This window comes from Engraulis encrasicolus, chromosome 8 (genome assembly GCF_034702125.1).
Source record: "Engraulis encrasicolus isolate BLACKSEA-1 chromosome 8, IST_EnEncr_1.0, whole genome shotgun sequence".
NCBI classification, from domain to species: Eukaryota; Metazoa; Chordata; class Actinopteri; order Clupeiformes; family Engraulidae; genus Engraulis; species Engraulis encrasicolus.
Window position 1 is genome coordinate 53,417,411 of NC_085864.1, and position 70,740 is coordinate 53,488,150.

Here is a 70,740-nt window from a genome sequence, read left to right on the forward strand (position 1 = left end):
TAAGTTTCTAAGTTTATTATGTGGGCCTCTTACCTGTACTCATCACCTCACTCCGGTAAGTTTCTAAGTTTATTATGTGGGCCTCTTACCTGTACTCATCACCTCACTCTGGTAAGTTTCTAAGTTTATTATGTGGGCCTCTTACCTGCACTCATCACCTCACACCGGTGAAGAACTCTCCATAGCCACAATGCAGAAGTGTATGAACTAGAATCAATCAATCAATCAATCAATCAATCAATCAATCAATCAATCAATCAATCAATCAATCAATCAATCAATCAATCAATCAATCAATCAATCAAAATGACTTATATAGCACACATAACTGTCATTCCATGTGCTAAAGATTAGAGAAAGAGACTATTGTGTTATAGACAGTAGATAATTAAGTAAATATCACCGAAGGCAGATGAAAATAAAGCTGATTTTAATTTCTTTCTAAAAACAACATACTGCTTCTAATTTGGACAGTAGAAGTAGAAGCACTCGTACTGATGTAATGATGTAGTTACCTGCAACACTAGCAAATGGTCTTTATCAGGGGTGTAGGCAGAATAATAAAACAGGTGGGCCCAGAAAAAATTGGACGGGCCCAATCCGAAAGCGTGTAGGTAGATATTATAATACCGCGCTCAAAAATGATATTTTGACGTTGAAATCATAGAAATCACAGAAGATGAACCAGACTTAATGATTAATTATCGCTCAGTGCTATGCCATTAGTTATAGTTAAATGAAGCAACAATTGACTGTCAAGTGCGAATGGGGAGGGCCTGGATGTCAAGGCCCACCCAGGCCCACCCTTAGCGACGCCTATGGTCTTCATACACCAGTTATTCCACTCTACCAAATTCACTAGTTTCTTCGCCTTGGCCTGTCTCTTATACCTGCTCTCGGCTAAAAAAACAGCCATCACCGGTGAGGAACTCCCCATATCCACAATGCAGAAGTGTATGAGATAGAAGTAGATGCGTTCTTACTGATGTGATTACCTACAACACTAGTGAATGGTCTTACATGGTTTATACACCAGTTATGTACAATATGTGAACACTAATTATTCAATAAACACAGAGAAATAGCTGTAAGTATATAACACACATAACTTAGTCACTATTCACTGTAAGCCTATAACACATACCCGATGCCTTTTACGCGAAGGCACTACCCGGTCTCGGGAATTCGGACCACAATATGATTAAATTAAGCCCTGCCTATGTGCCTAGGCTCAGGCGCGAGAAAGTGAGGAAAATGAACGTGAAATGCTGGACTGTTGCTGCGACTGGCGCACTCCAGGAATGCCTTGCAACCACGGACTGGGACGTTATAACGGATGGGACAGATAATATCAATGACGCGGCGTTTGCCATCGCCGGATATATCAAATTCTGCGAGGACACAATAATTCCCCAAAAGACAATTAAAATGTTTCCAAACAACAAACCTTGGGTGACGCCGGAACTAAAGCAACTTCTCAACCAGAAGAAGAATCTTTTTAAATCAGGGGGTTCTACAGAGGACAAAAAGACTGTACAAAGAAAGATTAAACATATGATCAAAGACTGTAAAGCTGCATACAAACGTAAACTCGAGGGTTTCTTTAACAGTGACCCAAGACGAGCATGGCAAGGGGTACAAACCATAACAGGGTACAAGCCCAAGAACCATCTAATGGCAGTAGACAATGAGCTTGATATGGCTAATAATTTAAATGATTTTTATTGTAGGTTTGATGCACATGATTTTAAATTAGAGCAGCACTTGATTACCTCAGAGGTTAAAGGTATGGACTGTGCAAGTATGGACATCTCTGTTGAAGATGTCAAACTGTCTTTCAGACGATCAAACCCACGCAAAGCTACTGGGCCGGATGGTGGTGTCAGTAACAGGACTTTGAAAATGTGTGCAGAGGATCTGGCGCAGCCCTTTCAAAGACTTTTCCAGTGGTCCATAGACACTGGTGTGGTCTCCAGTCTGTGGAAACAATCACTGATAGTCCCAGTGCCTAAAAACAACAGATCTAGAGAACTCAATGACCTGCGCCCTGTCGCACTCACATCCACTGTTATGAAATGCTTTGAAAAAATCTTGCTAAACCAACTTCTCTCTGAAGTGTCACACTTACTAGACCCCTACCAGTTTGCTTACCGGGCCAAGAGGGGGGTGGAAGATGCTCTTCTTACCCTGACGAACAATGTGCTCGAGCATCTTGAACAGCCAAAGTGTCTTGTCAAAATTGTATATACATTGATTTTAGCACTGCTTTAAACACAATTCAACCTCATTTGATGGTGAGAAAGTTATTGGACTTAGGTGTCAACCCCAGACTGATATTGTGGATTAATGATTTTTTTAACTGAACGTAGCCAACAAGTAAGATTTAACTCCCACATCTCCTCACTGAAAACTATTAACACTGGAGCACCACAAGGTTGCGTTATTTCACCAATTTTATATACACTGCACACTAATGACTGCCAGGCATCCTCCTCAGGATCACACCTTTTTTAAATATGCGGACGACACAGCACTGGTGGGCTTTTTACACCCAAACACTTTTTTTCTGTTGAATGTTTTGAAAGGGAGGTTGAAGGTTTTATCAGGTGGTGCACGGACAATTTTTTACAAGTGAATGTTAAAAAGACAAAAGAAATGGTGATAGATATTTTAGCAAAAAGCCAATGTCCATCTCCCCATCTAAGATCAATGGCGAACAGATAGAGAGGGTCGCATCATATAAGTACCTAGGGATTGAGATGGACGACAGAATGTCTTTTAATCAATGTGCACAAAACAAATGTAAGAAGTTGCAACAGAGAAATGTTCTTTTTAAGGAAGCTCAAAGATTTTTAAACTAGAGTGGCAGTATTCTTCAATTATTTTACCAATCACTTTTACAAAGTATTTTATCATTTGGACTTATTTGTGTCTATGGCAATATGCATGTGCAGGACCACAAAAAATTGCAGCGCATCATCAAATCGGCCACAGAGTGATTGGTGTTGACCAGACATCTGCAGTTGAGTTGTACAACGAGCTTATTTTAAGAAAGATGGACCAAATTTTAACTGACCCTACACATCCCCTTTACCCAAAGTTTGTAAAGAGTACTAGGTTAAATGACAGACTCCTGCAAAGAACAATCAGGACAGTAAGATACCAAAAGTCATTTGTACCCACAGCGATCAGGCTATGTAACAGCAAGCCCCAAAGCAACTTCAGCACTTTAGTTCTCTCACTTGCCCCTATTTATTTATTTAATGCATTTTTACACAGCACTGTTTTTACTTCTATTGTTTTTACCTATTGTTATTGTTATTTCATTTTACATCAAATGTTCTTATCCCTTATTTATTTTAATGTGGTATGTCCAGCGTCCACTGTCTATGTGTTGTAGTATGTCCTGAGGAGATGTGAAATGTTGACCACTTGAGTTTCCCCCTGAGGGATAATAAAGTTTACCTTGACCTTGACCTTGACATAACTGCATAATGTATTCACTAGTCTCGGTAAGCATAACATATAACTCATAGCATTTTCACTACACTGTAAAACTTAACATCCAGTTAAATGTAAAAAAAAAGTAAGTTGCCGTGCTGCCCTATGTATGTAAGTTAAAGGACCAGTTCAGTCAATTTCAATATGCTGTTGTATTGCTCACGCTACCCTTGACTTGTCAGTACCCGGTGATGCCACATTTTTCGGCTCAGCCCTTTCCGAGATATGAGTTATTCTAATGGGGGCAGCGTTTGTTTACATTTTTTTTTTCAATTAACATAGGCCTACTCCAATTTTTTTCTCATAAGGTACTGCTGTTTGCTAGTTGTCTGCTGATGTTGTATAACCTTTCGGATGTTTTTGGGAATAAATAAAAATGTTTTTATGAAATGTAAACAAAGAGCTGCCCCCATTACAATGACCAAGATCTCGGAAAAGCCTGAAGAAGAAGAAAAAAAACCCTCCGGTATTGACAAGTCCGGGGTAGTGTGAGCATTACAACTGCATTTTGAAATTGACTGAACTGGTCCTTTAACTCAACTTGAGGAAGCCTGGAATTGAGTTAAGTCTTGAGTTGAGTTAACTTACAAATTTAAAGCAGCAGGGCAACTTAATGTTTTATGTTTAACTGGCTGCAATGTTTTACAGTGTATTCACATTTCATGTTGTTGTATCTCAGGCTCCTCGATCCGAGCGTTTGCTCTTGGCCAGGACATTAACCACCGAGTATTTGGCATCAACATGAAACACTTCTTCATGGTCAGGATCGGATTCATGGGATGGGTAAGTTACATTACATTACATTACATTTGTATTCATGGGATGGGTTACATTACATTACATTGCATTACATTGCATTGCATTTGGATTCATGGAATTGGTAAGTTACATTACAATACATTACATTACATTGCATTGCATTACATTACATTACAATACAATACATTGCATTGCATTTGGATTCATGGAATTGGTAAGTTACATTACAATACATTTCATTACTTTGCATTACGTTACAGTACATTGCATTACATTGCATTACGTTACATTGCATTACATTACATTACATTACATTGCATTATGTTACATTGCATTGCATTACGTTACGTTACATTACATTACATTGCATTACATTACATTACATTACATTACATTACATTGCATTTGGATTGATGGGATGGGTAAGTTCACGTCTTCTGACGAGCTGTACATATCCTGTAGTCCAGGTATTCTCAAACTGTGGGCCAGTCGCCTAGCGAGCCAAACCCCTACAGCAAAACGGGAGCCAATTCAATTTGCGGCCGCTAGGGGCGTATAGAGTTCTGGGCTAGTGGCCCAGGGCCCTGAAGGTATTCCTAGGCAGGGCCATATTAGGCTAATACACCTCATAGGTGCCCAATTTATGAAAAATATTTGTAAAGCTTGTGTCATGTCATGCCCCTTCACTTGTCAACACTCACGGTTTAGAAATTCCTGTCATCCGTAATCATGTGCTGAATAATGGAATGCTGTCTCGTGTGAAGGGTATGGTCGTAATATGTTACCTGTTGGCGGAGCTGGAGAAAGATGGCGTCGTTTCTCTTCCAATGCTCCTGGTGGTGACCTTTCAACTCCTATACATCCTGGATTTCCTTGTAGATGAGGTAAGTGCAAATTATGTTTACCCATAATACTAAAATAAGTCATAAGTCATACGTCTTCAAACTTGAGAAACGTGATTGTTGGAAGCTGCTGTCACTCACGTGATTGGCTGTTTAGCTTCTTGCCCCTGTTCACATCGCAAAATGTTTGTAAACGGGAAACCTATCTATTAATAAAGAAATTGTATTTTCTGTTATTATTTGATAGTGAAAAAGTGGATCGCACTCAGGTTCTTCTTTTCTTCTTTTTTATTTTTTTATTTTTTTATTTACATGGCAGCAGAAGTTTAGACAAACGTTTCGGCTGTTGCCTTCGTCAGTGTCTCATCTTACTAAGCTACTTCCTGAGTTTTATCTAGGCGTCTCCTTAGCTCACCTGTTGCTGATTGGGGATGACGCAGTGCGCGCTCCCTCCCTGTTATTATTTGATATCAAATCACGTACTGTGTATTGTTGATGTATTGTTTTGTGGTCGCTAGGCGTCAGTGTTGCCTACCAAGGAGTTTACGCAGGACGGGATTGGCTTCCTGATGATCCAGGGGGAGTACATCTACATTCCATTCTACTCTAGCTCCGCCCCTTACTTCCTGCTCCAGAGGCCCGGGGCCATCAGCCTGCCCGCTGCTCTCCTCATCTGTCTCCTCTATGGTACGATCCGGATTAACATTGATGATTTTCAGAATAATAATAATGTTACTAATAATATAAATAATAATAATTGTAATAATACTACCACTACTAATAGTAATAATAATAATAGTACTCTGTCTCCTATTTAGTAGACACTGGATTAACATTGATAATAATGATGATGATGATAAATAGTATGTATGTAAATAGAAATGCACTAGTGCAGACCTCCGCTAAGGAAGGTGTTTGATAGAGCATTTGACTATGCTACACCCTATTTTTATTTTCAAGTCTTTCCGCCTTGTTTTTGGGGTGTTAGAAACTGGAATGTCAAAATTCGGCCTATCCAGCAATGGCGAAGAGTCTTTTAAAAAAAATCCTGGATCCACATCGTGATCCGGATCACCACCAAAATTTAATCACTTGTTCCTTTAGTCATTTTCAACAACTACACAAAATTTCATCAAAATCCGTAGGCCTACATAGCTTATTGGTAATCTGTCTATTCTATGGTATACAGCGGATTGTATTGTGTTCTGTCTCTCCATAGGTCTTGGTTTCATCATGTATTATATTTCCAATGACCAAAAGGACCGTTTTCGCAAAGACCCGAGTGACCCAACTATTGCAGGTAATGAACGTACTACAGATGTACCTGCTTTGCCTCTGTGACTCCTTCTTGTAAACTGTCATTTAATGTAGTTTAAAGTTTTAACAACATTGGTGTGTGTAACCCACCCACAGTGTTTTAAACAGTGTTCCAAAAATAAAAAATCACAGACAGTCCCCATTGACTCTCTGAAAAGTCACAAGAACGTGCCATGACATTATGTCTGATGTCAAAGCGACACACACGACTCTCTCTCTCTCTCTCTCTCTCTCTCTCTCTCTCTCTCTCTCTCTCTCTATATATATATATATATATATATATATTTATAATGCAAAAGGGCAGTGTGAGCTACTTTATAGAGATCAGAGCTACTCTGCAGCGCTGGTTAACTTTGAGAAACACTTCTGACGGCGGGGCAGAGCTACAGTTATGTAGGAAATCAGCCGTTAGATGAGGTTTTTAGTTGCCAGAGATAAGTCACTACCACAGATGCAAATTAGCTTTGTAGCTAACTCTGGTACTGGAGTTGTCCTGTAGGCTACATGGCCCCTGTCAAATAAACCAATAAACTAAACTAAATCTAGTCTAAGTCCCTCAATTTTATATAAATCTACTCTGAAATATTGAGACCCCATTTTCCCTGTGTACTGGTTGTTCTGCTGTAGGTCTGAAGACCATTGCCAGTCCCAGTGGGCAGGACCTGCTGGTGTCAAGCTGGTTTGGATGGGTGCGGCACCCGAACTACTTAGGGGACATCATGATGACCTGGGCTTGGACACTCCCCTGTGGTAAGGTTGACCTAATTTTTTTCTTTAGTTTTAGTAAAGGTGCAACGTGTTAGGAAAATAGTTATTAACGTTATGAAAAAAAACAATTGTCGTCGCACACTCAGAACTTCATGCAGTACTTTTAAAGGAACAGACCACCCTTTTTTGATTTTCACATAATTGCAGTATCTCCAAGCATTATTCATGAACGTGCATATAATTTTCGTCTATGTGTTTGCATTGCCGCGTTTGACAGTATACCCAAATTAGGCATAGTAATGCAAGTCTATGGTACAAAATAAAACACCATCAAATGTACTTCTAAACCACTTTAAAATGAATGTAACATTCACCAGAGTGTAAAACAGCAATTTAATTCGGTCCAGTGATCACTTGTGGCTTGATGCTAAAGATACCAGTTACTTTCAGTGATTATGCTAAGCTATGCTAATCATTCTGATCCAATAAATCTAAGTACTGAAAACACAGAGAAGAAAATGTTATGCACATTCATGAACAATGCTGGGAAATACTGCAAATATGTGAAAATCAAAAAAGGGTGGTCTGTTCCTTTAATAAGACCAACTGTTTTTAATAAGGTTGCCATAATTGACATACACGTACATTTCCGTTCTTAATGTTCTTATTGAAAGTTCTTCTTGCCCACTGTAAACAACAACAAAATGCCGAAGTATTGAGTAGCTTCTTCAAGAGCTCAACGTGCAGACTCTGAAAAAAACCCTTCATTTGCTAATTTTCTCAGAACAAGCAAGTACAGTCATTGATTAAGACATGCTTCTTCTCTTCCTGTTGTGATTGGCCGGGTTCCGATGGGTTCCGCAGGGTTCTCCAGCGTTCTGCCGTACGTTCCGGCTCTGCTGTGCACCAACCTGCTGCGGGAGAGGGCCCTGGAGATGGAGGAGGGCTGCGAGGAGAAGCACGGGGAGGCCTGGAGGGAGTACTGCCGCAAGGTGCCCTACCAGCTGATACCCCATGTCTACTGAGGGGGCCTAACCTGTATTAGTGTTACTATTATTATTATTATTAAAATTATTATTGTATTATTGCCCTATCAGCTGATACCTCATGTGTACTGTGGGCCTAATGTAAGGCTGATACCTCATGTCTACTGAGGGGGCCTAACCTGTATTAGTGTTATTATTATTATTATTATTATTATTATTATTATTATTATTATTATTATTATTATTATTATATTGCCTTCTCATCTGATATCTCATGTGTACTGAGGGGGCCTAATCTACTGAAGAGGCCTAATGCACGGCTTACACCTCATGTCTACTGAGGGGCACTAACCTGTATTAGTGTTATTATTATTATTATTATTATTATTATTATTATTATTATTATTATTATTATATTGCCCTATCAGCTGATACCTCATGTGTACTGAAGACTAGTGAAGGGAGTACTCCCGCACGGTGCCCTACCAGCTGATCAACTGATGCCTCATGTGTACTGAGGGGCACTAACCTGGCCATCAATCTGCTACCTGTAATGTGACTTTCAGTGTCTTGAAAAGCTCTGAATAAAACCTTTGTATTGTTATTATTGTTATTATTATTATTATCAATAGTGCATACTGAAGATGGAGCTGCAACTGCCCAAGTTGCTCCCTAATATGTATGGACGGAGCACTGCCACATTCGTCGTTCCAGATGCCAAAGGTCAAGCAGCATATACACAGCATCAGGCTAAAATAGGTTAATGATGTCTTGTATGAATGCGTTTATGTTTGGTGACCTTAGGTTGTTTTGGGTATGCCTTGAGAACAGCTGCTTTGAGGATCGCTCTGCGCATCTTTTGGTAGCCGCAAGCAGTGTTGCCAGGTTTTCTAGACAAATAAGCGACTGACGTCCTAAAAACAAGCCCAAAAGAAGCGACTGAGGGGCGTCGTGAAAACAAGCCCAAAAGAAGCGACAGAAAGGGTGGGTTGTCAGTCGCGTGCCTGGTCAGGGAAGACCTTGCTCTTTGTGGGGATCTGCGTGGCAGCTAAAATCCCCACAAGTGACCACAGAAAGTGGGAGTTAACAATATTGTAGTAGGGTCACGTGTAAGGATGAGTGAGAAAAAACAAGTTGCCATTGAGAAACACATTCAAATCACCACCAGAGCAGGAGAAAACTGCAAGCCCAACTCTGAAAAGAACAAGCCCAAAAAAACCGCAACCCGCGACTTTACAAAATTAAAAGCGACTGCTCAAAAAAAGAAGCCCAAAGTCGCGTATAATAAGCGGACTTGGCAACACTGGCCGCAAGCTGTATACGAGGGGGATGAAGGATGAGGAACTGTATGCTCAGAAAAAAGTGGTGACGGTAACACTTTAGAATAATGGATGCAAAAAAGCATTATAAAGACTTAATAAATAATTAACTATTGATGAACAAAACATTAACAAACGTTTGTAAATGATTAGGAAATGTAAACAAATGCTTGTAAATGACTAGGAAATGTTATGTTAATATTTCATATTTATCAAACATTTACAAGTTGCTTGTAAATGAATAAAATAGTCTGTTATAAGGTGTGTAAAATCTTGAATATATCATTTGTAGATATTTTATAAAGCATTAATAAAGCTTAGTTAATAATAAAAACATTTGTTAATGTTTTATTCATCATTAGTTAATTATTTACTGAGTCTTTACTAAGGAACATTATTATAAAGTGTTACCGTGGTGACTTGACTTTGTAAAGCAACAGTGTTGCACTTTTCCTCTACAGGTTTGAAGCAGAAAAAAAAGAAATAAATATTCCACCAAACACATTGGTGACTAATGCCAAATCAGCATCAGTTGTTTCAGATTGAAAAATAAAATTGTTTGCACACACTGGATAAAATCACTACAAAAAAGATGTAAAGCTGCACACGAATCATGAAATGTATGGAGAAAAATTATTAATGAACCGTGAACATGGCATTTTAGTATTATCTTTTTCATTGAATATTAAGATTTTCACTTTCTCCACATTTTCACAGAAGTGATGAGATCTGCCAGAGATATTCTACATTTATTGAATTACTTATATCACTATGTACATTGTGTATCTACATTACATTACATTGCATTACATTGCATTTGGCGGACGCATTTTAACCAAAGTGACTTACAATCGAGGACATAATCATAGCCAACATCACTAACAGATACGAAGTGCTCAGGAAATATACAGAACAGCTTGTGCAGATGCAAAATAGGGTTAGGTTTTTTTTTTTTAAAGTGAAGTTGAGTACACACACATACACATCATGTCAAAGAGTCTAGCCTGGGACTAGGCCATCTCAAGCATTAGTAGAGCAGTACATAGTCATGAAAGAAATTTGTCTGTAGGTATTTAACTGGTCTGTTTAATGATGTCTTCTATGAATGCATTTATTTTTGGTGACCTTAGGTTGTTTTAAGTATGCCTTGAGAACAGCTGCTTTGAGGATCGCTCTGCGCATCTTTGGCAGCTGTAGGCCGTAGACCAGGGGATTGCATATCGGGGGCAGGATGAGAAACTGCATGCCCAGGGCGTTCCTGAGGGCCAGGGGAAGCCTAGTGGTAGCAGCCCAGCTGTAGGACAGGTCAAACAGCAGGGACAATATGCACACCAAGATGGCAGTGATGTGGGGCAGACAGGTCTGGGTAAAGCGTCTCCGGCCCTCCCGGGTCTGGAAGCAGACATCCACAATTATGGCATACGACACGCAGATTAACAGCACCTGAACCACTTGAGCTGTCAGTAAAATTATACCCAAGATGCGGTTTGCTGTGGTTGGGTAACAGGCTTGCTTTAGCATTGAAGGGATGTCACAAAACAGTTTACTGGCAATAAAAGACCCACAAATAGGAACTCTGACAGCGAGAATGATGACCATGATCGACACTGACAGGGGATACAGCCAGGCGAGTGACAGTAGCTTGAAGACCGTGCGAGATGTCAGGATGCTGTGATACTGTAGTGGTTTACAGATCGCCACATACCTGTCAAAAGCCATCGCTGTCAAAGTCGTCATATCACAAATGGACGACGAGTAAATAATAATTGTCTGCGTGAGACACTGTGAGTAGGAGACCTTTGCTACATCAGAAAGCAAATCTATTAGAAATTTCGGGTAGAAACCAACCGTGCCGTACAGTGCATTAATGGACAGGTTTGCCAGAAATATGTACATCGGTTCATGCAGGGCTTTGTCCACCCTGACTGTGAAGATAATTGTAGCGTTTATGAAAATAATCACGATGTACAATATACATGTCATGTAAAAATACAGAAATGTGTGTTTCCCCAGTTGCTGGAATCCAGTTAGAATGAAGAACTTGTGAAATGTTGAGTTTTCCATATTCTTCAATATTGAAACCTTCATATAACATTCACGCCTTTAAAAAAAAACCCTTCTCATTAATATTCAGACAGTCCATGAATTCAGCAGTATATAATCCAAAAGATGAAACACTGCTTGAATGCCAGAGTGAACCTGATAACACACAGAGGCGAAAGTTGTTGTTCGCTCTGAATAAACGAGCAAAAAGTCAAATAAGTGTGGTTAACTTTTTTCTTTTGAAGTATTGGACACTCCTGCGTTTACCAGCACCTAAAGCTGTACATGGATATTTGAACTGTTGCATGATACATTGCTTCTTCTGTCATTCAAGTAGAGGAGAAGCTATCCTGATGGTCTTTCTCTCCCGATTGACCAGGATGCTGCAAGACCACACGTTTTATACTGTGTATCCCTGTCCTTTGGGTTTCCCAGTGTTTTTCACCTTCTTCTTCCTGTACTGTCAAGGCCTACAGAGTTTAGATCAGATTCAAGGCACACTTGTCGTAATGAAATACGTTTTGTGGGACAGAAGTTGCATTTATTTATGTTTTTCCTGAATAGAGGTGGTTTAATGACTAGGCACTATATCTACAGTAGGCCTATAGACGGTTTCATGGAACGTTTGCTTGTTGCTTGGTGACATGATCTGGCCCGAAGTAAATTTCCGGTCTGCTAATGTTTTGGTAGGCTGTAATCTGTTCGCACTGCCAATATAATTACAAACGGTTTTAATATTGGTTAAAAAAAATAAAAATACAAATAAAAAAACTTAAAAAATAAATTGTTCTGCAGTAGGGTGCAACTTCACTTCTGGTACCAGGCCTACATGATGCCCAGTCTGCGCCAAAGCAGACCTAGGGTTGCCACATTTCGTGGTTAAAAAAAAAAAGACGTCCCATGCGAGCGTGAACCATTTATGACATGTGTTTATTTCAATGGGCTAATATAAATTTGTGCATTATTTTAAAAAACGGGGACCGTTATTTCACTTACCTGGACAGACCATAACAAACCTAACCTACAGTAGAAACCGTGGGGTGTGGCGACACTACGAGACTGTGTTTCCATTTTTTTTTTAGTTTTTGTGAAAATAGCCAACTTTGTAAGCGCTTGAAGATAGCATTCATACTTTCGAGTATTTTCTCTTTCGAACGTGCACCAGGATGTTACTGTCGTGTATTTGTGGCTGCCTTTTGATTCAATCTGCAAGGACCAACTGTGTATCAGTGGCAGCGACCGATAAACAGACAGACAGACGAAACCTCTTTTCCACCAAATACCAGAGTAGGCTATTTTACCTAAAATCAGACAGGTAACTATGTGATTACGGACATTCAATATTTGCTTAAAACACCCTGTACACGAGTGACGAGTTACAACTAGCTAATGACAACATGTGAGCTCAAGCCAGCAACTTGACTCAACAAAACCCTGTTCAACCATGCAGACGTCCCTGACTACTGTATTAAACCTGCCTTACCTTAAAACTTTTCTTGACCCCGGCACATCTCGTAATTTTGTCGATATAATCCAGACTTTGATGTAGCAGCCAAGTCAGTGCTAATCAGTCAGTCATATCATGTGTTAGCAGTGGTTAGCATTGCTATTAACCTCGACATCAAAGACGTCTGCTGAATTGTGCAAAATAAATACAATCCGCTCCGTTTATCCTTTTCTTCAGCAGATGACAGTTTGGGTATTTCGTCGTCCTTGTCCCAAGAAGTTTAGTAGTAACAGCTGCTTTTCAGAACATGAAGGAATTGTTTGTCGCGACTATATTTAAACTAAATTAACCTTTAAGCTTAACAGTGTAGGCAGTGTAGGCTGCATAATTAGGCTACATAATTATGTGCTGCTGTGTTTTTTAGGCACACCATCACTCGACCCATGTTGCCAAAGTACATCACTGTTTTCCTTTACATTGAGGCTATGTTAGGCTAAAGTAATATGATTAATACGATCGTGAAGTTTTTACATCTACCCCAAAAATGGACGCGTAGTGCCCCCTATGGGTGATTGCTGTCATAAAAATGGAAAACAACATTTATTTTTCATTTTCTGTGACCCTCAAATGAAATACCGCGCTTGTGTAGCTGTGTTGATCCGATGCAGTGTATTACTTGCGGAAGTGTACCGGAAATTAAGTTAGGGCCATAGAATGTTCATGTCTTGTTTTTGTTTTGACTGTAAACGTTCCATGAAACCGTCTATATATGTTGTATGGTTGCACTGTTACGTAATATGCGTGCCGATATTTTTAAACACAGATTTGTTATCCATTTACATCTAAACAAGGTGTGTTGGCTACTCAAGCAAAGGACCATTTGTATCCTGTTAGGCACATAGTTCTGGCCAAAGGGTACAAACTGAAGGGGTACTTATTTGTAACCATCCATACGGTGCAATGACCAATAGTGAACCAGAAAGTAATATGTGAAAGTGCAGTGAGGAATCATCTTCCATTTTGTCCCTCCTTAAGGTTTACATGCGTTTGTGCTGAGCTCAGCTGTGGTGGTGGGCATGTGGGAATGTGTGTGTGTGTGTGTGTGTGTGTGTGTGTGTGTGTGTGTGTGTGTGTGTGTGTGTGTGTGTGTGTGTGTTTTGAAAGTGGCTTGAGTCAACTTCATAGTTGTGAATAGGAGACCTTTGCCACATCAGAAAGCAAATCTATCAGAAATTTCGGGTAGAAACCAACCGTGCCGTACAGTGCATTAATGGACAGGTTTGCCAGAAATATGTACATCGGTTCATGCAGGGCTTTGTCTACCCTGACTGTGAAGATAATTGTAGCATTTATGAAAATAACCACGATGTTCAATATACATGTCATGTAAAAATACAGAAATTTGTGTTCCAGTTAGAATGAAGAACTTTTGAAAAGTTGAGTTTTCCATATTCTTTAAAGGGGTATGCCACTATTTTGGGGCTCAGTACTGTTAAAATCCCTGCCCTAGGTTTAGTAAGGAGGAAATTGGTCCTATTTTTCACGTCAGTGGCTGTCTTGTTTTAGACTCCCTCTGAGAGGCGAAATGTAGCTAAGCTAGCGAGAGTCAGGGTGCATCCCAATATGTGATCTTGCCTCCTCCACTTGCGCTTGTCTCCTCGCCCCGCCTCCTGGCCCCTCCTCTGTGGAGAAAACGATAAAGTTTCCCAGCTGTCAGCCTAGCCACAACAACTTTTGAGGGACTGTTTTTCATTCACCATCCCAATTGCAAACGAGAAAAAGACTCTACAATTGAGCTTTTGCAAGATATTGAAATATAATGCTGTTGTCAGTGATGTCATCATGACGAGAAGCGAGTGGAGGAGGCAAGTGGAGGAGGCAAGGTCATATATTGAGATGCACTCTCAATCTAAACTTGTAGCACCCTTGGGGTCGCAATGGTCCCCTGCTGTGCATAGCACGTCATCTCTGACTCAGCAGAAGCAGAACAGAGTATGACAAGTGTTCTAGAATGTTCCTTTGGAAGCGGAAGATTCCACATATAAGAGCAAAACTTCACAGACTGAAGCTCCCAGTGCTTGAACCCCTCATCTATCACAGAAACACACACACTTACACCCACACCCACACACCTGCTGTATGTTGCACTTAAAATACATTGTATTGTCACACGGCTTATAACTTTAAATGCTGATGTTATAATGTAAATGTTGGGAGTATGTACGGTTAACCCCTTTGCCATATTACTGTTACCCTTACCCTTTACTGTTTCTGTTTATTATGTCTCTCCTCTTTCTGCATCTTCCTTCCTGAGCAGGCAAACACAGTGGTGTAGTCTACGTAGAACGCGGGTATACAGAGTATACCCACTTCTAAATTTCAGGGATTTCAGTATACCCACTTAAAATTGATTGATCCATTGTTTTGAATAGCACAAATATATACAGTATACCCACTTCAAAAAAATCTCAAATATACAGTATACCCATCATAAAAAAGTAGACTATACCACTGGGCAAACATGTCGAATTTCTCCATAATCCTGATTGCTTACCAAGGAATACACGACACTCGATTCGTATTCGTTTACCTGCTCACGTTACTGTACCCTGTTATGCTCATATCTAACTGTGTCTTGATATTCATCGTATGCACTGAGCGCAGCCTGCATAAGCCCTTGTACATACTCATATGTAACCTGGCCTGCATTAACCTGTACGGGGGCTCGGGCCTGACGCCGTTCGTGGTGTTCAAGATCCTCTCGGGCGACTTCCGGATATCCAAGAGCGCGTGCCTCGTCCAGCTGTTCACCGTCATGACGTTTGGAGGCTGCGAGATCATGAACCTGATGGTGATGGCCTACGACAGGTACAGTATGTCTCCATGTCATGCAACTAGATATCCCTGCTGCCCTACAAAGCAAAAAGGCAGTAACTGCATTGCTGTTTAAAATGAGCCACTATGACTTAAATGCCATATATATCAAAGTCTAAAGTTAAATAAAATGATTCATCTGCAAAATAGGTGGTAATATAAAGTAACAAAACTGTCACATGACAATAATCTCCCAAAAAACACTTATACTGGATTGCAGTATCATTTTAAAGTCAACTGACTCAGTTTTGAGCTCGGCGCAGTTACTGCCTTTTTGCTTTGTAGGGCAGCCTGGATTCCCAGGTACTACTCTACATCCATGCCTGAAGTGCACCTAACACCACACTGCTCCACGGACTGTAACCAATACCCTGTCTGTCGCTATATGTAGTAAAGTCGCTTTGGATAAAAGTGTGAGTTAAGTGTGATGGTGATGGCGTACGACAGGTACAGTATGTCTCCATGTCATGAATGAAGGAAGCGAAGGACAGCACTTTTCCACTGCCGGTTTTCTGGTAGGCCTACAGCTTGACACAGCGTCACTCGGTCGCCACTTTTTGCTTCACGGTTGAGCTGTGTCGTGCCTATTTGAAAAGCAAAAAGTGGCGGCCGAGTTGTGCTGTGTCGAGCTATAGGCCTATCAGAAAAACGGCAGTGCAAAAAAGAGGCATACGTCTCCATATCATGCAACGGGATTCCCTGGATTCATAGGTACTACTGTACGGTACATCCTTGCCTGAAGTGCACCTACCTGTAGCCTCACACTGCTCCACGGACTGTAACTAATACCCTGTATATAACTGTAAGTCGTTTTGGACTTGTGAGCTAAGTGTGAGCTAAGTGTGGTGTGATGGCGTACGACAGGTACTGTATGTCTCGGTATCATGAATGAAGGAAGCGAAGGACAGCACTTTTCAGATTTTTCTGTTTATTCGCCTACAAACGTTTCAGGCAAAGCCCTTCTTCAGAGAAAAATCTGAAGAGTGCTGTCCTTAGCTTCCTTCATTCATCCATGTTTACGCAGGATTCCATATCAGCTGGGCAGCTGTGGCCTAATGGTTAGGAAGCTGGTCTTAAAACATCAGAGGGTTGCAGGATCAAATCCCACGCTTATTGCACCTCTCCTCTACACCTCCTTGCATGGCTGAAGTGCCCTTGAGCAAGGCAACTAACCCCACACTACTTCAGGGACTGTAAAATAACCTAATAACTGTTAAAAGCATCAGCTAATGTGTAATGTAATATAATGCAACTAGAACTGCTGCTGAGTTTGTGTCTCACATATCTATCATTTTCATGCTGGCATGCAGGGCTGATAGTATTCTATACTTTAGTCATACCAGTAAATATTGGCTTATTATTTAGTTAATAAATATTAATGAAAAGATCAAATTTGCCAATAGGCAGCACATTTTCAATAAGCAGCATCGTTAAAATACCTACTCAGCCCACCATCTACACACAGTGCACCTTGAACTCAATAAAAAAAACAACAGCTGAAATGTTGCACATTGTTATCTAACTCAGGTGCCGTTTCCACGTAGCTGGATATTTTTATATGTGGATATTTTTTTCTCCTGCTTGTATTGGTTTTGCATTGGTTTTGGCCTTCCGTTTCCACGTAGCAGATATTTAAAAATCCAGGTGCAGAAGAAAAAAATATCCTGTTTAGGGGTCTGAAACGCATTTGTTACAATGGAGGATTTTTTTTATCCACATGTTGCGTTTACACCTAGCAGGAGAAAAAAATACCCTGCTAAAAAAATATCCTGCTACGTGGAAACAGCACCTCAGTCAGCTGAAATGATCAGGGCTGATAGTATTCAGGCTCCATGCCTGATTTCAGGCTTGACAGAGTTTGCAAAAATAAAAAACATTGATAATAATTAGCCATTAGGTTATTCTTATCTCAGAAAGTGTTACAGGTTCAGGGTTTTCTTCTACTATCAGGCTTGAATAATGGTCATACACAGGCTATTAAATGTTTGAATAATGTGTCAAAATAGTCCTACGTTACGTCACTTTATTATATGGTTGTGACGTCATCTGTCGAATGCTCCATTCATTTCAACGGGGCTCCCCAACGTTCGGACGTCTGTTATTTTTCGATAACGGACGGGTTGGTCTATAACAGACCGCTGTCAATGGCAACAAGACTTTTCACTGCTAAAGCGACTTTTCAACAAGACTCTAATCAGCTGCTGTGATAGACAGCACGTTGTCCTGGCTACCGCTGTCAATGGCAACAAGACGTTCACTGCTAAAGCCACTGGCTTGTATACAAGTCAGTGGCTAAAGCGAATGTTTCATATCACTCCGCAGGGGGTTTTGTCACTCTAATCAGCTGCTGTGATAGACAACACCTGTCCTGGCTAGCCTACCTAGCTGTTGCCTAGCGGTGTTCCACAACGGCTCTGTTTTGTTTTGCGCAGCAACAATCTTAACATTAAATAGGTCTAAAGAAATGTCCCCGCATGTGTGAATCATTTAAGTATATCCATATAATAAGCGGGTTAACTTTCGGCGAGTCGGTCGCTTTGTGGAATAGCAGCACTTCAGAGAGAACAAGACCCCTCCGCTCCGCGTCGGGGTCTAAAGATTCTCTCTGTCGTGCTGCTATTCCACCGTAGCGACCTTCTCGCCGAACGTTAACCCTTACGTAGTACTGCAGTATCTTGTGGTCGTCGTTAGAGCAGGGGAAAAAGTTCAGGCTCAGGATTTTTTTTCACTATCACCCCTGGGCATGACAATAAAGTACATTCTACAGTATTCTATTCTATTCTGTTCTATTCTATTCTATTCTACTCTACTCTACTCTACTCTACTCTATTCTACTCTACTCTACTCTACCCTACTCTACTCTACTCTACTCTACTCTACTCTACTCTACTCTACTCTACTCTATTCTACTCTACTCTACTCTACTCTACTCTACACTACTCTACTCTACTCTATGACAGGTACGTCTCCATCTGCCTCCCGCTTCACTACGAGGAGATCATGTCCCCCTCTAAGCTGACCAAGCTCATCGCCCTGGTCTGGCTGCTGCCGTTCGTCCGCACCGGCGTGGCCGTGCTGATCAACGCCAACCTGGACATGTGCGGCCGGGTCATCGAGAAGGTCTACTGCGACACGTACTCTGTGGTCAAGCTGGCCTGCAACGGCATCCGAGAGGTCAACATATACGGCTCCACAATCACCTTCTTTTCTCTGATACCGCCGTTGATGATCATTGTTTACTCTTACGTAAAAATCCTGATGATTTGTTCGAAACTGAAGCAGAGCGGCCAAACAAAGGCGCTGAGCACTTGTATTCCCCATCTTGTGGCGATTTTTAACTTTTTCACCGGCTGTTTGTTCGAAGTTTATCAGAGTAGGTTTGATATGAACCATGTTCCTTATCCTATCCGTGTCATGCTCTCGTTATATTTTTTCATCCTCTCGCCTGTGTGCAACCCGATCATCTACGGAGTGAGAACGCAGAAGATAAAAGACACCCTGACTCAAAAGCTGATGTGTGTGTGGGCAAAGCTGCAGTACAGAAATAAAACATTTGCATCATTTATGTGAACTGCTCAATGTGACATGTCCATTTATTTTGTGAGGTTCTTCTTTTTAGTATCTGTAAATGAAGAGTTCAGATGCAAAAAACCCTTAACTCCATTTCTGAAGACCTGCACTTCTATATTTTTAGAGAATCCTGTTGTTGGTTTGGTTTACATTCATGTACTTGATAATACATATAAATAGTTATATTACATAAATAAAATTAAAAAAATGCAATTTTGATAGCTTTGTATTAAATAAAAATGAATTAAGATTATTTTCCGAAAAGGCACTTGCATCTGAACTCCTTAAATGTGAAGGACATACTGTAGGTCACAGACTATCAAAACAAAGCAAAACAAAGAACACAAAACTTAAGTTAAATACGGCGCCCAAGCCCACATTGACCCAGAGTCTGTAGTCCTGTACCCTTATCCTTACAGTAGCCTGCAAGTAATGTAAGTGGCTTTGAATAAAAGTCGCAGCTAAGTGAAATGTAATGCAATGCAGTCCATTCATTTATTAATCAAATAACCAAGGGAGACTGTGTATTACAGATTCAAAATAGTGTGAATAAATTGCACAAAAGGCCACAAGGAAAAGCAATGACAAACCCCCCACATATGGCCTGCAAAGGTCATAATAGAGCTCCTACAGTACCCACATGGAAGGGCGCTGGGCCCTGTGGCAAATGCTATTAGGTATCGTGCTCAGCCTTTTGGCATGGCCCAACCCTGGCCACCTCCGCTGTCTCAGGTCAGCATACTGATATTTCTCATAGATGTTACTGCCACCTACAGGGTAATGTGCGTATTGCCTTGTCACCGAAGGATGGCAGCAGAGAAAGTGGTACATACAAGAAGGCTCTCTCCCATTGGCTCCTTTAATATAAGAAGGCTGTCTCCCAGTGGCTCCTTTAATATAAGAAGGCTGTCTCCCAGTGGCTCCTTTAATATAAAAAGGCTGTCTCCCATTGGCTCCTTTAATATAAGAAGGCTGTCTCCCATTGGCTCCTATTGTTCCCTCAGAAACGTGCAGTTCCACCAGCTGGCCACTGCAGGCAAGTGATGACTATGGGCAGAGCCATACAGAGGGGAGAGTCGGGCAATCTCCACTGTGTCCTAGGGCCGACTTCCGCAGTAGCAAAATTAGCTGTTTAGCGTCTCAGAACTGCTTAAGCGCTGCGAGTGTTAGTGCCTAGAAGTGGGCGTAGCACACAGCAAATGCGATGCGATGCAATGCAGGGAATATGACAAGACCATAGAGGTAGAAAATAACACTAGAGAGGACACAGCAATTTGCGACAGCACTGAGAAATGGCAGCTGGAGCTTCCCAACTTCCGTAGGTAGTGTAGGTACTTTCAGGCAATGCAAGTCAATGGAGAACACGCCCACCCCTGTCAAGAAATTAACTAAAACTGTGTAAGTTAAATATAAAGTAACACTTTAATCAAAGACCAGATTTGAAATGTCAGGCTACATATCTACTGAAATCATATGAGTCGATAAAATACATTAAGAAATCAAATAATATATTTTATGAACATAGTTAGCAACACACTTCAACTATTGTCCTTGTATAGTGTGTTGATGGACATTTTCACATGATTAAGCCATTTTTGACAGAGGTGAGCCTCGTTCTCCGTTAATTTCCATTTCTCTGATCTACCTACAGATAATGGCCGCTACAGATTGCCGTAAAAGGGGGGCGGGGTCCTCTCTAGTGTTATTTTCTACCTCTATGGACAAGACTTGCTGTTAGTAGTAATAACTTCAGATAAACATCACAGATGGTAAAACTGTTGTGATTACCATTACCGAGACAGTTGATAGTTTACATATTTGTGGTGATTACCCCGCAGTATAGTTCGTTAGTCCTTATTTTTGGCTTTTAATGTGGTGGTTTTATGTTGAGTCTATGGAAAGAGCCGCTTTAGACACGACCTCAATCCCGTTGAAAGGCGGGGCTGCAATTTAATTCCTGGTCCCCCAATCGCGCAACTCTCCCCTCTGTATGGCTCTGACTATGGGCTCTTTTCCTCTACCATTTTCTGGTAGGCCTAAAGTTGAAGATAGCACGACTTGGCCATCACTTTTTGCTCTTCGATTGGGCACGACACAGCTCAATAGAAAAGCAAAAAATGGTGGCCGAGTCGCGCTGTGTGAAGTTAGCTTTAGGCCTACCAGAAAACCGGCAGTGGAAAAGAGCCTTAGGAAACCTGAATGGAGTCAATTGGGCTAAATGCTAAAATATAATCTACTCAGATTTCTAGTCATCAACCTCATGAATACACATTTACTCTTAATAACTGGTTGGTATTGTCAACTTCTTTGGGTGTTGAGAGTTTCTACCAAGGCAGAAGATTCCGACCTGTACTGGCTATCATTCTAGTTGTAGTGAGCTGAATCCTGGATGATTCACGGCCATATTGTACCATACTGTTCCATTACCATATTGTTCCACCCAATAAAGTGTATACATGTGTGCATGCGTGTGTGCATGCATGCAGAAGCGGCAGAGGGCGTGCTTTGGTTTTGAGGTTTTGGTTGTATTCATGTACACTACAGTATGCACATAATTTTATTTTATTTTTTAAATTAAGTCCTGCCAGCCAACTGCAGATAGATATTAGCCAATAACATTGTGTGATACATCAAATGGCGTCAATTTTGGAATTGTACATAGTGCCTAGTTCAATGTTTTGAGCATGCTGTAGGCCTCTAAGAAGTCTCAGGGGGCTCGGTGGTGCAAATGAAAGGCCTACAACAACCTATACTGACAGGCCTGTTCTCACTCTTGCTGAAAATTCTCAACTTTGTGCAAGGAAGTTTAACACATGATGTGTTAGTGATAAATACACTATTGGAAAGAGTTTATCATCATGCGATTTTAGACTGCATCAATACATCACTCACACTGAAAATACTCAACTACTGGACATCACAACATCATTTATACAACGTAAACAAGAGTCATACGGTAGGTAATAGTTTAAGACTTGCTTATTACAATTTTGGTGAGAATAAGCTTATAAGAGAGACTTTGTGCAAGGAAGTTTAACACATGATGTGTTAGTGATAAATACACTATTGGAAAGAGTTTATCATCATGTGATTATCATCACTGCATCAATACCAATGATCTTTTTAATCTGAAATTACTGGTGAAACATTTTACCTCTTTGACTGCATCTCTACATGTACGGAAGGATATCTGGTCTTTAAACACAATAAACCTTATATTTTCTTTCTCTCCAAACCTTATATTTTCTTTTACTTTTAACTGGTGCTTACAAATGCCATAATACACACAATTTATATTATTATTAATATTTTTATTTGTCAATGTGCAGTACCGTATCTGCCAGCCTAGTTGTTGACAACAAGACACTTTGTCCCTAAATTAGGCCCCTGGTGTGATTCCCCATCGAGTATCGTTAGCCCCAGCTGTCCAAGGGCCAAAGCACAGTCTCTGTGGGTACATGTAGCCGGTAATGGCTGTTGTGTTTTTGCGTACTCAACCCCCTGGCACTGACGTTACTGTATCTCCTGTACTCTCCCGGTAGCACATCTTGAGAGGCCGTGACTGTGTGGCTTGAACCCTGCTGTGTGGCACATCCCATATGGGGGTGACGTGACCACAGCAGGCATCTCCGGGGACAGGTGGGGTGGGGCAGGTTGGAAGGGGCAATGGCTTTGTGGCTACAGCAGGGTCGGATTATCGCTTAGGCTAGATATGGCTGCAGCCTAGGGCCCCCACCACAGGCTAGATATGGCTGCAGCCTAGGGCCCCACCGCAGGATAGATATGGCTGCAGCCTAGGGCCCCATCACAGGCTAGATATGGCTGCAGCCTAGGGGCCCCACAGGCTAGATATGGCTGCAGCCTAGGGGCCCCACAGGCTAGATATGGCTGCAGCCTAACCCCCCCCCACAGGCTAGATATGGCTGCAGTCTAGGGGCCCCCACCACAGGCTAGATATGGCTGCAGCCTAGGGGCCCCACAGGCTAGATATGGCTGCAGCCTAGGGGCCCCACCGCAGGCTAGATATGGCTGCAGCCTAGGGCCCCCCAGATTAGATATGACTGCAGCCTAAGGCCCCCCAATTCGCCAAAAAAGAGGGGGGGGGCAGAAGGTTGGAAGGAGAAGCAAAACAAAATACAGTAAAAACCAAATATACTACATACGTAACATGAGAACAGCAGCATAATAATCTTTTGCATCCCTGAACATTACTTCTATTATTGTTATAAATGAGTCCTTACCTCACAGACCTAGGCTATAGTTGTAAAAGGGGGCTCACAAACATAATGGTGTGACACGACCCATGTAAGGGGGGCCTTGGCTAGAAACAACTGGTATACGGGGGGCCTTGCCATGGTAAAGTTTGGGAACCCCTGCTCTGGCATATCTCATGTGGCCACGGCATGACCAAAGCAGGCATCTCCAGGTACAACTACATTGAGGGGAGGACAAGGCCAAAATCCTCATCATCAGTCCACCAGGCAAATAATAATAATAATAATAATAATTGTATTTGTATAGCACTGTGTCATACAAGGCATGTAACTCAAAGTGCTTAACAAATGGGAAAAAAAAACATTGTTAGAGATAGATTTAAAAGGAGAGGTATAGAGGAGAGGCAGAAAAAGCAGGAAGGCAGAGGAAGAAGAGATAGACAGAGAATGTAGAGTCATAAGGTCAACGTAGGTTAGGACCAGGATTCTTAAATAAATGCCCTATATGCCTTATGGCCAATCCAGCCCTGTATGCCTTATGGCCAATCCAACCCTGTGTGCAGTGCAGAGGGGACAGGGGACAGGTGGCCAATGACGAGATCAAATGTATGTCATTAGCAAAAAATGCCACTAGGGGATTAGCAGCCATTTTGGACACCTGTTGTTGTGGTTGTTGTAGTAAAAATATTATTAAGACAAAGAAAAAAACAGATTAACTTTTAAGCTGGGCATGATATTGAGATGAGCTGTGAAAGATAATGTATTGTATTTATGGACGATGTCTTCTGTACCATTAACAACCTTCCTCTGCGTAGGTACAGGTTCGTAGTAAATAGATGGCTGTTGCCCCAGGGACATGCAGTCAGGGACACTGCTAAACCGCTTTGCCCCCAAAATTGGGGCATCTTAAATTGAGATTGACTAAAAAAAAACGTCATGAAACAAATATTGAATTACATTACAAAACATATACATATTAGTTAGGGGCTCCTGACCGTTTTGCTTAGGGCCTAAAAAAACCCTTAGAAGCGGCCCTGCATGCATTTGTCTCAGTGGGGTATGGCCTGAGGTGTGCAAAATAAAAGATAATGACCACCACAGCCATTAGGGGACTAATTACCACCATTATAACGAGACTAATTGCCATCATTATGGCCATGTGTCATAAGGTGCGTAGCTGGAACTGCATGGTCAGATTAACCCTTAAGGTACCAAATCCAGTGGGGGATGTTGAACACACTAACAAAACAAGACAACATAACTGTCCAACATTTAGATGTGCAAAACATGTTTTGTTGGTTGTCACTGATGTCCTCAGGAAAGCACTTGGGAAACGGTGACCGCGGTTCAAGTTCAAGACCCTTCTGTTTCTTAATTACCCTCCAGGGACTGTTTGGCAGTCAACAAACAAGTTCACCAGCAACGCATGCTAATCTAACAAACGAACAAACAATTTCTAAGAAATATCTATAATATATCAACTATAATCTAAAATGTAATTCTTGTAATTATGCCCAAAAAAGATGGTAAAAAAGATGGGATCTGACAGCGTCTGATGGTAATGTGTCTGATGATAAGCTTATTAAAATTGATGTTTCTGACCAAAGTGCATTTTAACAGTTCATACAGTGATGAGAGACTGGAGGAGAGGTAGCCTCTTACTGCAGATGGGGTCGCCGGTGGGCCTATTCACTATTACTGTAGCCTCTTACTGCAGATGGGGTCGCCGGCGGGCCTATTCACTATTACTGTAGCCTCTTACTGCAGATGGGGTCGCCGGCGGGCCTATTCACCATTACTGTAGCCTCTTACTGCAGATGGGGTCGCCGGCGGACCTATTCACCATTACTGTAGCCTCTTACTGCAGATGGGGTCGCCGGTGGGCCTATTCAATATTACTGTAGCCTGTTACTGCAGATGGGGTCGCCGGCGGGCCTATTCATGGGGTCGCCGGTGGGCCTATTCAATATTACTGTAGCCTGTTACTGCAGATGGGGTCGCCGGCGGGCCTATTCACTATTACTGTAGCCTGTTATTGCAGATGGGGGCCACAAACTAACTGCAGTGGTGGCCCACAACACTTCATACAACCACTGCAGGACCATGGCAGAAGTGAAACCACACTACTGGCGCAGCTAAAGTGCAAAGAGCATTTTTACAAATATGCTTATAATATACAGTAGGTGCTGCGCTAAGAGGTTAAGATTTCAAATCTGTTACAGTAGGTGGTTAGAGATTTTTGCATTTGACACCCAAATACAGCCTTGCCATACATGATACTGACATCTGGAAAACAATTTATCCTGTTTCACCCATGAGAATTGTGCTGTTCACAGGCCCTCAAACCAGATGGTGACTGGGGTCAGTCTCCACCATCACCCTCCTTACAGGCCTTGGCCAAGGGCTTAAAACTCTTTATTATATGGTTGTGACGTGATGTGGCTCCCCAACGTTCGCACGTCTGATATTTGAGATAACGGACGGGTTGGTCTATATCAGACCGCTGTCAATGGCAACAAGACTTTTCACTGCTAAAGCGAATGTTTCATATCACTCCGCAGGGGGTCCGGTCTTTTGTCACTCTAATCAGCTGCTGTGATAGACAACACCTGTTGTCTAGGCTACCTGTTGCCTCCGCTCCGCGTCGGGGTCTAAAGATTCTCTCTGTCGTGCTGCTATTCCACGGTAGCGACCTTCTCGCCGAACGTTAACCCTTACATAACACATTGCACTCTGCCTCTGAATAACTGCACTTTAGCATTGTATTGTATTCAAGTTGTTGTTTTGCCATATTGTCAACCTGTCTTTTTGTCCTAGAAGAGGGTGGGTGCTGTATCTGTCAATTGTGTTTTGTGCTCAGGACCAATACCTTTGGGTAGTCATGGGTAAGCGGTTAGGGCGTCAGACTTGTAGCCCAAAAGTTGCCAGTTCGACTCCTGTCCTGACCCGTCAGGTTGGTGGGGAGAGTAATAATACAAGTAACCAGTGCTGTCCCACGTCCTCTTCCATGATTGAGGTGCCCTGAGCATGGTGTCATCCTGCCGCACTTCTCCCTTTTGGGCGCCATTGGCATGACGTTTTAGCAAAAGTTTTGAAATGCACATTCTAAAACTGTTGACGTGTAATCAGGAGGCCAAAATAAAAAATATCCACATACATGTAAACAGCTTCTCAAGGACACTTGAATCAATGCTTATCAAAAGTGGTAGAATGTTGATTGCATGTATTACGTTGCATTTAGTTGACACTTCCATTCCCTTTTTTTTTTACACTTTTCTTAGAAGGAACTTGAGAATTACAAAGTATTAGGTAGATGTAATTATTTGCAGTCCCTGGAGCAATGTAACATGAGTCTCGCCAGCTGGTATGTTTCGCCTTCGTCTCCACAATACCATCTGGTTAGCCCCCACGAATGAGGCTCTTTGTCAAAGAATACGCCCTCGTGTGGAGTTTGGTGAAATGCAGCCAGATGGCGTAAGTGAAGTTACAGTAGGAGAAATGTGGGGTTAGGGGCCTTTCTCTGGCTGCCAGAATAGAACATATAATAAAGAAATTAATTGCTAATGTAATTAAAGTGATATTGTCCCATTTTTGGAAATAATATTATTTTACACCTCTCCTTGACTTAAATGATTAGACTTTACCTTTTTCCTGTACTTTCAACCGTTCTCGGAGTATGGCAGGGCAAGATTTTACCTTCATGCTACCAGTTAACATCGAGTTCTATGAGACCGGCTGGCGGCTAGCTGGTCTCATAGGACTCGATGTTAACTGATAGCTTGGAGGTGAAATTTGCACTGCCATACTCAGAGAACGGCAGGAAGTACAGGAGAAAGGTAAAATTCACTAATTTAACTCAAGGGAAGGTGTAATATGTGAGTGATTCTACGATTTGAATGCGCTTTTGGCAAAAGCAAAATGTCAATTATCAGTATTTCTTTCAACTAAATGACCTAGATGTTTGCATAGTGTATATATTTAAGTTTCCAAACAAACAAATTGCCAAGCTTAATCTTAAATCATTTAAGACTCAAATACTCTAATGAAAGTGAACATTTGCTTGATTATTTTGTCAACAGTGTTATGGACAAATACTATCATTTCAAACATTTAAAAAAAACTACAGAGTTGAAACAACATACGTTTAAAAGTGCTTATGTCCCATAACAATAATGTTGTCATTAATCTGTGCAACTGATATAGAAAATGTGATTGTTGAGCTTCATAAGTAGGATTTTATGATTCACTGTGATACAGACTGACACATTTTTCATTATAAATCCCTGTAACGTCTGATTTGAATTTAGTCACCCTCCTTACACAAGACTTCCTTCTCCAGAGATAATCCCTAGTGTCTGTTCATAGAATTTTTCCAACACATAAGGGATCAATAGCACAAAAACACTTTCAAAACAGTCAACCGTGTTACTCAACTGTGTTACGGTCAACAGTGCAGGGGAACAAGTCTGCACTTTTTTAGGAGAAAAAACAGAGCAGACAAACCCATCTCCCTAGAACACAAATTATTAAGCGGGCTTGCAGAGCAAGTCCCGCTTATAGTAATCCCTAAGTACAGTTTATTATTATGCTTGCTTGATTCTCTTGTGCAGGGCAGTAAAAATAGAAAATGGATCTCCTCCTAGGCCTTTCGAGATAGAGACACCGTTCAAACACTAAAACGACCGGCTCGGCTTGGAAATCATTTCTTCTGATATAGCCTGTCCGTGTCTCTTGTCGTTTTTTCTGTTTTCAGCGATTTTGTGCAAATTTGGGTCCCCATAGAAAACAATGGTAGAACCTTCAGGAGAGAGTGATCCGCCACTCTAGGGATCAGAGTGTAGGAAGCTTTTTCTTTCATAAAACATCAACACTTTCACCTAGAAGTTTAGTTGACGCGTTGTTAGCGAACTCTAGAAGATGACTCCACATGGTGAAAATATCATGTCCCAACTCCCATTACTTTTTAAATGGCAGGTGTGTAAAAAAAAACAATGGCTGGCCCTATTAATTTTTGAAATGTCTCTCTGAAGAGGTCAGGTCATCTGCAACAAGAGGTCCATTTGTGACTGAACCATTTAACCTATAAACTTCATTCAAGGACTGTTAGAAAGACCACGTGTATGACTCCAATGTGTGAGCCGGACATGTGCCAATTCTTTTTAGTTTTTTAACAACAGCGATCTAAAAACTACAAACTGTTTTCATTCTGCCCTTTGCCTTAGAGCACAATACTAACTGCCATACAGACAATCAGAACAGGTGCTGCCAATAAAAGGTTCCATCTCAACTGTCACTTTCTCTCAACATTCTATTCTTAACGAGCACCTGCAACTACCATTCTAGAAGTCTATTGTTCAGCTCTTCAATGCAATGTGATATTGTCTTGCTGGAATGTCAGTGACGTGCAGTGAGGGGTATGGTAGGGTAGGCAGTAAATATAGAAAATACATATTTTTTGTGTATTTTTTAGCGCGGGGTCTGGGGGTCCTCCACCAGAAAAAAATGTATATCTTAGATGCAATTTTCTGTATTTTAACCAAATCTGGAGAGTCACTATCAGCTAGAAACTTTTATAAAAGACTAAAAACTTTGAACAAATAGTCCCCTTTCATGCCTTATGCCACAACCTTGGATCGGCAACTAGGCCTATTCACCTAGTATGCTGATAAGGTCTTTAATGTGCAACAAATTAGTAGGCCTATGTTTCTCTAAATACTGTAAATATAAAGTAGGCTATAAGATAAAATGCCATCAGTGCTTAGCCACCACAGCTCTAATAACTAAATAAGTAAATAGGCTAAACTATTAGACATATGGACATTGTCAGTAGACCTTACATCTGAAACAATAAGTGAAAATGCATAATTTCAATTTGTTGAAAAGGCCAGCTAGACTTTTTTTTTGTCAAATTGCCAAATTGGTAGCTCAAGGACCCATAGCCTACTCTGTACACTCTGCCTACATTTTACAATAATTTAGAAAGCTACAACATCACAGCATTTTGGGGGGAAAGCTTTAACTTTTGGCTTTAGCAGTTGACTTTGCTCCTCTTCTGTTTATTCTGTTGCAAATGCCAGGGTGTTTCACATGGAGGATGCAGGGTGGCAGTGTAGCCTACTTTGTTTAGAAGATAAAATGTCTAGTTCACCAAAGTGAATCACACCATAGCATGTGAGGGGAAACGATTTACATTTAGCAATAAACCAACCTAGGTAACAGCTCCGGCTTCATTGACGCATTTTGTGCTGCTAATCAAACACTCAGACAAGAAGGAAAGTTGGCAAGGGGGCGGGTTGCTTGCGAACTCAACAAACATGAGCGGTGCATTCAGACAGTAAATACTGGTAGGCCTCCATCGAGTAAACCAACGAAAACACTTCTGAGACTCATTCTTGTGCGTGATTGTATTCTCAAACACTTCAGCAACGGTTGTGCACGGTGTTTCAAATCAAGTCAATTTCTGAGTGAGGTGAGCACCCATCCCAGTCACTCGAGCGAGCCCAACGTTGATCTCGTACTCCGCGCACTTCAAAAGAACACAGCTGCACGTCAACTTGCTAACAGGCTCCACACACCTCACGCATCGCGTATTAAGTCATCATCATAATAAATTAGGAAAATGAAGTCATGTCGTACGCTCAAAAAACAATCTCGCGTCCATAATAACACACACACACAGTCTATTCGTGTCCACAGCACAACCAATCTTCAATGTCAACCACAGACCTGTATAGGTCTGTGATGTCAACACCTCCCTGGCCCATCAACAAAAGGCACCACGACAAACTTGAGCATGTTCATGTTAAAATTTGGCTACCCACAGCTTAATAATTAGATGAATCTTACCTTAAAGCAGAATCACGACTATGTTTTCCATGCAAGTTAGTTCCATTAAAAGCCCGGGGTGGTTGACATGATGAAGATATTTTGTCCCAGTGTGTTCAAACTACTTGAAGCTGCTACCCATCTGATGTTGAATATTTCCACAATGCAGCGATTGCAAACGGCTCAGCTATTGCCTGTCATCTGAACCATCTTTCTTGCTCCTTCTCTGATTTTTTTTTTTTGTAATAAAGGCAAAACGCCAAAGACTGCCATGTTTTCTGTACGGCTAGAGTTTGAACAAGCCGTACCTTGCTAGCTGTTGTTGCTATCATACTTATAGCAGGAAGGCTTCCTGAATTGTAACAATTTTTCATGTTGGCAGCTGTGATTGGCTCACATACTCCCGCCACAGTCTAAAGGCTCTGCTTTTAGTCCCATTGACAAGCTATGTGACAACTTAATACGCATGCGCAAACTTATACATTGACAGCACTGAAGGCAGGGTAGGCAGAGGAAAAGCGAGCCTTACCGGGCTGCCTGGCTGGCATTCGAAAGCTCTGCTTTGACAGGCTACCAGCAGCCTGTCTCTGCTACCAGCCGGGACTGCGCGTTGCCACGGCAACCTGCCCAAGCCTGAGCGCTTTGCTTCGTGCGATTACTTAGGTTTTTGATCGTTCCTGCGTATACTGTACTTTAAACAGCTCATAATTTATGCTGAATCAATGTTATTGTTGTGTATGTGAACTCTGAAGAATATCTTTTTAAACACGTGTTAGTTTTTATTTTTAAGACATTTATCCCAGGGTAGGCACTGCCTACCCTGCCTACCCTGACCGCACGTCTCTGTGGAATGTTTATGACAGCCAGCTGCTTGGCTCAATGATAAAGATGCTGGATTAGAGATATGGAGGTTGTGAGTATGAATCCCACTCGGACCCATGTTGATATTCAAAATTATATCATAAACAGTGTTCCTTAGCCAACTTAAAATACCATGTTGTGGAAGTTGCCTTAAGGCGGAGAAACGAGCCGTACAACTTCTCACATTAAGACTCTGTGAGTCGCGTTTATTAAGTTATTATAACTGACTAAAAACATGGCGCCGCGCATGACAGAAAAGCCGGCAACATTAAACGTCATCGGAACTCTTAAAGGGACCGCGACTATAAAGTGAACAGAACAGTGGAGATGACGAACAGCATAACATATAACCAAATACACAAATGATTAAGTGAATTATGTCAGTTGAGAAAGCACTACACATGCCCCCCCAGAATTCACATTAAGAGAGAACCTGAAAAAATTAAAATAAATTAGTTCATCAACGGCGTGGGGGGCGAATCAAACGCCCAGTGCGGCTCCGCTGAATGAGAGAAGGCGGAACTGCCCCCTCTGTGTCTGTCAGTAGGCCACCCCTGCGGCATGGCCGAGGGGCAGGAGGGATGGGAAGAGGGGGCCTAGTCGGAGGCCGTCCCCGTCTCGGGGGTTGCGCCAACTCGACAGGCCTGGCCAGATCTAGGTGAGCTGGTTTAAGGCGGTCTACAGAAATACACTCCGGCTTGCCCCCAATGTCTACCACAAAGTGCTTGTCCCCCGCCTCCAAGACGCGGAAAGGGCCGTCATAAGGCGGACGGAGAGGTCCGCGGTGGCAGTCGACTCGAATGAAAACATAGCCGGCGGACTGAAGACCACTGGGGACGTGAGAGGTCGGTAAACCATGGCAGGAGGTAGGAAGCGGAGCAAACAGTCTGGCATTGTCCAACAGGCTGGAGCGCTGGAGTGTGGCGGACCACGGGGTCGTTGTGCTGGGGACGAACTCCCCGGGGACCCGTAATGGCTGACCATAGACAAGCTCCGCGGAGGAGGCCTGGAGGTCCTCCTTTGGTGCAGTCCTGATGCCCAGCATGACCCATGGGAGTTTGTCAGCCCAGGCACTGTCCTTCAGGCTGGAACGTAGGGAGGCTTTCATTGACCTGTGAAAACGTTCACAGAGGCCATTGCTCTGGGGGTGGTAGGCCGTGGTGCGGTGGAGTTTAACTCCCAGGCTCCCTGCGACAGCGTTCCAAAGTTCAGAAGTGAACTGAGCACCACGGTCTGAGGAAATGTCCGATGGGGTGCCAAAACGGGACACCCAGTTGCCAATAAATGCCCTAGCCACATCAGCTGATGTTATGGACGACAGAGGAACAGCCTCAGCCCACCGTGTGGTCCTGTCGACCATAGTGAGAACGTGAGTGTACCCCTGCGAGGGTGGAAGTGGGCCAACTAGGTCGATGTTGACATGGTCGAAACGTCGCTCAGGCACTTGAAACTGTTCCAGTGGCGCTTTGGTGTGGCGGTGTACCTTGCCACGTTGGCATCCCATACAAGCTTTCGCCCATTCCCTCACATTCTTTTTAAGTCCGTGCCACACAAACTTTGTTGACACCAGCCGTCGTGAGGCCTTGGTGCCGGGGTGTGAGAGGCCATGGATGGCGTCAAAAACAGGCCGCCTCCACTTCAGAGGCACAACAGGTCTAGGATAGCCCATCGAGATGTCGCAAAGCAGAGTGGTGCCAGCGTCGTCGAATGCCACCTCCCGCAACTGCAGTCCAGTAGTGGATGAACGGCAAGCCTGCACGTCCGGGTCAGTGGCTTGATCTGCTGCTATGCTGCCGTAGTCCAAGCCAAGGTGGACCGCCCCCACAAGAGCACGGGAGAGGCAGTCTGAAACCTGGTTGTGTTTTCCAGAAAGGTGTGCAATGTCCGTCGTGAACTCTGAGATGTAAGTCAGCTGCCGCTGTTGCCTGCCAGACCATGGTTGAGCGACTTTGGACATTGCGAAGGTCAGAGGCTTGTGGTCCACAAAAACAGTGAACTGGCGTCCTTCCAGCAGTGAACGAAAGTGACGGATGGCGAGGTACACCCCGAGTAGCTCTCGGTCGAAGGTGCTATACTTCCGTTCACTGGGACGTAACTGCCTGCTGAAAAAGGCGAGAGGCTGCCAAGCATTGCTCACCCACTGCTCGTAAACCGCACCAACCGCGTAGTCTGAGGCGTCTGTGGTCAGTGCGATAGGGGCAGAGGAGACGGGGTGGGCCAACATGGCGGCCTTAGCCAGGGCTGCTTTAGCGTCCACAAAAGCCTTTTCCCTGTCCGGGCTCCAGTTCACTGTGTGTTTAGGCTTGCCGCCTTTCAGAGCCTCGTACAGGGGTTGCATGGTTTGGGCGGCCTTGGGTAGAAAACGGTGGTAGAAATTCACCATGCCAAGAAACTCCTGTAAGGCTTTGACGGTGACAGGGCGTGGAAAAGTGGTGATGGCCTCCACTTTCGACGGAAGAGGAACGACCCCGTCCTTCGTGACTCTGTGCCCCAGAAAGTCTATGGTGGACAGGCCGAACTCGCACTTGGCTGGATTGATGATGAGCCCGTGTTCGGTGAGGCGCTCGAACAGAGTGCGAAGGTGCGAAAGGTGCTCCGCAGGCGATGAACTGGCCACCAGGATGTCGTCCAGGTACACAAACAGGAAAGGCAGATCCCGTAACACTGAGTCCATGAGCCGCTGGAACGTTTGAGCAGCGTTCTTGAGCCCAAATGGTGTGCGCAGGAACTCAAACAAACCAAATGGCGTGATCACAGCTGTTTTTGGGACATCGAGAGGGTGTACGGGCACTTGATGGTATCCTCTGATGAGGTCCACCTTCGAAAAAATGACCTTACCCGCCAGGTGCGCTGAAAAATCCTGGATGTGTGGCACTGGGTAGCGGTCGGGCGTTGTTGCATCGTTGAGCCGTCTGTAGTCACCGCAGGGACGCCAGCCCCCCCCCGGTTTGGGGACAAGGTGGAGAGGTGAGGCCCAAGGACTGTTGGAGCGTCTAACAATCCCCAGGCGCTCCATGGCCTCGAACTCCGTCTTGGCCACGGCCAGCTTGTTCGGCTCGAGGCGTCGAGCACGGGCGTAAACCGGCGGGCCAGTGGTGTCAATGTGGTGCTCGACACCGTGCTTGGCTGTGGACGAGGAGAAAGTGGGCTGGGTGAGTGTGGGGAACTCGGTGAGCAGACGCTGGAAACCGTCTGTGACAGAGAGCAGGCTGGAGAGGTGTACTGTATCAGAGTCACTGAGCATGCATGCGTAAGAACAGAAAGTGACGGCGTCGATCAAGCGCTGATTTTTAACGTCGACCAAAAGTCCATATGCACACAAAAAATCTGACCCCAAGAGGGGAACAGCAACTTTGGCAGTCACAAAGTCCCAGCTAAAGCGTTGCCCTCCAAAACACAGTTCAACATGCCTTGTGCCATAAGTACGGATGGGGCTGCCATTGGCGGCCTCCATGGGGGGGCCGTGGGTGTCCGCTACCACGTCCACCTGTGAAGCAGGCAGTAGACTCCGCTGTGCCCCTGTGTCGCAGAGGAATCGCCGGCCGGAGACGGAGTCGTGGATGAAGAGCAGCCTGCCGGCATGGCCGACGCTCACGGCCACTAGTGAGCGCCGGCCTTGGCGTTTCCCGTTCCACTGAAGCTGCATGGAGAACGGCATTGCTTGGCCTTGGAGCCAAACCTGGCATGGTAGTAGCACAAACCTGAAGACTGCTGCCAACGCGGGGCCGCTGCTGCGATGAGATTGTGATCATCCTCCAGAACCTCAGATGCAGCACCAACAGGGAGGAGAGCGGCTGCGCAGGATTGTTGTTGACTAGCCAGGACACACTTGTCAGCCTCAGCAGCCAGTTCTCTGCAATCCGTGCTGGCAGTGTTGGCCAAAGCAGCTCTCACATGAGCAGGCAGCTGGCGCAGGAAAAGGTGGAGAAAAAGGAAATCTGGCTTGTTGTCGCCAAGCAGATCGAGCATTCGGTCCATTAGCTCCGATGGCTTGCTATCGCCGAGCCCTTGAAGAGAGAAAAGCCTACTTGCCCTCTCAGTGTCAGACAGTTCGAAAGTTTTCAGCAATTTTTCCTTCAGCGTTTGATATTTCCTTGTCAGAGGAGGACGTTTAAGAAGGCTCACCACTCTCGACGCCGTAGAACTTCCGAGGGCAGACACCACGTAGTAGTATTGCGTTTCGTCGGCGGTTATCTGACGCAAGGCAAACTGTGCCTCAGTTTGAGCGAACCAGGCTGAAGGAGATGATTCCCAGAACTCGGGGAGCTTGAGAGACACAGCGTTGGCGGTCATGTCGATCTGGATACGTCCAGTAAGCAAACGTCGGGGGTCACCAGTGTGGAAGTTGCCTTAAGGCGAAGAAACGAGCCGTACAACTTCTCACATTAAGACTCTGTGAGTCGCGTTTATTAAGTTATTGTAACGGACTAAAAACATGGCGCCGCGCATGACAGAAAAGCCGGCAACATTAAACGTCATCGGAACTCTTAAAGGGACCGCGACTATAAAGTGAACAGAACAGTGGAGATGACGAACAGCATAACATATAACCAAATACACAAATGATTAAGTGAATTATGTCAGTTGAGAAAGTACTACAATGTATGTAGTTTAGTATCAATGGCAAAGGTGCTGGATTAGAGATATGGAGGTTGTGAGTTCGAATCCCACTCGGACCCATGTTGATTTTCAAAATTATATCATATGCAGTGTTCCTTAGCCAACTTAAAATACCATGTAGGCTATGTGTTTTAGTATATCCCCAAAACACGGAGCTACAACACTTTCAAGATGGCTGAATCCAAGATGGCTGAATTGTTTAGCCCATAACTTCTGACTGGGTGGATGGATTTTTCCAACGTTTCTCTTAGCTTTGTTTTCTCAATAGTAGTTTGTTTTTAATTTAGGGATAGAGATATCAAAAATAAAACTGCTCATCTCTGCCCCAAAAGGCAAGCCCGCTTCCAGCATTTTCTGTGAGAATGCAATCTAGTTTAGTCTGTTTGTCTGTCAATATGGAGATAAATTGGCAAAAACATACTCCTCCTCAACTGTCATAGCTGATGCGTAACACCATTGACGGTAAAAAGACTTGCCATTTCAGCCATTTTTATGGTGTTGTGCTAACTGAGGACCTCAGAAGTTCCACCACAACACCTTAATCAATTCATATATTTGTATGCTTTTTCTGTGTTTTTCTACATGTGATTTCTAATTCAGATTCTTATGAATATGTTGATAACACAGTTGACAGGCAATTAATGTCCAAAACATCATTGGATGCAGTTAATAGTTAGTGGAATTGGCAAATAAAATCCATGGACTTAAAAGCGCAGTCGAATCGTAGAATCACTCATGTGCTTATATATGCTTTTTATTAAAATGGTACAGTATCACTTCAGGTTTTTTGACGCCATTCTGACGCATCTTTATTTATCGCAAATTCACCATTTAGCGTGCATGGGCTCTACTGTACAGCCATATATTTTATTCCACACATGACCATCATCAAGGCTCAAGCCAAATTCATTACACAAAGTAACGTCCCTGTGCACAATCACTTGTCCAGGTGCTGGTGATGTGCAGTAAGAGTAATCCAAGTAAATGAAGGATGAATCACCGCACACTGGTATCTTTGCTGGTAGTTTATTTGGTGAACAACGCGTTTCGCTACTGCTTCATCAGGTTCATTACATTTCGTATTCACATATACACTAACAAAGAAAAACATAAATGGCTTGAATGATGATTAAATCATGAACATTGAATGTCAATTTCGAATATCGAATTTAATTTCTCTAGCATGCAGTTCTAAGAAATAAAGGAACCTATTAAAGAAATCATTACAGACAGCATTCTCCTTCGGATATCTGGCAGGTTTAGACCGTACAACAGTGGATTTAGTAAAGGCGGAATCACAAGATATTCAAGAGAAAGTATCAAAACGACTACTGTTGAAATTTGGCCAGGTTCATACCGACTGATAGCAACATCAGAAAATAGAGCTATAGAATACGTAGCAAAACCGACAATGTGCGGTAGACATGTTTGCAGGGCTTTGCCTCTATGCTCTGCTGTGCTTTTTCTACAGACAATAAGAATCCTGATGTATGTGAACAATATGAAGCCTGTAGGCAGAAAGACTGAAGTCACCGTAAGAAGAAAACCAAAAATATTGTTAATTACGGTCGAAACACAGGAAAGTCTTACCATTGACCAGTTTGAGCAGTACAACCCTGGTATCTCATTGTCACACAGAGGTAGAGTGCCAGACAAATACACCCCAATAACAATAAAAAATACTGCATAGGAATAAGCACACAAAATAAGCAAAAGTGTCTTTCTCTGTGTCATGATGTCATGATATCGCAAAGGGTCACATATAGCAACATATCTGTCATATGCCATAACAGTTAAAATATTGTATTCACATATTGCATAGGTGTAAATAACAAATATTTGTGTGGAACAGGCAGTGCGTGATATAGCATGAGTATTTGACAAAAGATCAGCAGAAAGTCTCGGTAGCAGTGCTGAGCTGCCGTACAGAGAGTTGAACAACAGGCAACACATCAACAGATACATGGGCTGCTCGTGAAGAGATCTGTCCATCAATACAGCCATCAGGATACTTACATTAAGAAGTATGATCAGAACGTATGCTAATATTGTTATTAGGAAATACAATGCTTTTACATTTTCATTGCCCTTACCAAATATTGTGAAATAAAGGTATTGGGGAAATGTTACATTGTCCATTTAACTGTCCATTTGTCAAAGAATCCTAATGGAAAAACACAACCAAAGTGTTGGATATATATGGCTGTGGATACATCTACACCCGCCCATCAATGTGTACAGTAATGTCGAAATAAAAAAGTAAAAAAAAATAAAAATAAAATAAAAATCATTAAAGATCAGGCTGTTAATATTTGGTCTCTTTCAGTCTCCTGTCAATGAAGATATTACACTGTTCCAATGGTGATTGGCATTTACCCTTCAGTGTATACAAATATATAGTTTTGTTGTCTACCCATTCAAGTACACATTAAACACTCTACTTGTTATAAAGAGTGGTAGCTGTTGTTATCGCTAACGAAGATACAGCTGCATAGAACATATAGAAAATATACAGTGTACAAATCATAGATATGCTGACATGACAGAAACAAATCTTGAAGTAACCAGGTGAGAACGCTTGCAATATATTGTTGGAAGTACATACAGTATTTTGGTACCTCCACTCTAAACAGATGCAACGCAAATCTGTACAAATATATATCCAGTATATATCCAGTTGTTTATTAAGTTCTGTTGCCAAAGCCCTTGACAAGATAGCCTGCGTCATTACACTTGAGACATTCACAATCACAACTATCCACAAACATAGTAGTACATAGTACATAGTAGGGTCATAAATGAAGGTTCCGTGACCATCCTCTGGCAACAATGTTTTGATGATTGATTTGACCTCTATGGACCCTTTAGATAAGATTTAGCCCCCATGTCCCTCGCAAAAATCCCGGCATTTTTTGCTAGAGAGCCAAATTCAAAATGGCGTCTGGCGGCATCTCTAAAAAATAACTTTTGATCTGAATGACCTAGAATCATGTATGAAGGCACTTTTTCATATAAGTCAACACAGAGGATTCCAAATCTGACATCATTTTGGTTATAAAAGTTCGTTTTGACAGTGAAATTCAAGATGACCGCCATCTAGAACCGCATAGACATCCACAAACATCTACAGCCACATTGGTGTCTTCATATGTCTTCTTCTACATATGTGATTGTTTTGCCTAAAGGAAAAGTATTTGATTTTATTCCTCATTTTCAAAGTGTATGCTGCCTATTCAAAATGTGGATTTCTTCATGAATATTTACTGCAGTAATGGTAAAGTAACAAACTAATATTGACAGGGCTTGATTGGGCTTACTAAGTAGTGTTAAGCTTTGCAGCCAAAGATGTCTATTTCTGAAAATTCAATTCAATGGCGGGCCCAGATACTACAGCTTCCTGGTGCTTGTACATGGCCTTTTTCAAAGGACTCACCCCTATGTTCCCACAGTCCAATAGTCCAACAGCCCATTGGTCCCACATCACAAAGACTTTTTAGGCCAATTTTCTCAAGTGTCTTGTTTTCTTATGTTGTTGGCATGATTCCACTGTCGTTATGGTAATAGGAAGGTTTTTGTTAAGTCCTTCTCTTCTATTACGTGTTGGGCATGGTTAAAGGTCCTTACATTGTGGTGCAGAGGTATTGTTCGTATATTGTTGGTATTTGCTGACTTGGTTTTAGGCAAGATTCCAATGAGGTTGAGTTTTAGGGAAAGGTTTTGGGTGGAACCATTGGGTTAAAAAATACGAAAGTCTTAGTGATGTGGGACCATTGGGCTGTGGGACCATTGGGTTGTGGGAACATAGACACGCTCCCGTTTCATAACCCTATCACCTTCCCTTTGCATTGGACTGCTGCCCTCTGGCAAAGAAGCCATTAAGTAAACAGCTGTCCTTTTTCGTCCACACAAACCCCTAACCAGGCCTAAGCCACGTTTAAAAAGAAAAAAGCATTTAAATTTCAATAAAGACGAAATAAAATGTTATTTAGACAAAGCAATTGTACTATGATCCCATCAACTATTTATATTTAGAAATCACATACGGTAAGAAATACATGTCTGTATGTGAATTTCATTTCAAAGTCATAATGAACACTTTGAAATTGATGGTGGTAGTAAATATACATTATAAACGTAACATCTGTTAATGGTTAGCAGCATAAATTCTAGAAAACAACTGTTATAAAAATACATGCAGTATGTTTCCTGCTGTTTGTACGTGAGCTGAGTCATAGCCCTTAAACCTGGCCTTTGCATTGCACACCTGCCCGATGGCACACAAGCCATTTAGTGTGGATACGGGTCTACAGCTCTATGACAGACAAGCCATTTAGTGTGGATTCGGGTCCACACACCTGCCCCATGGCAGACAAGCCATTTAGTGTGGATACGGGTCTACAGCTCTATTTTGTAGTCCACAAAAAACCCTCACCCGGCTTATTTACATATGCCTGCTGTAATTACTTAAAAGCCACATGTAAGAAAAATATTTAAATGTCATTCTATTTAAAATACATGTTTTATTTAGAGAAAGTATTTATTTTGTGATTCCGTCATAATCGTACACATAAAAATAAATAGTACGACATACATGTCATATTGTATGTGTGTTTCATTTTGACGAGATCCTATGACAACCTTTTAAAGAAATCATTACAGACAGCATTCTCCTCCGGATATCTGGCAGGTTTAGGCCGTACAACAGTGGATTTAGTAAAGGCGGAATCACAATGTATTCAAGAGAAAATATCAAAACGACTACTGTTGAAATTTGCCCAGGCTCATACCGACTGAGTGCTATATCAGAAAATAGAGCTATTGAAAACATAACAAAACCTACAATGTGCGGTAGACATGTTTGCAGGGCTTTACCTCTAAACTCTGCTGTGCTTTTTCTACAGACAATGAGAATCCTGATGTACGTGAACAATATGAAACCTGGAGGCAGAAAGACGGTAGTCACCGTAAGAAAAAACCCGAAAATATTGTTGATTACCGTTGAAACACAGGAAAGTCTTACCATTGACCAGTTTGAACAGTACAACCCTGGTATCTTATTGCCACACAGAGGTAGCCTGCCAGATAAGTAGACTCCGATAACAATAAAAAATACTGCATAGGAAACAGCACAGAAAATAAGCAAAAGTATCTTTCTCTGTGTCATGATGTCATGATATCGCAAAGGGTCACATATGGCCACATATCTGTCATATGCCATAACAGTTAAAATATTGTATTCGCATATTGCATAGGTGCAAATGACAAATATTTGTGTGGAACAGGCAGTGCGTGATATAGCGTGAGTATTTGACAAAAGATCAGCAGAAAGTCTCGGTAGCAGTGCAGAGCTGCCGTACAGAGAGTTGAACAACAGGCAGCACATCAACAGATACATGGGCTGCTCGTGAAGAGATCTGTCCATCAATACAGCCATCAGGATACTTACATTAAGAAATATGATCAGAACGTATGCTAATATTGTTATTAGGAAATACAATGCTTTTACATTTTCATTGCCCTTACCAAATATTGTGAAATAAAGGTATTGGGGAAATGTTACATTGTCCATTTAACTGTCCATATGTAACGTAATCCTAAGGAAAAAACACAACCAAAGGGCTGTGGATATATCTACACTCGCCCATCAATATGTACAGTAATGTCAAAATAAACAAAGTTAAAAAAGTTAAAAAATAAATAAAATAAATAAAAAAACCAACAACATTAAAGATCAGGCTGTTAATATGTGGTCACCCTTTTCAGATTTCAGTTAAGATATTACACTGTTCCAATGCTGATTAGCATCTAGAGTTCAGTGTGTAAAATATATAGTTTTGTTGTCACTCTAACTGATATAGAGAGTGATGAACGAAGATACATCTGCAAAACACACTCCAAATTACAGTGTACAAATAATACAGATAAGCTGACAATGAAGGGAAAAAACCTTCAAGTAATCAAGTGAGAACGCTTTCAATACATATATTACATATATTGGTACTGTCACTGTGAGCAGTTTCAAAGCCAATCTGTACAATCCCATATTCAGTTAGTTTTTAAGTTCTGTTGCCAAAGCCCTTGACAGGATAGCCTGCGTCATTACTCTTGAGACATTCACAATCACAACTATCCACAAACATCTACAGGCACATTGGTGTCTTCCTTCTAAATAAGTCCATTAATATCTTACCTCAGTATAACCACAGAAATACACCAGCGGCGATCTGAGCGAGGCGAGCGACGGAAGTAATTGACTTTGTATTGAGTCGCGCGACAAAAGTGATTCTGGAGACTAGAGCGATTAGCGCGCCGAGCGCGACAGTTTGAAGTTGAAATCTTTTCAACTTTCTATGACGCGGTTCGGCGACAAGCCGCGACAGCCAATGACTGTATAGAGGTCGGTGACCACAGCCAATGGGAATGCTTGAATGGTTTGCCTTCTGCCTGTACAGACATACTCTAGTCTCCTCAATCGCTCGTATCGCTTGCTGCGTCACTTGAATCGCATCACGCTTGGTCTATTCGCGCGGTAATCTACAGTGCACTTATTGAATGTAATAACATTTGCCATTTGTGTCCATGCAAAATTGCGGGTGTGTTCGCTGGTGCTACTGCTTGAAATATGTCGGGAGCACGTCAACGTGGCGTTTTAAAACTAAAACCATATATTGCTATATGGAGTACAGCTTGGTTTGATTCTATGTTGGTGACGTTTCAAGCAGCCTTGTGAGTTTTTGATGTCATTCGTCTTAGGCCAGAAATCAAACTGACTGGTCAAAACCTATGGGATATCTAAGGCTAATTCAGTTTCAGATGGACGAGTGTTGGTGAGCAACTCAGCACTTAATGTTGGCATTGCGAGCAAAAAAATATTGTCAATAAAGTTTCTGTAGCGAACCGCCAACACACTCTACGTGTGATCATTAATAATAACCATAATTCGCCTAACTCAGCCTTAAAGGGACACTGTGAGATTTGTAGTTGTTTATTTCCAGAATTCATGCTGCCCATTCACTAATGTTACCTTCTTCATTAATACTTACCACCACCATCAAATTCTAAGTATTCTGGAAAAATTGCACTTTTCATACATGAAAAGGAGGATCTTCTCCATGGTCCGACATTTTCAATTTCCAAAAATAGCCATTTTTAGCTGCAAAAACGACTCTACTTGGACCATACTAGAAAATATTTGTTTATTACTAAGGAAACTTTCATGTAAAGATCAAATTTGGCAATAGGCAGCCCAGTTTCAATGACCAGCATAGTTGCAGTACCTTTTTTGACTATTTCCTGCACAGTGTCCCTTTAAGTTAATAGGAAGCTAGCAGCCACCAAGTTGTTCTAGCTCTATTATTTTAATAACTTTCCCATTAGTAGAAAAGCAGACAGCTCTTTAAATGACAGCAGGTCAAACCAAAAATGTTTGTGTTTTGATGATAACGCATTCAAAGTAACCTGCTGTTAGGGCTAACAAGGGGTTATGTGTGAGGTTAGGTGCATTACTCAATGGCATTTCAGCCATGGATGGAGGTGTAGGGAGAGGTCAGGGTGGGATTCGAACCTGTAACCCACTGATCTCGACCCCCTCCCTAACCATTAGACCCTGCCGGCCCCCGGCTTCCCTGTGACATCCAGCAGCAATGCAGATGGGGCACCTAAGTCACGCCCTCTACTTCCTGGTTCATGGGGCAGAGGGGGTCAAAAAATATTTACTGGGCTTGAAATGAGTAGTTTTTCGACAACAATCCAAACCTTGGCCCTCCACTTATGCACCACAAGTCCACCACGACTCGCCTCGTTCACTTCCATTCAATATTTTGCAACTGTCTGCCCCATGAACCAGCAAGTAGAGGGCATGACTTAGGTGCCCCATAGGGATGGGACTCACTAGTTTGACGCCCTTTCGTAACTTACCGCTTACGTCATACGACCCTAAACCTAATCCTAACCCTAACCTTAACCCTAAACCTAACCCTAAACCTAACCCTAAACCTAACCCTAACCCTAACCTTAACCCTAACCCTAACCTTAACCCTAAACCTAACCCTAACCTTAAATCGCCTGTTTGAAATGTTTGATTACCATGTGAAGTCAGGAGAGGGCGTCAAACTAGTGGGTCCCCATAGGGATGTTGAATGGGGAATGCACCCAAAAACAGTGGCGTGCACAGACATTTTGGGGGGCAGGTGCTGAGGGGGGGCTGTAAGTATATTATATCGGGGCATTATTGTCAAATGCTTTGGATTGCGAAGCATTTGTAGATTATCATGTTTAGGAGCGGGAAAGGATCTGCACACTGCTTGCAAAGCATGCCTGAAGAAGATCTATGATCGAAACGTTGCTCCCAATAAATTAAGTCTTTTGCAAGCAGTGTGCAGATCCTTTCCTGCTCCTACATGTGACAGTTTTCTGATCTGGCACCTGCTGATGCTTTTTTGCTGGATGTGCGCACTTTCCACTACACTAGATTATCATGTTACCATGGACCACAGTACATTGTGACAAAATCTTTTTTTTTTTAAAGAACTTTCAAAAAGGGCTTTTTTGTCCAGTAGGGCAAAGGGGCAGGTGCTTTAGCACCACCTTGTTCCTATGTGTGCATGCCTATACCCAAAAACGTCACCCAGCATTGGATCATAGATTTGATTGACTTGTATTGAAGGAGGCCACTACTATGCAAATCCTGATGAAAGTTATTTACATAGCCAAGGGTTTGAGAATAACATATAAAAGCAGCTGATGTGATCGTTGATACTGAATAACCAAAAGAAGGTCCCCAAATATGCACATGTCATTTTTCTTGATGGCAAATTTATAGGTCTCTTCATGTCATTGATTTATTAACTGCAGGTTCAGTCATACATTTATAATGTTTTAGAATTGTGTACTTTTACTAGACCAATGGTTTACTAGATGTTAGTACTTCTGGATAGAATAGACAATTCCAAGTGCTGTTTGAGGATGCAGTTATGAAACAAATCTTTTAAAGCATCTTGGTAATCCATTCAGGAGTTCAGAAATGTGCGTCCTTCAGAGGAGGCCAACATTCAGCACTAGCTATTGGCATTATAATACATTAGCACCTGTTAATATATTATATTATATTATATTATATTATATTATATTATATTATATTATATTATATTATATTATATTATGTTATTTTAGAAACCCTGCTGTTTGTCATTTTGGCCTTTTCAATATCAAGAATTCTGTAACTTATATTTGATTGTATATATTCAGGCCTTACTTGATTGTAATTTGATGTTTGCTGCAATATCGTAGCAAGTATAACGACAGTATATTTGTTTTCCTATTTTCATGTATTTCTGCGAAATTTATAATTCCAAATTCTCTACATTCCTCTTTCAGAAAACCATCAAAAGGATTGTGACATGGAAAACAAAACAGTGCCATCATATATGTACTTTTCGTTATTTAAAGGTTATGAAAATATACGAGTACTTTACTTTGTATTGACAACATCAGCATACCTTATCATCTTACTTTTCAATGTGACCATCCTCCTGGTTCTATTCAAAGACAAGTCTCTTCACGAGCAACCCATGTATCTGTTAATGTGCTGCCTGTTATTCAACTCTCTGTACGGCAGCTCTGCGTTTTTCCCGAGACTTTCCGCTGATCTTCTATCAAACACTCACAGAATATCGCGCCCTGCTTGTTTCACACAGTTATTTGTCATTTACACTTACGCAATTTCCGAGTACACTATATTATCTGTAATGGCGTATGACAGATATGTAGCTATATGTGAGCCTCTGCAATATCATACCATCATGACACACAGAAAACTATTTTCGCTGATTGTCTGTGCTTTTTCCTGGCCTGTCTTTTGTTTCATCATTGGATTGTATTTGGCTATCAGGCTTCCTCTGTGTGGCAATCAAATACTGCGCTTGTACTGCTCGATGTGGTCTGTAGTAAGACTCTCCTGTATATCAGCAGCAGTTATAAACGTTTGTGGTTATTTTGTGGCTGTGACGACAGTATTTCTGCCTGCAAGTTTCATATTGTTCACGTACATCAGGATTCTGATTGTCTGCAGACGAAGCACAGCAGAGCATAGAGGCAAAGCCCTGCAAACATGTCTACCTCACATTATTAATTTCTTTACCTTTTCAATGGCATCTTTTTCTGATATTGCCCTCAGTCGATATGAACCTGGTCAAATTCTAAATGCTGTAGCTTTGGTCATTTCTCTTGAGTTCATTGTGATTCCGCCACTGTTAAATCCTCTTATCTATGGCCTGAACTTACCAGATATCCGAAGGAGGATTGTACATATGATTCCCTCTATTAAAATTGCCTTTTGAGTTTACCAGCAACAATGTGCTATTAGCAGAATGCCTATTAAACCCATAAAATGTGTGTTTTGGTTCATATTTATTACATTTGTATGTATGAAACTGCATTTACCAAGAACAGAACTGAAAAAACAGAAAGCACCCTACACCTGAAATACATTTGCTGTATTACATGTATTATTACTTGGGGCAGTCATGGGTCAGTGGTGAGGGCGTCAGGCTTGTAGCCCAATGGTTGCCGGTTCCACTCCTGACCCACCAGGTTGGTGGGGGGAGTAATTAACCAGGGCTCTCCTCCATCCTCCTCCATGACTGAGGTACCCTGAGCATGTTACCGTCCCGCCACACTGCTCCCTTGGGGTGCCATTGGGGGCTGCCCCCTTGCATGGGCGAGGCATAAATGCAATTTCATTTTGTGCAGTGTGCACTTGAGTGCTGTGTCACAATGACAACGGGAGTTGGAGTTTCCCAGTTGGGCTTTCACTTTCACTTTATGTACAAAGTATGGTGAATAAAACAATTAAAATTAGGTCTGCGGCTGATGGCAAACATAAACAAAGCTTACCCAGATGTCAAAGGTCAAGAGGTTAGAGGTTAGCGTTTCTCAACGGGTCGGTACAGCCCCCCAGGGGACGTCGGGGAGTCCTATGGGGGGCGTTGAGAAGGATACCCTTAAAAGGAGCCCCGGTTATGAAGACTGCAATACTTAAAATATACATATTAGTATCAATTATAATAAATTGGTGTGAAAAAACGTGTTGGTTTCTTCGTTTTCGAAAATTAGATAAAAAATTGTTTCATACGTTAAGTTTCCGATCCTGGACAGTGACGTCATGAAGTTGCACTGTCCGGCTTCGAACCTGTGTTCTGAAGACGGCGCAGCATCTCAGTATGGCGACCGTTCAGCCCTTCCAGTTTGAGCCCGAGAGAAAGGTTACCCCTCATGAGGAAAATGAGGATAGCGATTTTGAACATGAGGAAGAGAGAGGGCAGACACCGAGAGTGGGGCACCATCGGTGGTGTTTGTGTTATGCCTGTGTTTCCATGGGAACTGAGAGGGAGAGCCTTTGCTGCAAGGAGCTCCCGTTTTTGTGGAAAGATGTCCAGCGTAAGTAGGCCTATTACTGTTCGATCATACTACGAATCAATAATGTCAGAAATTATTAGTCTCTCTTCTGCTTCATAGAAACACATGGTTTTTGATAATTTCTCCAGATATACCGTGTATCACAGAGCACGAAGACTTTGAGGCAGTCTGCCTCAACCGAGGTGTGCTGTGGGCTGCCCTCGTCAGCCTCCACGACCGAGAGAGTGCTGCCCTTCCCGGTCGGAGCGAAGTCACCAATAGGTAGGGTATCTTGAAATACATAATCGTCCCAGCCTATTTGGCAGTTAAATCACGGGGATTGAATCTATAAGGGATGCGGTTTGTTCGTATTTTCATGAATGATTAATAGGCTACTAGGCCTACTTCTAATAAATAGGCCTAGTCTAGCCGAGACATGTCACCCGTAAGTAAATGTTACGCGCGACTCAAAGCATCCGTTCACCCCTCCCTCTGCGCTCCATCATGATGCGCAATAGGCCTACTCCCGTCTTTCGAATTGGCAATCACGTGAAAACAAGTTAAACATTTACTAACAAATAGCTTTATAGGCCTACGAATCACTTGTAGCCTAAATGGCAAACAGTTCATGCCATGATTTCATGCATAGGCCTAATTAGTATTTTTACGAATGCTTTGGTCTTACAGATATGCAGCATATCGTCAGTTTACCTGGTGGCAGCATGGAAGACTCGGACGAAAAATAAGAAGAGTGGTTCCTGCGTGCACAGTGCACAAAATAAGAAGAGCCTTCCCAGAGCCTAGTGGTGTTTACACAGGGTTTAGGGACATAGACATTGAGGAGTCAGAAGTCGATGAGTCTTGGAGAAACTTTAATTACTTTTAATCATGTTAAGTGCTTTCTATTTCAATTCACAGTTCTGTTCCAAGTGTAATATTTTTGTTGTGTCTATTGACATATAAGTGTCCAAATAAACAAACATCAAACGGAGCGATCACTGATCTGAATCTAACTGATTTATTCACTGGTATAATACACCGGGCCGCCAGGGGCGCACTCCTTACGTAAGGCAAGGTCAATCCTTACATTCAAAAAACAATCATCAAATATAGAATTAATGTACAGTGTACCATTTCAATTCACAGCTATACTTCTATTGCCAAATACATTAATAACTTTTAAAGCATTACATTTACCATACCATGTCAAGTCAATCACCTGTTAAAATAAGTCATCAAATCAATCACATAGAATATATTATGCAGTCACATCAATCACACAAAATTAGATATTAAATAATCATGTTGTCTGTCAGTCCATTTCAGAATGCATCAGTAGCTGTAAGAAAAACATTGTTATTGCATAAACACATCTGCAATATAATTAAACCATCTTACCATATATCATGTCAAATCACATCTAACAATACAGTATATACAATCATGACAATAAAATCCCTTCATTTTCTTTCTTTCTTTTTTTTTTTTTGGATTCATCTTTTCTTTTGTCTTTTTTTTGTGTGAATCATCTTTTCTTTTTTTTTTGAAGTCTGTTTTCCTTTTTTCTTTTCTTTTTTTGAAAGTGTTATCAGACTTATCTTTTGTGAATTGTATTTTTTTTTTTTTTTCATGTTCACAGGTTTAAAACAGTTTTCACAGGTCCATTCTTGCCGTTGGTCTCACGACGTGTCCTGATCTCGTGCTGGAAAGTGGTGTGCGTGTAGTAGCTCTGGCTGCAGCTGTTTCGCGGTGGAGGGCAGGACTGAGCGCATATTATTTTAGACAACTGAGTTATATTTCACAGATGACCGAGTCTGGCTGCTACCAGGCAAGAGATACTTTGAATAGAACCTATTTGACAATGTGTAGTAGGTCCTATCGAACCCATGACATTACACTGTGATCCATCAACATTCAGGAGCAGATTATGATTAAAAAAAAAAAATTGGTAGTGCTTCTATTTGGTATTTCCAATCCTCGAGGGCCCAGCTCGAGGGTGGTAGTTTGCACTGCTCTTGACTCGACAGTGCTCTGCTGTCCCCAACCCTCGGGGGCCCAGCCCGAGGGTGGCAAGTGACACTGCACCCAAAGTGATGGTGCTTCTCTATGGTGTGCCCAACCCTCGGGGGCCCAGCCCGAGGGTGGCAAGTGACACTGCACCCAAAGTGATGGTGCTTCTCCATGGTGTCCCCAACCCTCGGGGGCCCAGCCCGAGGGTGGTAGTTGACACTGCACCCAAAAGTGATGGTGCTTCTCTATGGTGTCCCCAACCCTCGGGGGCCCAGCCCGAGGGTGGTAGTTGACACTGCACCCAAAAGTGATGGTGCTTCTCCATGGTGTCCCCAACCCTCGGGGGCCCAGCCCGAGGGTGGTAGTTGACACTGTACCCAAAGTGATGGTGCTTCTCTCAGTTTCCACCCCTCGGGGGCCCAGCCCGAGGGAGGTCGCTGTCGCCCGAAATTGATGATTTACACACGACTTTGTAACCTTACAGTCTGAGAAATGTCAATTATTTTATTATAATCTGCTCTTGAATGTTGATGGATCATAATGTGATGCCATGGGTTCGATATGACCTACTACACATTGTCAAATAGGTTCTATTCAAAGTATCTCTTGCTTTGAAAGGGCTGGTAGCAGCCAGACTCGGGCATCTGTGAAATACACTCACCGGCCACTTACTTGTTGAAACGTGAGAATTGCCGTGCTTGGGCAATTATCTGTGACCTGGGCAGACGGTCCTGTGGGGCCATGACATGTCTTTGACTCTCTCTGGTAACCAGGTTTGTGTCAGACACAGCAGACATCACATCTTCCATCATAGTCTTCATGTATCCATAGCCCTTTGGAACTGCAACTGGTCTTGCCCTGAATCTCTTGTGGACTTTGCTCCAGGAAATTTTGAACTTGGGTTCACCTACGCTCTCCCCATCCTGGTAAACAGCCTATTCAAAAACAGAAACATAAAAATAAGTTCAAATGTATGGGTGTAAGAGCCAGTTTCCATTTTGTTTCGTGTCATGCTGTAATTGTCCACTGAGTGGCACCTGTATTTGGGGTCATTGCATTACAATACATTACATTACATCAGGGGTGTCAAACTCAAATTGACTGAGGGCCAAAATCAAAATCTGGAACGAAGTCGTGGGCAGAACTCCTCAATTATTTTTTTAAAAATGGACTAAAATTGTGCATGCATGCACTTCACTCATAGTTACATTTCACATACACTCTTTCCCATCATATTTGTTATTTCAAATATGTCTACACATCCTGTGACACAGCAAATTTCATGTTTAAGTTATATTATGCTATGCATTAATGGTGTATGTGAGGCAACTGTAATAGACAACATGTGGTAAAATAAGATGAAGCATGAACAGGTACACTGTGCAAGATTTCGGGGCCCTTTCAAATGATTTGGTCTAAAGGCCTGGCAAGAGCCGTCAGCGGGCGCGCGAGTGTGTGTGTGTGTGTGTGTGTGTGTGTGTGTGTGTTACAGTGGTAAAGTAGTTACGATTGCAATGACAATAAGCTTCAATTGATAATGTATGGAAACCCAATATTTTATAATTGGATAATTCATATCCAGTGGCACAAAGGAGAGAAATAATGATAGTTCACCCACCTGTTCCCTGTTGGCGTTATTGTTGTGATCCAGCGCAGCGAGCATGGAGGCATGGACCATCACATCATAACCGAAGTGTGTTCTTTTAGGTAGGTACTTCAGGTACATGGAGTGGTATACCTGAAACAAATGTGAATGCACAAAAAAAACAAAACACAAAGTGAGTCATATCCTGCTGTAAAATAATTTACAAATTATGTTAAGGTGAAACTTTCAGTAATGTTTTGGCATTAGAATATACCTCAAGTGATGTCGTGTGGATGCACTTGGTGAGGTGCTCCAGATCTTTCAGGAGCCTCTTGTCTTTCACGGTTGTTACAAGTGCTTGGTGGCCTTCTGATCCCGGCTGTAGCCAGAGCTTGCTTCTCTGGCTATCATCATCGAGGTGATCGTGTGCACAACTGTGATAATGTCGGTTTCCTGGCCAATCGTGCCTGTTGGTGACATGATGGATGACTGACACCCACTTCTCTATCAGCACCTCTGCATCCCCACCGCAGGTCTGTGCGCTCCACCAGAAATGGTTGACGATAGAGGGAATCCATTCCCCCAGCCCCTCACATTCTTTTCTTCTAGCTACAGCAGCCAACTTTTTGGACACCCCTTTCACCACATGCCAGGGGTCAAACTCATGGTGTTTTTCCGGATGGGAGACCCTCATCTCTTTCACAATCTGTGGGTGTCTGTCAGTGGAGATGGTGGTAACTTTCACTCCATTCTCTTCTATGGTTGCAAGAGCCTCCTTAAAGCCTCTAATCTCCATTGTATTCGAGCTGGAAACCTGGGTGACGCTCACCACTTTGAAGTCAACAACCTTCTGACTGTGCACATCTAAAAACGTGTACGTGCAGTACTTGGCTGAGTGGCCAGGTGAGTCGCAGCGGCCATCTCCACACAGTACAACTGCCTCTTGTGCTTGCATGCTAGTCAAGACTGCACTCTGCTCTCTTGCCCATGTTCTTTCAACCGCAGGAAACACAAATCTCTTCCTAAGTGTTGAGTAGGTGTCTTCACATATTGATTGGAGGTTCATGTTGAGGCAAAAACGGTGAAATTTGGCAAAATGGATGCCGCTGAAAAAAATAGAGGCTGCCAAAAGTAGGTTGCCTTTCCCTTTTGTCTTACTGAGAGAAGGCTGAGACTGCCATCTGTAGCAACAGCTATTTGCACAGGTGAGCTCTACTGTGAACTGGGAACCCTCATTCTGCAGCTCTCTCATGTCTTCCTGAGCTATCAGAGAGCCACACTTTAAACAACGCTGTAGTAGTTGCTTTAACTGCTCCTCAAAAACAAGAAAAACTCTACTTTCTTGGTCATTGGCAGTTGAATGGGATTCCTGGCTGCTTTGAGAGCTGCTTAGGCCTAGGATGTAGTCAGGGTCAGAGTCTCTGTTCAGTGGCTGGCTGTCCTCGCTGAAATCATCCTCTAAAGGAGACAGATCCAAGGACCCACTGTCCACTTCTTGACCCCAATCACGCAGGTTAACAGGGTAAGCATGGTCTATGGCAACAACCTCTTGCACATCAGCTGGCCACTGTACCGCTGCATCGGAAGTAAGTGAATCCGTCTGAGTGGCCGCATCAATCATATTAGGACGACACATTGTTGCAACACTTACTGCGGCGTGAAGAGTTGAGGTTTGAGGTGAGGTGGTGATGAGGTCTTCGTCCGGGATGAGGTCCGACTCGTCTGACGCTATTGAAGAAGGTCTGCTCAGGAGAGCACCTAACCTCTCGTCTAGGTCTCGTTTTTTCATTCGCATTTCACTTGCCTCCCTAGGCCTTACTTTGGACGTCTTGTGGGGGAAAATAGTCGGCATCGCATCTGGTTTCAGCTTCCTCTTGTAACCAGTCGCACCTGTAAGCTCCCTCATCAGTCGCGCTCGACTATAATCCACAAACGCCTCAGGAGAAAAGTGCCGGGAACACAGCCACGGAGTTTTTGGTAGCTCGGTTCGTCCACAGGCCTGTTCCCAGTGCTTAATTTGAGCCGGATCATGCCGGAACAGGATCCCCCACCTCGTAATTTTGACCCCCCTGTGTTCCGGGACTTATTATGGCTGATCCGGAACCTCTCGTGAATGAATAAAAAAATATATAGAGGCTACTATATTGTAACGGACTATCTCTGCCTCCTCAGGAGTGAGAGCGCAGCATTATCCCATGTTCGCTACATTTCCCATCTCACCGAGCAGCCTATAGGCCTAAATTGGGGTTGAGACTGTCAGGATCGCAACAACCACAAGCCGAGTGAGCAAGCGAGAAGGAACCATGAAGTGTGCGCGCAGAGAAGACCATCATTTCTGAATGCTAAAGCCAGACACTGATGTGCGCTGTTCCAAATTGAGACCGAGCGCGCAAGTCTGCAAACAAGGGTTTGCAAAAGTGCACTAGCCTACTTAAAAAATGAGAAAAGATGTTCGTTGTGTTGATCTAAGTTATTTCTTATGTGTTGGTCAGTGTTTTTTTTATTCATATTTGGAAAGGTAACAAGGCTAAACCAAAGGCAGTCGTATTGCTGCCTGACGCCCAACTCATAACCTTTAAAACTTAAAAATAGCCTACAGTCGGCTGCACCGTTACAATATGGTAGAGCTGAAGGCAACGCGCACCGACTGAAAAAAAACTATCGACATATTTTATCGTCGCGACGCACGGGCATGTAAGTTAATTATTCGACATATTGGATTTCCAATGGAAAACAAAGCCATCTCACAAAACTAGTGTAAGAGAGTGTGTTTGTTTGAGTGAAAGGGAGAGGATTCTGAAGTGCTTTTGGGGACTTTTGGGGTCTGCAAGCATGGAGGAGGCCAAGTTAAAATTTAGCAACATTCAAGACGAAAGTCGCGACCTCCCCACTTTTATTGCAGTAGGAGAAGTCCAGCGTTTGCGTGGCTATTTTGGTGGGGGAAGCACAATTGGTAGCCTACTGCTTGTCCCATACATTAAGAATCATAACTATAGATCTACTAGGCTATATTTCCATCCCTACTATACTCCCTACTGACTAAATGTAGGCTACGTGAAGTTGCCCCTCTCTCGTTGTTTGTTCATATGCGCGGATGAGATGGAAAGCCTGGCTGTGCCAAACATTGTTTAAAAGTTTTCATCAAATTTTGGTCGGCACACAAGGTTTTGGACGTACTAATTTCTAGTGGCACCTGGGCTGCGTTTGGTGCATTGATCAGTCATGTAGCCTAGCGAAAAAGACAGCCTGGGTGACAGGATGAGATCTTCCTCGGCTGGCGAGCGCTCAGCATGTGTGCGCGCGTTTCCTTCTCTCATTCAAATAGGGCCTAAACGCTCCAAATAAAACATTGGTCGGAGGGATTTTCAACCGGACCGTAGCGCGAGCAGACAGTCAGTGTGAAAAGCCAAGTCGACCGGGAAAATCGCGGCTCGCTTACCATCAGTGCGCGAGCCCTGAAAATCGCAGCTCGCTTACCATCAGTGCGCGAGCCGTTGAAACAGTGAAGTGGCATATCGCAACAGCACATGCGGATTAGCCAAATTATATGCAACAAAGTCGCCAACAAAGCGTGGATTTAACGTTTAATAGGCCTATGCCAGCGTTGTGTGAATACGGGAAAGGATAAGAATTGGACAGCCATGCACTGTCCTTTCAATAGGTAGACTAGTAGAAGACCGCTTCGGTTTCTTTTCACCTCATGGGGAAAGCATCATTTCCATGCACTGCACGAAACTACTAAGCATAAAGTTAGCGATCAAACAAAAAATATTTGTTGTTGTCATTACAGCATTTAATAGGCTATGGCTGTTGTTTAAAATAGCCATTGGATCGCCAACCGTCCCTTGTATTAAGAAACAAAAGTATGGATATGAGCTGACATGGGACTCAATGTCGTTAAAATGCAGGGAATTGCATCTAATTTTTTCCCGTTTTTATTCGTTTGCGTAATAATAGTTTTTCTGTGCGTTCCGGGACCTCTGTCCAACTCATCGTCGCTGTGATGTCATATGTGTTTTGCGTTCCGGTACCTTGTGATTTACAAATTAAGCACTGCCTGTTCCCATTTTTTTCTCCTCTTCCTGTCCTTTGGAAAAGTGTGGATACTAACATCACTCCCCTTGTTGCCCTTTGACTGAAAATTACAACCAAACGCAGCACAGTGTGGCATTTTGTTGGCAAATTGGCGTCACCTGCTGACCGAAAAGTGTAGCGATGCTAGCGATAGCAACCAGAGATGTTTTGAGTCGCAACTGCTATACGTCATCGTTCCCAGAGTGCATTGCGTGTGAAAAAAAACATGGCGGCGCCCGTTGTTCAAAATATTATACGTTTTTAAAACAACGGTAATATTTCATGTGCTTCTTACACCACCTTTTAGTACAAAATAATAATTGTGGTCTATCGGGCTATATAAGTCTTCATAGCCGGGGATCCTTTCAAGAGAGAGCAGTGCTTAGTTGTCATTGGGGGTACTAGTCTATTAAATTTTTTTAATGGTTGGCGTTGGCAAGCTTATGACGAAGTCAAGGTGGGCGTTGGGAGGCTTATGATGAGGTATGGGTGGCGTTTGTTCAAAAAAGGTTGAGAACCACTGGGTAAGAGTTTTTTAAAGATTTGTTTTTTTTACTTTATTGAAGATTATGACAGTAGGAGAGGCAGACAGGAAGTGAATGGGGAGAGATATGGGGAAGGGTCGGCAAATAGAGCTTGAAAGTGACGTCACTTCCCCCGATTTCATGGGACCTCAACGGCGTTTTTAGCCGAAAATCGTAGCATGTAATCCAATGGAGGTACTAAAATGATATTTCGATCCCCTTCGAGTTGTGCCACGAGCTCCACATATGCTGTTTCCGATATTTTTGTTAAATTTTTCATGCAGACGGCCTCGGAACAAAACATTGATACTTCTGCATGAATAATCTTTATCTAGCCTCTTAAACAGCATATTTGTAGCCCAGCGCATGTAATGACTGAGATCGGAAGATATTTACTCGCTACCATGTTGTTAGATGGTCAGCTTAGGTCCCATGAAATGCGGAACTAAGGGGCGGGACTTTCAAGCTCTATGACCTGGACCAGACCCGGGTCGCCAGGGTAGCAGGTAGGGATGTTAACCGGTAACCGGTCAACCGATAGTCGACCGGATCAACATTAACCGGTTAAAATTTTCTGCCACCGGTTAACTGGTTGTAATAATAATAATAATAATAATAATTATAATAATAATCTCCTCCCAAAAAGCCCCAAAAAACGATAATTTTGAGGTTTTAGTACAATAATTCAGCATTTTCTATCTGGCATCAGTGGCTGGACATGGCAGGTCCAGTCTGCGCATCAAAAAAAAAAGGCTTACGTGAATAAAATAAATAAAATAAAAAATCAGTGCTGTGCATATCAGGCATGCGAACATTGTACAATTTAAGATTACCGGTTAACCGGTTAACCACCGGTTAATGAGTCTCAGTAGCCGGTTAAGAGTTTTTTCAATTTTCGCCATCCCTAGTAGCAGGCAAGTGTCCTACGGTTAGAGCCACGGTAGGGGCCAAGGGGTTAGAGTTCAGTTCTAATCACTATTATACGGCCAAGGGGTTAGAGTTCAGTTCTAATCACTATTATACAGCAGATTTACAATTTTATATTTCCTTGGGCACATCAATGTGGTTCGCGCACCCCCTAAGCAAATGTTTAAGTGTGCTGGTGGCCACTCAATTATGGCTTCAGCTTCACTGTACAAATTATTGCACATTATGCAGTCATGTGGGGAATTCTCATTTCCAAAAGATTTGATGTTTCCTCAAGCATACAATTAACCATACAATTAAAAACGACTTCATTTTCATTACAGTATTTCTCAATTGGTTCTGTACATTTCTCACAACAGAATAATCATTCTCAGAACTTCTTGTTCAATTGTGACTTCCTGCTGTTATCTGTGCACATGGTAAAATACGTTTCTCATAGTTTTCAGCATTTAGCAAATGCTTTCATCACCATGCAGATGGTTGTGTACAATTGTCAGTATTTTCGTACATTATCAATTGCTTTTGTCATATCACTCAAAAAGCATTGTCACTGAATACATAAAACTATCTCACCCCGCAAAACATTTAGGCCCTATGTCATAGTTTAAGTCTTGACATGCAAAATGACTTACCAAGCCGTCATAATGTGATAAGCACTGTATAAATTCCATTGGATTTTTATCTATAAATGTGATCTGAATTGGTAAATTGCTCACAGGTAAATATTGACTCTCTCTAATCAAAGGCAATAGAACGGATAGAGAAAACAGGCATGCAATACAACAATAGGCGCTGTACTGCATTATATTACTCTATGCCTCATGTGCCATGAGTGGCTGGACATGGCAGTGGCTGCACAAGACAGTAAGTGCACTTTATACAGTATCAGTGTATTGTTTCAAATTTATTTTGCTTTACAGTTCTAGATTGTTTTCACATGGGCTTGCAAGACAAGTAAAAAGGGATGGTAGAGGGCGCATTTTGACACCTCAACCAGAGTTTGCTAGTTTTCCTATTTTGCAGTGAGAAAACCTGTCAATAAATAGTCATAGTCTAAATGTATATCTAGGACAATCTTATCTGATCAATGTAATACAAAGTCGAATTTACAACATCTCCAATCTAATCTAAACAACATTTCGCTTCAGAAAAGATCCTCAAGAGTGTACTTTTCAATTGACAACATGACAAATCGATTTGACTAGCTTGTCCATACACGGACCACACTATCACACAATGACTAACCATTCTGCTGGCACTGATACGTTCATTGACACAAAAACTTGGGTTTTGAGCAAGAGACTTGGTTTTGCAGGTCATCCACAGTGTTTTGCCATTTGTAAAAGCTGTTTTGAGAATGAATATTATGTTTTGCAAATTGCAAGAGAGATTCGTGAAATGTACAAAACCAATTGAGAAATGCTGTAATGCTGTATAGAAACACACATATCTGCCATTGCTCAATTCAGCTCGCCCACCCCCTTGTGGCAGGCCACACATCCCCAGAGGGGCATGCACCCCAGTTTGGGAACGCCACGCATCCCCAGAGGTGCATGCACCCCAGTTTGGGAGCGCCACACATCCCCAGAGGTGCATGCACCCCAGTTTGGGACATCCCAAACATCCCCAGAGGTGCATGCACCCCAGTTTGGGACATCCCAAACATCCCCAGAGGTGCATGCACCCCAGTTTGGGACATCCCCAGAGGTGCATGCACCCCAGTTTGGGAACGCCACGCATCCCCAGGGGTGCATGCACCCCAGTTTGGGACATCCCAAACATCCCCAGAGGTGCATGCACCCCAGTTTGGGACATCCCCAGAGGTGCATGCACCCCAGTTTGGGACATCCCAAACATCCCCAGAGGTGCATGCACCCCAGTTTGGGACATCCCCAGAGGTGCATGCACCCCAGTTTGGGACATCCCCAGAGGTGCATGCACCCCAGTTTGGGAAACCCTCAGCTAGAGCATTATCATACTATCCAATGTCTTCGGCCTTCAGAGTCCTAAAATCCAGGTAGGGTGAAATGGCATTTAGCCATTATGGTGTCTGTTGAAATTAGACCTAATTTCACCAGCAGTAGCTTTCTTAAAAAAACTAACTAATATAGTGTGACTTTCATCTGCCTTTGATGAACTTATATGGAGTGATATTTATTTACATTACCATCCCCGTTTTATCCATTCTCTTTCTTAGGCACATTGAATGATGACTGAGAATGATAATGTTTGATTGGTTGATTGGTTAATTGGTTGATTGATTGGTTGATTGATTGATTGATTGATTGATTGATTGATTGATTGATTGATTGATTGATGAATCTTTAAAATGGAGATGAGAGAGAAAAGTGTGTTAACCTTGTGTGCGTCAATTTGTGGATTGGTATGGTCAAGGGGAGATTTAAAAACCTGTACCAGTAGGAGTAATTCAGGTGGCAACACCAATCATGCATGACTGAGGTGGCCTTGACCCCGAAAGGGGTGCAAGGGGGGCCGTGGCAGGTTTGCAGGAAAAGCATAGCAAAACAAAATAAATAAATAAAAACACTGAATAACTATATTTCAACAAAAAATAATACTCTAAGCAATAATAATATAAAATATTACTCTATTGCATCTCTGAACATGACTATGTTAAGTTATTGTTTTATATATCTCAGTGAGGCACTGACTAACACAACTAGACTATGGTTGTAAAAGGGGATGTATATAAAAATAGTGTGGCACGAGTCTCTGTACTATGTGATCTGGTTATTGCTACGTATGTGATTGCTTTGCCTAAAGGCAAACAAATTTAGTTCTCATTTAGTTCTCAAAGTGTATGCTTCCTATTCAAAATGTTGATTTCTTCATGAATATTTAGTGCAGTATTGGTAAAGTTATAAACTAAAATTGACCGGGCTTGGCTGGGCTTAGTAGGTACCACATCTGTTGAGATCATTAAATAATGCCACGTGGAAGAAGATTTAAATGTATATTTGAATAAAGATGAAAAACATTTTTATTCAGACAAAGAAATTGTACTAGCTCCCATTAAGTAGGCCTACTTAAATTTACCAATCATATACGTGTGTGTATTTCATTTCAAAGTCATGATGAACACTTTGAAATTGATGGTGGTAGTAAATATACATTATAAACGTAACATCTGTTAATGGTTAGCAGCATAAATTCTAGAAAACAACTGCTAGAAGAATACATGCAGTATGTTACTTTGCTGCTGTTTGTACGTGAGCTGAGTCATAACCCTTAAACCTGGCCTTTGCATTGCACACCTGCCCTGTGGTAGACAAGCCATTTAGTGTGGATACGGGACTACACACCTGCCCTATGGCAGACAAGCCATTTAGTGTGGATACGGGTCTACAGCTCTATGGCAGACAAGCCATTTAGTGTGGATACGGGTGTACAGCTCTATGGCAGACAAGCCATTTAGTGTGTACTGTATACAGGCCTACAGCCCTACGACAGACAAGCCATTTAGTGTGTATACGGCTCTACAGCTCTACGACAGACAAGCCATTTAGTGTGGATACGGGTCTACAGCTCTATGGCAGACAAGCCATTTAGTGTGTATACGGGTATACAGCCCTATGGCAGACAAGCCATTTAGTGTGGATACGGGTGTACAGCTCTACGACAGACAAGCCATTTAGTGTGGATACGGGTCTACACACCTGCCCTATGGCAGACAAGCCATTTAGTGTGGATACGGGTCTACAGCTCTATGGCAGACAAGCCATTTAGTGTGGATACAGGTCTACAGCTCTATGGCAGACAAGCCATTTAGTGTGGATACGGGTCTACAGCTCTATGGCAGACAAGCCATTTAGTGTGGATACGGGTCTACAGCTCTATTTTGTAGTCCACAAAAACCCCTCACCCGGCTTATTTACATATGCATTACATTCACATAAAATAAATATTTACATTTCATTATATTTAAAAAATACGTTTTTATTTAGAGGAAGCAGTTTGCCTTTGTGATTCCATCAAACATGTATACATAAAAATAAATGGTATAAAGTAAGAAATACAAGTCAAATTGTATGTGTGTTTCATTTCACAGAAACTCTATGAGAACCTTTCAGTACAGACAGAATTTTCCTTCGAATATCTGGCAAGTTTAGGCCGTACAACAGTGGATTTAGTAAAGGTGGAATCACAAGATATTCAAGAGAAAGTATCAAAACGACTGCTGTTGGTATTTGCCCAGGCTCGTACCGACTGAGTGCGATATCAGAAAATGTTGCACATGAATAGGTAACAAAACTGACAATGTGCGGTAGACATGTTTGCAGTGCTTTGCCTCTATGCTCTGCTGTGCTTTTTATGCAGACAATGAGAATCCGGATGTATGTGAACAATATGAAACCAGCAGGCAGACAGACTGTAGTTATTGTAAGAAGAAAACCAAATATATTGTTAATTACTGTAGAAACACAGGAGAGTCTTACTACAGACCAGTTTGAGCAGTATAATCGGGGTATCTTATTGCCACAAAGAGGTAGCCTTCCAGATAAGTAGACGCCGATAACAATAAAAAATACTGCATAGGAAACAGCACATAAAATAAGCAAAAGTATCTTTCTCTGTGTCATGATGTCATGATATCGCAAAGGGTCACATATGGCCACATATCTGTCATATGCCATCACAGTTAAAATAGTGTATTCAGATATTGCATAGGTGTAAATAACAAATATTTGTGTGAAGCATGCTGGTCGGGATATTGCATGAGTTGTAGACAGCAGGTCAGCACAAAGCCTTGGAAACAGCACAGAGCTGCCGTACAGTGAGTTGAATAGCAGGCAGCACATCAACAGATACATGGGCTGCTCGTGAAGAGACTTGTCCTTCAATACAACCAGCAGGACACTTGTATTAAAAACTATAATCAGAAAGTATGCCGATATTGTTATTAGAAAATACAGAGCTCTTATGTTTTCATAACTTTTAAATATGGTGAAATAAAAGTATGGTGGCATAGTTTCATTGTCCATTTTACAGACACTGTAGACACAATCCTGAGAGCAAATGAAACCATGAAGACCTGTGGAATAATTGAACATGTTTTAAATATAAACATTGACATAAAGTAGTTGAAGGACACAATGTACAAATAAAATGTAAATTGTTAGTATTTTGTCATGTCTATTAGTTTTATAGTGAGTGAGCGAAGACTATATCACAGCAATATATCCACAGAGAGCGAGGTGTTACTGTGAACAAACAACATTCAAATTGATGCAACATAATAATATAAATTGATAAATAATAATAATAATAATAAATTGATGCAACATATAATATACAAACCATACAGATATGCATTAATGTAATAATCAAGTCTAATCAAGATAGAACTATTGTTGATACTTTTAAGAAGGGCATGAATCAGTATACCTTCAGCCTCAGCTGTTTCAAATCACCAAACAGTCAAGTCTTGGCATGCTTTTAAGTTCTTTTGCAGAGACCCCTGACGTAGTACATTACGTCATTACACGTGAGACAGTCATAGCACCTCTTGGCATATCAGTGTCCTCTTACTCAACAAGCTCATTAATGTCATATTATTATATTTTCCTCAAAAAAAAAAAATGAACTGCCACATTTTTTTAACCTGGGGTGCAGTACATAGGTAAGGAAGAAAAATCCGCACTCACAAAATGCGTCTTATTATTTATTTATATTACCACCATGTCCAAAAAGCAAACGCGTTTCGGCTATCAAGCCTTCATCAGTGCGCGGTTCCTTAAGTTGATCCATTTTATCGCGCACCCAAAGACTTTCGTTTTTCCAAGAAGTTGAGCGCGTCCTTTGCCTAAACGTGCAGTACATAGGTGCCACAAGGGGGGGTGGGGGGTACATTTGCATCCACCCTTTTGGGCTTCCTAAATGAGGCTTTCTCTACTTTTACTGCAGTCAAATGAGTGCAGTACCGCAGCAGTAGCATTGTTAAGGAATAAAGAATGAAGGAAAAAAAAATACCGTACTCGTTCCGGCACCCTTAGTGCAATGCTAACCCATTTTGCAAGTTTCAGAGATTACAGTTTATCCTCACATTAATATTAGCAAGAGCTATTTTGCAGGCGTGGTCTTCAAAGTTTCATATCACTGCTGTCTATAAAAAAATGTGGGCCCTACCGTGGTTTAACGGTAGGGCACTGGTCTACTATGCTGCCCTTCCCCATCTCTTTCTCCCCACTCACTTCCTGTCACCATCTTCACTGTACTATCATAAATAAAGTCAAAAAGACCAAAAAATATTTGAAAAAAAATTGAGTTTAATTGCCTATTGCAATTACGTCCTATTTTGGAGAGGTTTTTAGAATATGACTAGGGTGCAATAGCTTTTATTTTACATGCTCCACTTTAGTTTTAGTGTGTCAATGGATGGTTGCTTAGGATGCACAGTAAATACAACATTTCCTCATTGTACAGCATATGTTGTCAGCAAGTAAAACCCAACATTCGAAGCAGATGTATACAATTACATGTGATACCCAGCAATTTCCACAGGTACTAATAGACGTCTCGGGAAAAAAAAACTGGAGAGGCTTTTAGATCATGATTTTAGGATGAAATAGCTTTTGTTTTACATGTTCCACATTGACCATTGAGAGTATAAATTGAAGCATACACATGGGACGAGACATCCAGCCAACGCAAGCTTTTTGTTAACTTCATTAATCTCCAATCTCCATTATATACAACAAAAACCTCAGAAAATGTGAAAATCACCTTTTTTTTCTTCAGTGAGTCCATGAATCGTAACGTTGGTTGTAGAGTAAAACACCACGTTGTGGTAGATAAATAAAATTTAAAAAGTAGATAAATAAAATTACATACCTGTAGGTGCTACATAACAAATTCCACAGTTACTAATAGGCGTCTCCAAAAGACCATAACATTTTTGTTTTTAGAAAATAATTTCACTTGAATTGCAGGAAAATAACTAAGTTACCATTATTTTAAGTAAACCAACAATAGGATCCATTACATCTCCAAAAACCTCCTTAGAGATATCTTCACAACATTACTCATTGAAATTCAGTCTTTTAGGAGAAATATTAATGCATTATAAAACTACAGGTTACATGTGTAACCCTGGTTCTCTGAGGGAGATCACTATGGGCTTTGCCCCTCTGCGTGATCATTTGTCAAAACCTGCTTTCAATCATGCTGTCAGGTCAGCTGGGGGTACCTGCCACCTTGGGTATATAACCCAGCTACGCGGGCTCTGAGCTTCATTCTGAGGTGCTGTTTCCACGTAGCTGGATATTTTTATATGTGGATATTTTTTTCTCCTGGTTGCATTGGTTTTGCATTGGATTTGGCCTCCCGTTTCCACATAGAAGATATTTAAAATCCAGGTCTAAAAAGCAGGAGAAAAAAATATCCTGTGTAGGGGGCTGAAACGCATTTGTTACAATGGAGGATTTATTTTTATCCACATGTTGCGTTTACACCTCAACAGGAGAAAAAAATACCCTGCTAAAATATCCTGCTATGTGGAAACAGCACCTGAGGCAGCTAACCTTTGAACTTGTGGGTGAGCTGGGCAATCTGGTGAGCTGTCTCATTCTCAATCTCCCTCAGAGAACCGGGGTTACACGTAACGCCCAGTTCTCTTTTCGAATCACTTGATATCTCACTATGGGTCTTTAAAAACTCCCTGCCAGTTGCCTAGAACACACAGGCAAAACTTGGCCTCTGTGCAGACCTTTGTAGGAGTGGGAAAGGATCTGCACACTGCTTGCAAAATACTTAATTTATTAGGAGCAACGTTTTGATCATAGATCTTCTTCAGGCTTACCCGCTTCAGGCCCTAGAGCCCTGTGCTCTAAAGGCGGAGCAGCAACATCCAAACGGTAAAACCTGACAAAAGTGGGCTAGCCCAGCCTGCTGCTGAACACACCTCAGATACCGTTGTGTCCTCGAAAAGGCCCAGGACGCAGACACTGCTCCGGTAGAGTGCGCCTTAAGATGAGCAAGGAGTGAGCGCCCCTGAGAACCATGAAGACAATCTCTGTTTTGAGAGAGTCAAGCCTCTGGGAGGGTTGGCAAAGTGCACAAACAGTTGCTCTGAACGCACTTGTCCAGTTCATGCATGTGCATAACGCACGGACAGGACGCAGGTACTTTTGGCTTTTGGTTGTGATTAGGTTGTTTACCGCATTGTAGACGGTTTCTTCTGAGGCGAGTTGGTGCGCACACGCGGCACACCTACGGAGCTCGAGGGTGACGGCTCGCATTTTCAAGGAACTTGGTGGTATCTGGCATAGAATCTACTAGCAGGTAGCTTGCCTTGATAAGCAAGACCCTCTCTGTCTCTCTTCAGGAAGGGGTGTGGCCACACAGGCTTACTGACAGGCCATGGGAATAATTACTGGACCGTCCGACGGTGTCTTTTGATCATGTGAAAAATTGGGATATTTCCGGGGAAAAATGTCAAATCAGGAAGAATGCGGGAAATCAATCAAAATTAGGGAGTTTCCCGGGAAATTAGGGATGATTGACAGGTATGCTTAAGGGGGCCCCACATATTGACCTCCTGTACCAAGGAATATTCCACAGGGGCAATATATACCTTATCACAGGGCGGAGGCGCCTACATGGCACACTGATATTGCCGTCAAGTAAACTGTACTGATAGAAAAGGCCCTGCCCATCTCCATTAAGTCTTGTAGGACCGCAAGCACGGTATGAAACATTGAGAAGCGATTTGCCGTGCTGGTCGCAACAGCGCTCGAAAATGTCCCACTTTAGATGCAGTGGTGTGCGCTCTGACTCCCGAAAGGTTCTGGTAAAGATGCTTGGGTATCCCCCGGGCTTGGGAGAGCAGGTCCCGGGTTTGAGAAAACCCCCACAGTTGTCCGGAAGAAGTTGGTGTATTCCAACCAGCTATTGGCACCCCAGCCAGGGTAGGTGCCATCAGTAGTGTGGTCAACCGTTCGGAACTCATTTAGCGCATTCAGGCCGACTAAGAACCGTGCAGGTGCCCGTTCCCACATCTAATCGCAAACCGGCCGTCGTGTTCACGCCACAGATTTTAGCGTTCGTGAACCGGAAAGTTGGTTCGCAATGCGAACCACAAAATACTAGGTTTTTCTCTGCGAACCATGATGACAGAGTGGCCCGGTATGAGCACAGGCGGTTCGCAGATAAGCACTTCAGTGCCGAACGTAACTGGTGCGGGCACCGGCACCGGCTCCGCTCTGGTGGGCCTGAAAGCACTAACTCTGAGTAGAACGAACAAGACAAGGCTCACCAGAGACTCAGAGACCGTGCGTGTCTCAAATCCTCTGGCTCAGTTGTGGGGGTAATCGCTTGTCACAAAGTACCACGGCTCAGGTTGGGTTCCTTAGAAAAAACAGACTGGCTCCGCCACAGGAGCACTTAAGTACAGGGTGTTTATTATTTGAAGTGCACCCAAAATCCAAAAAGTGACAAAAATGTGAAATTGTGGCTTGTAAATAAAGTTGGCCAATAAAAAGAAAAAATCAATAAAGATAAATAGTTAACAGTAAATAGTTGCAAAATAATACACTTCATATGCATCATAGTCATTGCCCAATTCCCCATGTAAAGCACATTATTTCAGTATTTCAAAGCAAGCAAGTAAGCAAGTCAAGTTTATTGTCAATTTCTTTACATGCACTGGTCATACAAAGAATTTGAAATTGCGTTTCTTGCTCTCCCATGCAGACATAGACTAATCTAGGTAAGGACATAGACAGTATAGACATAGACAGTACTCATACATGGACATAGACAGTATGGACGTAGACATTGCTCATACAGACATTTAAAGTGCAAGACTGGACAACAGAAGACTTGTAGAGAACATACATTAAGAGGAGGTATTTTGTTGTGCTTTTTCTAAAAGTCCTTTATAGCGTTCTGACATAGTAATAGTAGCATTTGAAGAAAATAAATAATTAAAAAAGGTTTATTAAATACACCAGCAGCAGTATGTGTGTGTGTGTGTGTGTTTGTGTGTGTTTTGTGTGTGTGTGTGTGTGTGTGTGTGTGTGTGTGTGTGTGTGTGTGTGTGTGTGTGTGTGTGTGTGTGTGTGTGTGTGTGTGTGTGTGTGTTTAGTGCAGGTAGAAAGTGCGGTGTGCGTCTGTTTGTGTGTACCTGTGTATGTGTGTGTGTGTGTGTGTGTATGTGTGTGAGTATGAGTTGTGTGTCAGTGTGTGTATGTTTGGGTTTAGTGCAGAAAGTGCAGTGTGCTTGTGTGTATGTGTGTGTGTGTGTAAAAAATAGTTTACCCCGTTCCCACACTGCATTGCGCAGAGCTGAGGCGCTTGAACTAGCCCTCAGCCCCACTGCTCAGGGCCTCGTTTCCCGATAACGATGGTTCTTAGCCTTACGTGTGTCGCTAACCAGTGATCCTACAAATGTTCTTAGATTTCCTACGACTGTTTCCCAAAGACACTCGTACATGAACGCGCGTGCACAGCCTCTAAGATCATTCGTAGGGTCGCTCTTAAGGATCGCTGTCCACATATGTGGTGCTGAAGTGTCCTCGGAGTGAACTGCGCCGTCATGCTGCTAAACCATTTACAAAATGCAAGGCGTGTGTCAGTATCAAAAGTTGTTTTCTATAAGGGTGGGACTACATTTGTAGCAGTTTGCAACTATCGACAGGAGTTATTGTTGGCAAATGAAATAAAATGCACACACACCATGAAATCATGCAAAACCATGAGCTACGCCGTTAAACCAGACAAAGCGTGTGCAGTTGGCTACCGTGCTTAATATTCAGAAGACGAGTAGGCCTAGGAGTTTCAAATTGGGATGCGCATTTGGGGAGCGACGTGCAAAGTACAGCGTACTGCATGGCTTTAGCAACTGTGAGGAACATTTTGCACGGCAGTCTGCTGTTATTAAAACAAAAAATCTACACGAATCCCCATCGCTGCCTTTTTTATGTCATAGTTTACCCTTAGCCTACAACTATCGTGTCTTTTCTTTGCAACAACTCGCTGACCGTTATTTTTTTTTTTTTAATGTTTCGGTCGTGGCCTTCCGACATCACCACTCTTGTCTCTGGTAGCCGAAGCCCCCTATTTATTTTACGTGTGGATGCCTTGTTCATGAAGCACCCACACAAATTATGATTGATCACAGTTTAATAATGCCCTGATTTATCAAACACAGCTGAACTATTTTACTGCCTGTAAAATATTTTCCAAACACATTGCTTTTATTTTATACACTTACACAATTAATGTTACATTCTTATTTTCGTTACAGTGTCAACTGTGGTGCCATGATATTTACACTCCCATCTTAAAACATCAACTTGAAGCGCAAGTTTCCTCTTTTCCTGTGGGTGTCTCCACTGTGCCATGCCACTTGTGTCTTAAAACAGCAATCTTATGCGCAAGTTTCTTCTTTTCCCTTCATATCCTGTGGCTGTCTCCACTGTGCCGTGCCGTTACGATCAATCTTAGCGCGTTAAGACTACTCTAGACAACTCGTGGGTTTCTCTTAGAGTTACGTGTCAACCTGCGATGGTTCTTTGCTAAGTTGGGTTTGGGAAACGCTCCGTGAGCTCTACGATGGTGTTACGTGTGAACTTAAGTAGCACGTAGCGTTAAGTAGTACTTAAGGCCCTTTCGGAAACGAGGCCCAGGTTTGCCTGTCATGGCGGCGCGCACACCATACAAACCTTCCCCAAACAAATGCTGCTGGAGTTAAAACTACTGGGCAAAAATGGAGAACTCATCAAAAACCAAAGAAAAGGGGGACATAGCTAACAGGATTTAACCAGCGCTAATCGGTGAGTGTAGGTTTATTTTCAAAACGTGAGTGTAGCCGATGTCGGGGATAAAGTTTCAGTGTTTGTGTTCATGTGAATGGCTGTTTGTTTGAGGTCGCGTGTATTGCGCAAAAATGTTTGTAAATAATGTTTGATGCTACGTCTGTGTTTACCGTTGTGTATGAATGTTAGTGTTTCTGGCAATTTGTGTGCTTCTCACATACTGACGCTTGTTAAAAAGGTGGTATCAGCCACTAATCAGCTAAATACAGGTGTGCACCCCTGTTCCAGTGACCAGAGACAATTAACAAGGTGCTGTACAGAGGATCTAGACAGAGCACTCTGTCACATCGCTGATCGCTCGCAACGCACATCTCAGTTGAGTGACTACTTCGAGGGAGTCACAAAGGCTGATGGTTAATTTGCATAACACAAGGTATGAAGGAAACTTAAACTACCCGACAAAATGACAAGCGGGCAGCGGACAACTAATTATTTACTTAACGACAAGAGGACCGGATTGAGAAAAGGTAGAGGAGATTGAACATACACTGAATAAAAACTTACCGGCAGCTGTCCTGAAGCTGAGCGAGAAGGCCGAGCAGAGCCTGCATCTCATTTATTGACGTGCTGCTCAGCTCATTAAAGGGGCAAACCTGTGATGACAAGCTCTTTATTTCGCTAACACAGGGTGTGTGTGTGTGTAGGCAAAAGCACTCATGTTTCTCATAGGGGACTTGTGTGACAAATCCTGCTTACATTTCGTATTGCCACTCATTAGCACCACGTACTGGCGCCAAAAGGGATAACCGTCTAGCTAGACGTCAGTTGATGCGACAGCTTCTAATTGCAACGTGACGTGAAAACTCGACGAGAAAACTAGGCGAGATGATATAGACAACGTGAGTTACCGTGCTAGATCCCCCACAGAAGCTAGCCTGTCTAAACAGCCAGTGGAAGCCACTGTCTAAACACAGTGGCTTCCACTGCGTGGGGGTAGCCCAGGCAGATGGTGTGCTCTGTCTGGGGGTCCTTTTTTACAACAAGAGTGAACCGCAGTTGTTAGGGCAAGGAACATTTTGCAAGCCTGCATGGTAGATGCTAGTACGCGAAGCACGAGGACAACTAGCTGGAAGCTAACCAACAAAATTGGCAAACTAGACGGCTAATTAGCTAAGCTAGCTAGTCTAGATAGCTAATCGAATATGTGCGGGTAACACTGAGGTTAACACTGAACCCAAAACAAATCTGCAACGGCAAATGTTTGAAATTCGGTAAGAGTCCAAAAGCTTTCATAAAGGAGCTCAGCGCTCCCGTAGCTGGATTACTGTATATACCGAGGGGTGCGGGTTCCCCAGCTACGCAGCTCATTGCCCGACGGTATGTTTGACAACAGGTTTCGTCAAATGGTCACGCAGAAGGGAGTGAACCATAGTGAGATGTCGAGTGATTAAACCGAAAGTGAACTTAGGGCCAAGGCGGAACGGAACGGTCGCGGGACGAACGCAATGTTTCGGCCGGTGTGTTTTTCTCTGCCTTTCACACTGACAGCGTCGGCGTGTGCGGCCAGTCCTGTTCAAAACCCTCCCCACAGCCAAAACTAGCATGCTACTTTGCCATTCATTCGAATGAGACACCGCCGGTCGCCGGCGTGAAAAATACGCCCGAGTTCTATTTTCCAAATGTGGCGCGGAGCTGGCTCCTGCGCTGCTGACGCCCGACTACCGCCGGTTGGTGTGTAAGGACAGATATGTTTCAATGTATTTTCACCGACGCCGGTAAAAAACGCGGCCGTTCCGCGACGCTTTACCGCCCTGGTGTGTCAGACCCCTTAGTCTGTCATGTCAGGTAGAGTTTTAAATCGTATTAATACTCCTCTTGGGTCGCAATTATGACACAGTCTGTAATTTATTTCATTATGAAATTTGCCCTCCAAGGGGTGCCTTGAAACTGCAGCCTGTAGCCGAGGGGCCCCGGGCCTTCTCAATGCAGCCCTGGTAGGAGGCCACTAATATGCTAAACCGAGAAATGCTGTGAATGTCTCCAGTGTAATCACATAGTTCAGTGTTTCTCAACAGGGGTACCGGGGCACGCTGGAGTGCCGCAGGCCCCCCTCAGGGGTGCCGCGGAAACGTGGCTGATAAATAAATGATGTAATATAATACATATTTGTCTAAATTGATAAGTTAATGTTAGTCAGTGGAATCTTTCATCTGCCATTTACACACAATTAAGTAAAACTCGGATGCCATGCCATGTTACGGCTTGTTGGTTTGGGGTGCCTTGAAATTTTTCATGAATTGAAAGGGTGCCTCGCCTAAAGAAAAAGGTTGAGAAACACTGACATAGTTTACACTGCCAAGGGCTTTCACAACAGTATTTATAGCTGAACTGAAGATGTGATTCTACAGATTGGCTTTCATTCATGAGATACCGGCAGAGAGAATACAGGTAGAATCTGACCGTCTCTGGGTACCAGACTACAGCATTAGTGCTACCCAGACTTTTTAGGCTACTTTTTGATTATTTATTAATCCAATCATATCTGGATTGTTTTTATGTATTC

At 42.5% G+C, this 70,740-nt stretch overlaps 8 protein-coding genes across 8 annotated transcripts in view; 3 read left to right on the forward strand and 5 right to left on the reverse strand.

Annotated features, from left to right (window-relative positions):
• The window catches only part of si:ch1073-429i10.1 (delta(14)-sterol reductase TM7SF2), an 18,220-nt gene extending 9,984 nt beyond the window's left edge, over window positions 1–8,236 (forward strand). The window contains exons 7-13 of the mRNA XM_063204711.1: window positions 1,842–1,963; window positions 4,181–4,284; window positions 5,025–5,144; window positions 5,621–5,789; window positions 6,322–6,402; window positions 7,047–7,169; window positions 7,992–8,236. Of these exons, the coding sequence (XP_063060781.1) occupies window positions 1,842–1,963; window positions 4,181–4,284; window positions 5,025–5,144; window positions 5,621–5,789; window positions 6,322–6,402; window positions 7,047–7,169; window positions 7,992–8,152 (880 nt within the window). The 3' untranslated portion in view covers window positions 8,153–8,236. The remainder of the gene's footprint in view (window positions 1–1,841; window positions 1,964–4,180; window positions 4,285–5,024; window positions 5,145–5,620; window positions 5,790–6,321; window positions 6,403–7,046; window positions 7,170–7,991) is intronic.
• A 2,282-nt stretch (window positions 8,237–10,518) lies between these two features.
• LOC134453966 (olfactory receptor 1D2-like) lies at window positions 10,519–11,415 on the reverse strand. Its single transcript, XM_063204712.1, has 2 exons — window positions 11,014–11,415; window positions 10,519–10,824 (listed from the first exon to the last, which is right to left on the reverse strand). The coding sequence occupies exons 1-2, from the start codon at window positions 11,413–11,415 to the stop codon at window positions 10,519–10,521; spliced, it is 708 nt and encodes a 235-aa protein (XP_063060782.1).
• Window positions 11,416–15,443: 4,028 nt separating this feature from the next.
• On the forward strand, window positions 15,444–20,410 carry LOC134453967 (olfactory receptor 52K2-like). Its single transcript, XM_063204714.1, has 3 exons — window positions 15,444–15,790; window positions 18,757–19,326; window positions 20,371–20,410. Exons 1-3 carry the CDS (start codon window positions 15,444–15,446, stop codon window positions 20,408–20,410), a joined length of 957 nt encoding a protein of 318 aa, XP_063060784.1.
• A 14,694-nt stretch (window positions 20,411–35,104) lies between these two features.
• On the reverse strand, window positions 35,105–38,025 carry LOC134453968 (olfactory receptor 10J1-like). The gene is made up of 3 exons (XM_063204715.1): window positions 37,114–38,025; window positions 35,295–35,565; window positions 35,105–35,172 (listed from the first exon to the last, which is right to left on the reverse strand). The coding sequence occupies exons 1-3, from the start codon at window positions 38,023–38,025 to the stop codon at window positions 35,105–35,107; spliced, it is 1,251 nt and encodes a 416-aa protein (XP_063060785.1).
• A 2,473-nt stretch (window positions 38,026–40,498) lies between these two features.
• Window positions 40,499–41,455, reverse strand: LOC134453969 (putative gustatory receptor clone PTE03). The gene has a single exon (XM_063204716.1). The coding sequence runs from the start codon at window positions 41,453–41,455 to the stop codon at window positions 40,499–40,501; it is 957 nt and encodes a 318-aa protein (XP_063060786.1).
• Window positions 41,456–45,284: 3,829 nt separating this feature from the next.
• On the forward strand, window positions 45,285–46,223 carry LOC134453970 (olfactory receptor 2K2-like). Its single transcript, XM_063204717.1, has one exon. It carries the CDS (start codon window positions 45,285–45,287, stop codon window positions 46,221–46,223), a length of 939 nt encoding a protein of 312 aa, XP_063060787.1.
• Window positions 46,224–49,896: 3,673 nt separating this feature from the next.
• On the reverse strand, window positions 49,897–52,781 carry LOC134453783 (uncharacterized). Its single transcript, XM_063204534.1, has 3 exons — window positions 51,150–52,781; window positions 50,909–51,028; window positions 49,897–50,225 (listed from the first exon to the last, which is right to left on the reverse strand). Exons 1-3 carry the CDS (start codon window positions 52,779–52,781, stop codon window positions 49,959–49,961), a joined length of 2,019 nt encoding a protein of 672 aa, XP_063060604.1. The 3' UTR covers window positions 49,897–49,958.
• Window positions 52,782–60,458: 7,677 nt separating this feature from the next.
• On the reverse strand, window positions 60,459–61,403 carry LOC134453971 (putative gustatory receptor clone PTE03). Its single transcript, XM_063204718.1, has one exon. The coding sequence runs from the start codon at window positions 61,401–61,403 to the stop codon at window positions 60,459–60,461; it is 945 nt and encodes a 314-aa protein (XP_063060788.1).
• Window positions 61,404–70,740: the final 9,337 nt, after the last annotated feature.

What these genes read in the sequence shown, in the direction of transcription:
- LOC134453970 (XM_063204717.1), top strand. Translation starts at nt 45,285, where the DNA reads ATGGAAAACAAAACAGTGCCATCATATATGTACTTTTCGTTATTTAAA.
- LOC134453966 (XM_063204712.1), bottom strand. Translation starts at nt 11,415, where the DNA reads ATGACATGTATATTGTACATCGTGATTATTTTCATAAACGCTACAATT. An exon ending in TCATGGTCATCATTCTCGCT is followed by an intron (nt 10,825 to 11,013) that starts GTCAGAGTTCCT and finishes GTCTGCTTCCAG; the next exon opens with ACCCGGGAGGGCCGGAGACG.
- LOC134453783 (XM_063204534.1), bottom strand. Translation starts at nt 52,781, where the DNA reads ATGAGGGAGCTTACAGGTGCGACTGGTTACAAGAGGAAGCTGAAACCA. An exon ending in TCCACACGACATCACTTGAG is followed by an intron (nt 51,029 to 51,149) that starts GTATATTCTAAT and finishes CATTTGTTTCAG; the next exon opens with GTATACCACTCCATGTACCT. An exon ending in ATAACGCCAACAGGGAACAG is followed by an intron (nt 50,226 to 50,908) that starts GTGGGTGAACTA and finishes GTTTTTGAATAG; the next exon opens with GCTGTTTACCAGGATGGGGA.
- LOC134453969 (XM_063204716.1), bottom strand. Translation starts at nt 41,455, where the DNA reads ATGGACAATGTAACATTTCCCCAATACCTTTATTTCACAATATTTGGT.
- LOC134453967 (XM_063204714.1), top strand. Translation starts at nt 15,444, where the DNA reads ATGTCGAATTTCTCCATAATCCTGATTGCTTACCAAGGAATACACGAC. An exon ending in ATGGTGATGGCCTACGACAG is followed by an intron (nt 15,791 to 18,756) that starts GTACAGTATGTC and finishes ACTCTATGACAG; the next exon opens with GTACGTCTCCATCTGCCTCC. An exon ending in CTGATGTGTGTGTGGGCAAA is followed by an intron (nt 19,327 to 20,370) that starts GCTGCAGTACAG and finishes TTGTTCCCTCAG; the next exon opens with AAACGTGCAGTTCCACCAGC.
- LOC134453968 (XM_063204715.1), bottom strand. Translation starts at nt 38,025, where the DNA reads ATGGACAATGTAACATTTCCCCAATACCTTTATTTCACAATATTTGGT. An exon ending in TCCGAAGGAGAATGCTGTCT is followed by an intron (nt 35,566 to 37,113) that starts GTAATGATTTCT and finishes GGACGTATCCAG; the next exon opens with ATCGACATGACCGCCAACGC. An exon ending in GTCTGACACTGAGAGGGCAA is followed by an intron (nt 35,173 to 35,294) that starts GTAGGCTTTTCT and finishes TTCCTGCGCCAG; the next exon opens with CTGCCTGCTCATGTGAGAGC.
- LOC134453971 (XM_063204718.1), bottom strand. Translation starts at nt 61,403, where the DNA reads ATGGACAATGAAACTATGCCACCATACTTTTATTTCACCATATTTAAA.